This window comes from Rhinoraja longicauda, chromosome 36 (assembly GCF_053455715.1).
Source record: "Rhinoraja longicauda isolate Sanriku21f chromosome 36, sRhiLon1.1, whole genome shotgun sequence".
NCBI classification, from domain to species: domain Eukaryota; kingdom Metazoa; phylum Chordata; class Chondrichthyes; order Rajiformes; family Arhynchobatidae; genus Rhinoraja; species Rhinoraja longicauda.
The window spans coordinates 11865816-11937904 of NC_135988.1; positions in this window are offsets into that span (position 1 = coordinate 11865816).

A 72089-nucleotide genomic window follows, 5' to 3' on the forward strand; every position below is an offset into this window, starting at 1 on the left:
ACTCCGATCTTTCCCTATTCTCTCCTCTCCCATTTGGCAGAAGATATAAACATTTGAGGAATTCTCTGCCACAGAAGGCAGTGGAGGCCAATTCACTGGATGAATTTAAAAGAGAGTTGGATAGAGCTCTTGGGGCTAGCGGAATCAAGGGAAATGGAGAGAAGGCAGGCACAGTTTACTGATTGTGGATGATCACAATGAATGGCGGTGCTAGCTCGAAGGGCCAAATGGCCTCCTCCTGCACTTATTTTCTATGTTTCTATGTTTCTATGAAGAACATTCTTGCTATTGAGGGAGTACTGTGTAGATTCACCAAGTTAATTCCCGGGATGGCGGGACTGACATATGATGAAAGAATGGATCAACTGGGCTTATATTCACTGGAATTTAGAAGGATGAGAGGGGATCCTTAATTCTTAAGGGATTGGACAGGCTAGATGCAGGAAATATGTTCCCGATGTTGGGGGAGTCAGGGATCACAGTTTAAGAATAAGGGGCAGGCCATTTAGGACTGAGATGAGGAAAAACCTTTTCACCCAGAGGGTTGTGTATCTGTGGAATTCTCTGCCATGGAAGGCAGCGGAGGTCAATTCACTGGATGTTTTCAAGAGAGAGTTAGATTTAGTTCTTCAGGCTAAAGGAATCAAGGGATATAGGGAGAAAGCAGGAATGGGGTACTGGTTTTGGATGATCAGCTATGATCATATTGAATGGTTCGAAGGGTCAAACGGGCTACTCCTGCACCTATTTTCTCTATGTTTTTAAAAGGTTGAAAGCATGTAACACTAGATTGAGGAACAACTTCTTCCCCCTTGTAATCAGACCCCTGAACAGTACTCCCATAGTTAAGGGTGTAGACCAGATCTCCCAACCTACCTCGTTGCAGACCTTGCACATTTTAAAAACCTGCATTTTCTCTGTAACTTTGGTGGCACGGAGACCCAGGTTCAGTCCTGGCCATGGGTGCTGTCTATACGGAGTTTGTACGTTCTCCTTGTGACCCCTGTGGGTTTTCTCCGAGATCTTCAGTTTCCTCACACACTCCTAAGACTTACAGGTTTGTAAGTTAATTAGCTTGGTATAAATGTAAAAATTGTCCCTGGTGTGTGTAGGATAGTGTTAGTGAGCAGGGATTGATAGTCAGTTTGGACTCGGTGGGCCGAAGGGCCTGTTTCCATGTTGTATCTCTAAAATACACTATAATGCTTTAACACTGTAACACTATATTTTTTGCACTCTGGTATTTTACTCTACGTTACCTGTTGTCCTAGTGCATGGCTCGATTGTACTAATGTACATTATGTTTTGTAGGGAAAAAAACTGCAGACGCTGGTTAAAATCGAAGGTAGACACACAACGCTGGAGTAACTCAGCGGGTCAGGCAGCATCTCTGGACAATGGACAATAGGTGCAGGAGGAGGCTATTCGACCCTTCGAGCCAGCACCTCCATTCAATGTGATCATGGCTGATCATTCTCAATCAGTACCCCGTTCCTGCCTTCTCCCCATACCCCCCGACTCCGCTATCCTTAAGAGCTCTATCTAGCTCTCTCTTGAATGCACTACTCTCTGCAGGGCCTTCTGTCCTGGGCAGAGCTGTTCCCAAACCAGACTGTAATGTTGCCGGACAGGATGCTCTCTACAGCCCCAGAGTATAAGCAATGAAGGATCCTCAGAGACACTCTGAATTTCCTCAGCTGTCTAAGGTGGTAAAGGCGCTGCTTTGCCTTACCCACCAATGCGACAATATGCGTTGTCCAGCTCTGCTTATTTGCTTTCCATCAGCACCTCGCCACGGTTTGCTCAGCTGCAACATGTAGATGGTGCGATGAGGTAAAAGCGCCGGTGACTCAAATGATTTATAAAGAAGCTCGGAACTGCACGACGCTGAAATCGGGTCAGCTCCAATGGGGCACAAAAGAATCACAAGCTCATTGTCCAAAGAGGATGTATGAGCAGCGATTCTTGACTCAGAATGGGCACCATCAAAATTGGTTTTGTAATGAAGCATGTAGTCTCAAAACTCCAGGCATCATTCACATTACCCACTGATAAATGAAGACAACAGCTTCCCTCAATCTTCCACAACGCTCTCTTGAACACAATCGCAATTCATTTTCACATGTACCTTGCCCAAGAGCCCATTTTGTGTTGTACTTGCACAGATAGCAACTCCCAGACCCATCTTTGACTGGACATGCCCTGCGACTAAGATCCCTCTTCGGCATTTACTGCTGTACTTTAACCGGCAAGTTTTGTGTGAACGTAATTGACGGCAAATTGGCAAAAGTCGAACCGAACGGGCAATGCTTGCAGAGGAAAGGAACGAGAGAACAACTTTCAAGGAAATGTTAGGAAGTTCTTTCAAAGAAAGTCAAGTCAATATTATTTGCATAGCACATTTAAAAACAACCCACGTTGACCAAAGTGCTGTACATCAGTTCAGGTACTGAGAACGAACATACAATGGCACACAAACATAACAGCACATACATAAACAGTTGACAGCGCCCCCTCAGAAGGCCTCAAACGTTAGGGAGTAGAAATAGGTTTTGAGCCTGAACTTAAAGGAGTCGATGGAGGGGGCAGTTCGAATAGCATCCGTTGAAAAGGCAACAGGGTTTAAGTAGTGTAGAAACAAACTAGATGCTGGTTGATATCGAAGATAGACACATAGTGCTGGAGTAACTCAGCAGGTCAGGCTGCAAGAGATGCTCCCACTCAGTTACTCCAGCACGTTGTGTCCATCTAACAGAGTTTACGTTTTAGGTTTCGAGCCATTTTTTAATCAAAACTGGCAAAGAGGGCTCGTCCGCAGTTGCAGAGAAGGTTTGATTGATTGATTGATTGATTGTAAGATACGGCATGGAAACAGGCCCTTCGGCCCATCGGTACCACGCCGACCACCCATTCACACTTGCTCTATGTTATCCCACTTTTGCATTCACAACCTCCACACGAGGGGCAATTTGTAGAGGACAATTGACCTACAAGCCCAGACCTCTTTGGGATGTGGGAAGAAATGCGGTCAGAAGGTGAAGGTGCAGACTCCACACAGACAGCACTTGCAGAAGCATCAAACCTGGGTCTCTGCCACTGTGAGGCAGCAGCTCTACCCGCTGCGCCACTGTACCGCCACTGTACCACCACTGTACCGCCACGGTGGAGAGATGAATTGCCTTACAGCGCCAGAGACCCGGGTTCAATCCCGACTGCGGGCGCCGTCTGTACGGAGTTTGCAAGTTCTCCCCGTGACCTGCGTGGGTTTTCTCCGAGATCTTCGGTTTCCTCCCACACTCCAAAGACGTGCAGGTTTGTAGGTTAATTGGCTTGGTGCAAATGTAAAATTGTCCCCAGTGTGTGTAGGATAGTGTTAATGTGCGTGGATCGAAAGGCCAATCAGTGGGCCGAAGGGCCTTGTTTCTGCACTGTGTCTCTAAACCATCCTAAATAGAACAAGGGAACTATCTCCAATAAATCTTGCAATTTAAGAATAAATTATTTGCAGTCTTATAATTTAAGAATAAGTTATTAAAGGTGGCAATCAGTGGAATGTTATGTGGATAGGGTGAGCAGTTTTAAATACTTGGGAGTCCGCATCACAGAGGATCTGACGTGGGCAACGCACATTGCCGCACTGGTGGGTAAGGCAAAGCAGCGCCTTTACCACCTTAGACAACTGAGGATATTCAGAGTGTCTCTGAGGATCCTTCATTGCTTCTACTCTGGGGCTGTAGAGAGCATCCTGTCCGGCAACATTACAGTCTGGTTTGGGAACAGTTCTGCCCAGGACAGGATGGCCCTGCAGAGAGTAGTGCGTTCAGCAGAACGCACCATGGGAACTACACTCGTCCCCTTGCAGGACCTATACATCAGGAGGTGCAGATCCAGAGCCAGCAACATTATGGGGGACCCCTACCACCCCAGCAACGGACTGTTCATGATGCTACGGTCAGTCAAACGCCTCCGCTGTCACGCTGCGAAAACGGAGAGGATGAGACGGAGTTTCTTCCCACAGGCCATCAGGACTGTCAACTATTATAACTCCAGGGACTAAATTTTTGTCGACACTAATAGTAACTTATTAACTTTATTTATATGCTGTAACTGTAATTCTTTTTTGTGCACAATCCGCAGGCATTGCCACTTTCATTTCACTGCACATCGTGTATGTGTACGTGACAAATAAACTTGACTTGACTTGACTTGACTTATCCTTGTCTTAAATGTTGCGATTACGCCCATAATTAGTACTGAAATTCAACCATAACTCCAAGACCATCAAAGTCCTGGCTAAGCTGGCCATCCGCGAGTCACGGCGCCAGGAGGAAGAGGGCTCTGCCCGAGCCGGCTGCCTGCCCCTTTTCCCGGGGTTACGTCCGTGCCTGGGTGGCGTTAGAGAGGGACCGGGCGTTGTCCACGGGCGCCCTTGGGGGGTTTCCGTGACCGCTGGGCACCGCGGTGGGTGGAATGCATCCTTAACAAGGAGTGTGATATAGTTGTGTGATAGTCTCTTGTGTGTCTTGTATTCTGGTGGTGGGTTCTGTTTTGGTTTCATTGTATTGTATTGTAGATATCATTTTAATATTTGAATAAATATTTTTGATTAATAAAAATAAAGAGCATCAATGTCACATTTCAGCTTTTCCATTGCACATAGAAACATAGAAAATAGGTGCAGGAGTAGGCCATTCGGCCCTTCGAGCCTGCACCGCCATTCAATATGATCACGGCTGATCATCCAACTCAGTATCCTATACCTGCCTTCTCTCCATTACCCCCGGATCCATTTAGCCACAAGGGCCACATCTAACTCCCTCTTAAATATAGCCAATGAACTGGCCTCAACTACCTTCTGTGGCAGAGAATTCCACAGATTCACCACTCGTTGTGTGAAAAAAAACTTTCTCATCTCGGTCCTAAAAGACTTCCCCCTTATCCTTAAACTGTGACCCCTTGTTCTGGACTTCCCCAACATTGGGAACAATCTTCCTGCATCTAGCCTGTCCAACCCCTTAAGAATTTTGTAAGTTTCTATAAGATCCCCCCTCAATCTTCTAAATTCCAGCGAGTACAAGCCGAGTCTATCCAGTCTTTCTTCATATGAAAGTCCTGCCATCCCAGGAATCAATCTGGTGAACCTTCTCGGTACTCCCTCTATGGCAAGAATGTCTTTCCTCAGATTAGGAGACCAAAACTGTACGCTATACTCCAGGTGGGGTCTCACCAATGCCCTGTACAACTGCAGCAGAACCTCCCTGCTCCTATACTCAAATCCCCTCGCTATGAATGCCAACATACCATTCGCTTTCTTCACTGCCTGCTGCACCTGCATGCCTACTTTCAATGTCAGCTGTTTTATGGCCTTGCTATTGCAGTGCATGTTGGGCCCGTCATTGCGTTGGTCCTCACTGGAAACTTGCCAAAGGAGGAAAGCAATCCACCATCATGAAAAACCATGTCCCACTCAATTAAGAAGGTCATGCTGCAAGATACTGGGCTACGCTGGAATCATTGCTCCGAGGATCCAGCAGTGAATTATATCCCCAACGTTTGCTATCAGCGCACTAAGCCAAGCTTAAAGTACATGCGGTGCTTTTCATTCATCATCCCTGTATCCCCTGTCACTATCACCATCGCGCTGAAAAAAAAATCTCACCTCGGCTCTCAAGTGGAAATGGAGGAGATTCAGGATTGGGCATGAAAGTGGACACTTGCCTCCCAATTTCTCTGCATACTTTGGCGTACCAATGTAAGAAGCAAAACATAACATCCTGCAAAACATTCTTATAATAATGAGAAAAAGAAAGAGGACGGAAAGAAAGAGGTGGACAAAGGGGAATTAGGAGCAGGCGTAGGTCAACCTGGCCTTCCAGCTCTCTATCCCCCTCCCCCCCCATCCCGCCAATAACCTTTCACCCACTTTCTTGTCAAGAACCTACCAAGGTGCACCTTAAAATATTCAAAGGCTAATTCCACTGCCTTTCGAGAAAGTTCCAAAACTCTGACAATTAATGTTTGGCCTCGTCTCTGTTTTCAGCAGGTAGTCCCTTACTTTTAAACAATGATCAGATTCTTCCTTAAAGGGAAATATTCTCTCCACATCAAGACCCCCTCCTCTCCACATCAAACGGAATCGAGGGATATGGGGAGAAAGCAGGAACGGAGTGCTGATTTAGGATGATCAGCCATGATCATATTGAATGGCGGTACTGGCTCGAAGGGCCGAATGGCCTACCCCTGCATCTATTTTTTAATGTTTCTATGTTTCTAAGACCCCTCAGGATTTTATATGTTTCAATCAAGTCCCCTTTCACCTTTCCAAACTCAGTGGATACAAGGTTAGGAAGTCTAATCTTACTTCATAAGACAGCTTTGACCATTCCAGGTGTCAAATCAATACACAATTGTTGGAGTAACTCAACAGGTTAAACAGCATCTCGGGAGAACATGGATATGTGACGTTTTGGGTCGGGACACTTCTTCAGTGCTTTCTGGAGAACATGCACCAGGAATAGATCGGGCAGATGCACAGAGTCTCTTGCCCAGAGTACGGGAATCGAGAACCAGAGGGCATAGGTTTAAGGTTAAGGAGGAAAGATTTTATAGGAATCTGATGGGTAACTTTTTCACAGAAAGGGTGATGGGTGTATGGAACGAGCTGCCAGAGGAGGTAGTTGAGGCAGGGACTATCACAACGTTTAAGAAGCAATTAGGCAGGTACATGGATAGGACAGGTTTAGAGGGATATGGACCAAACGCAGGCAGGTGTGACTAGTGCAGATGGGACACGTTGGTAGGCATGGGCAAGTTGGGCCGAAGGGCCTGTTTCCACACAGTATTTGACTCTAAAACAAAAAGCTTTTCACTGCACCTCGGTACACGTGATAATAATAATGAATCCAATCCAAACCGATCCAATCCAAGCCAAACTAAATTAAACTAGGTTAAACTAAACTGCATGAGCGCATACAGCAGAAGGGCTACAATTGTTCTCCATCTCTTCCTCAAGCACCACAAGAGACGGCCTATAAATTCTGGTCTTGCCACTGATGCTCTGCTTCCAAATAATGGAATTAAAAAAACATGCAAATTATAACCTCTTATTCAAGGGACAAGATTTAGTATCGTTAAGAGAGGAGAGGGAGAATTAGAAGTCAAAAGGAAAGTCAAAAGTCATTCGCACACAGTTTTGAATCTCATCTCACCCTCCCTGCCCACGAAGAGCAAATAAAGTGTTGTTTTCATTGGAACGCGTGGACCTGTGGCAAATTACACACGACTCCAGCAAACATCGATGACTCTCGAGAATGGGCAAAATACACAGCTTGAACGACAATCAAGAGGGAAAATAAGCTTGGAATTGCCTGCAGTCTGCCAACATGCTCTGGTACAATTCAATTGTCGAGCTTCAAATAAGGATGAGGAACCCTGGTCAATTTCACCGGGTTGAGCAGGGTAGGTAAACAGACTCAGTTTGATGAATATTTAACGTACGCCTGTCTGCCACTGATTGCAGTCTGGCGCCATGAATAAACTTTGCCTGTGAGGGGCGTTACCAGTCTCCGAGTCACTACATTAGATTTTTAGATTTTTTTAGATTTAGAGATACTGCGCGGAAACAGGCCCTTCGGCCCACCGAGTCCGCGCCGCCTATCGATCCCCGCACATTAACACTATCCTACACTTTTTTTACATTTACCCAGTCAATTAACCTACATACATTAGTGTTTAGTTTTAGTTTAGTTTAGTTTAGTTTAGTTTAGTTTAGCTTAGAGATACAGCAACGGATCGATCTAGCCTACACACTAGGGACAATTTAGACTTTAGAGACGCAGTGTGAAAACAGGCCCTTCGGCCCACCGAGTCCGTGCCGACCAGCAATCCCTGCACATTAACACTATCCTACACTTACAGGTTGCAAAAAGGAAATTTTGCGAGCTGTCTGCTTGCACAGTATACCTGCAAGTCCTGCTCACTCAGAACTGACCCGTGATTCTAAAGGGGAACCAAGAAAGGGTCCAAATTAGACTTTTACTGGTCTATGCCATCCATTTTGAAGGAGTGTAAAAGGCGAATAAAGAATAGGAATCGAATCAAAACCATAGGTGAACCTACAAACAGCCGTTTTGATTTGATTCCTAACACTTATTTATCTTACAGTACCAGAGGGCCGGGTTCGATCCTGACTGCGGGTGCTGTTTGTGCGGAGTTTGTACGTTCTCCCCGTGACCGTGTGGGCTTTCTCCGGGTGCTCCGGTTTCCCCCCCCACACTCCAAAGACGTGCAGGTTTGTCGGTTAATTGGCTTCTGTAAAATTGTCCCTCGTGCGCAGGATAGAACTGGAGTATGGGTCGGTGCGGACTCGGTGGGCTGAAGGGACTGTTTCCGCGTGGTATCCCTAAACTAAAACTGAACCTTTATATTCATTAAATGGATTGCGCAGGGCAGGAGAAAAAACGCAGTCTAATTCCTTGTTTCTACGTCTCATTTGGCAGTGTAGTTTTCCTCCTTCATTCAAAAAAACATGTTGATTTGGAATGTAGGAGGAAACTGGAGCATCGGGTTGAAAGGCATGCAGTCATGGGGAGGACTTGTAAACTCCACACAGACACCACACGTACAAACTCCATACAGACACCAGCAGAGATCAGCATTGAACCTGGTTCACTATCAGCCCCTGCAAGCCAATTTTACTCCCTTAAACTGAGACAGATTTGTGTTGCTACGGTCCCTGTTTACAATCAATTACTTGGAATTGTAGCGAATTGTGTTTTTGCAGGTGAAGGGATCGTTCCGTTTGTACAGCCAGCTTCTGGCGGTGAATGAAGAAAAGGTAGTGTAGGAAAATAACTGCAGATGCTGGTACAAATCGAAGGTATTTATTCACAAAATGCTGGAGTAACTCAGCGGGTCAGGCAGCATCTCAGGAGAGAAGGAATGGGTGACGTTTCGGGTCGAGACCCTTCTTCAGACTGATGTCAGGGGGGTGGGACAAAGGAAGGATATAGGTGGAGACAGGAAGATCGAGAGAGAACTGGGAAGGGGGAGGGGAAGAGAGGGACAGAGGAACTATCTAAAGTTGGAGAAGTCAATGTTCATACCGCTGGGCTGCAAGCTGCCCAAGCGAAATATGAGGTGCTGTTCCTCCAATTTCCGGTGGGCCTCACGATGGCACTGAAGGAGGCCCATAACAGAAAGGTCAGACTGGGAGTGGGAGGGGGAGTTGAAGTGCTCAGCCACCGGGAGATCAGGTTGGTTAAGGTGGACTGAGCGAAGGTGTTGAGTGAAACGATCGGCGAGCCTGCGTTTGGTTTCGCCGATGTAAATAAGTTGACATCTAGAGCAGCGGTTGCAATAGATGAGGTTGGAGGAGGTGCAGGTGAACCTCTGTCTCACCTGGAAAGACTGTTTGGGTCCTTGGATGGAGTTGAGGGGGGAGGTAAAGGGACAGGTGTTGCATCTCCTGCGGTTGCAGGGGAAAGTGCCCGGGGATGGGGTGGTTTGGGTAGGAAGGGACGAGTGGACCAGGGAGTTACGGAGAGAACGGTCTCTGCGGAACTGCAGAAAGAGGAGGGGATGGGAAGATGTGGCCAGTAGTGGGGTCCCGTTGTAGGTAACGGAAATGTTGGAGGATGATTTGTTGGATCCGCTGGCTGGTGGGGTGGAAGGTGAGAAACAGGGGGATTCTGTCCTTGTTACGAGTGGGGGGAGGGGGAGCAAGAGCGGAGCTGCAGGATGTAGAAGAGGCCCTAGTGAGAGCCTCATCTATAATGGAGGAGGGGAAGCCCCGTTTCCTGAAGGTTGTCCAGGGAAATAAGCGATTTGCTTTCTTCAATGCCCAAAGTAACCACAGAACAATGAATGCTTCAGGCAACAGCAAGATCCCTCAGGCATACAAAGCTGCACAATGGTGCCATTGTGAACTACCGACATAGAATACGCACAAACAAGATCGTCAGCACACTCTCACAGCCCACTGCTGCAAGGTCCTTCAACTTGAAAAAACACACAAGAGGAAAATAATCGCTGCTAATGCATTCTCTAAATCCCACTTTGCTGCGGCTCGGCCTCCCCCCGTCTTCACCCGTCAGCGCGTCTCCGGCTCGCACCCGGCGCTCCGAGCGTCCCGACACCTGTCCCCGTCCCCGCGCTCCCCGCACCTCCAGGCTCGGCGCCCCTGCTCCGCGCCTCTCTTCCTGCGGCTCTTCGGCCCCTCGCCGCTCCTGCTGGCCCTCCAGCCCTTCTCCCCGCTCGCCCTCTCCGTCAGCCGGGCTCTGTGTCCACTTGGAAATCAACACCCCGAGGCCTGGTCCTCCGCCTCAGCTCCCAGCGCCCGGCGCCCGGCCCAGCTCTCGCTGCTGCTCGGCCTCCGCTGTCGATCGGCCTCTCCCCGGCTCCTCTTCCTCCTCCTCTTCGGGCTCGACACTCCGCTCCTCCATCTCTTCCACTGCCTCCTCCTCCAAGGCCGTCGAGCACTTCCTCCCTGGGCCCTTCGCCCTCAGGCGGGTTGCTGACTTCCAGCGCTCGCTGATTCTGCCCCTGAAGACCCTCCAGGCCCCTCGGCTCGGGTTGTTCCCACTGCTCCTCTCCCAGCTCGCTCAACCCCGTCCTTCTCTCCTCCTCCTCCTTCTCCTCCCCCCGGTCGGTGGCCATCTGCTTCTCGGCCTTGCTCTCCTGCTCCCTTCCGTGCCACGTTTCCACCTTCTCCCGCCTGCTGGCCAGATGTCTTCCCAGTTGCTGCTTGTGTCCGTGGGCTTGGAGGCCCTTCTCCTGGTTCCTCTTCCTCCGTCAGATCCTCCAGCTTCTTCCCCATTGTTTTTCCAGCACAAAAATGTAACATTTTGGCAGTTTTTTTCGAGGTAAGAACGGATGTGTTGCATGTATTAACATAGAAACATAGGAAATAGGTGCAGGAGTAGGCCATTTGGCCCTTCGAGCCTGCACCGCCATTCAATATGATCATGGCTGATCATCCAACTCAGTATCCCGTACCTGCCTTCTCTCCATACCCCCTGATCCCTTTAGCCACAAGGGCCACATCTAACTCCCTCTTAAATATAGCCAATGAACTGGCCTCAACTACCTTCTGTGGCAGAGAATTCCACAGATTCACCACTCTCTGTGTGAAGAAAAACTTTCTCATCTCGGTCCTAAAAGACTTCCCCCTTATCCTTAAACTGTGACCCCTGGTTCTGGATTTCCCCAACATTGGGAACAATCTTCCTGCATCTAGCCTGTCCAACCCCTTAAGAATTTTGTAAGTTTCTATAAGATCCCCCCTCAATCTTCTAAATTCCAGCGAGTACAAGCCGATCCAGCGAGTACAAGCCGCTGTAGTGTACACTACGTGGCTAGTGTATGCCAGAAGCTGCCATGTCCTCCAGACTCTTGAGCGACTCTGAACGTCTCGACCTTACGGGCAATCCCCCTATAGGCCAACAGAATCTGATGTGTGATTAGTTTGAAATTAATCATTCGCCTTTAGCAGACCGAGAAAAACCATCTGAAAGTACAATCTTTTAATTTTATCATTTTCTTCCACTCTTGAATTATTAACAAACAATATATGAATCTCACCCTATGCTTGAACACGCTCAGGATGCAGGATTGATCTCAGGCTAAATTATTATTAAATTCATGATGCTTTCAATGCATGAATATTTTATCGGGAAATTCAAAAACTCGAAAAAATTTGTCTTGGGGAAGGTGGTAAGCAAACCTCATAATCTATGGCCACGGGGTTATTAATATTTCATGGTGATCTGTGTGTGACTGCAGCCAGGCAGTACAGTTAACGTATAATTCACAGGCAGCCGCATTCAAAGCAAATTTGGCTTCAAACAATCTGAATCAATAGAATTGACTTAATAAAAGCAATCACGCCAGCCCACGTTCACAATTAACAGGGCAGCCCGCAGGCACTGCAAATACTTTACTGTGTGACGTCAGTGGTGAATGCATGTGAAATTTGGACCGCTCTCCCCAGTCGACACAAGAACCTGGAGTAATAAGGGCCTGTCCCACACAGGCGACTTTAAGGCGACTGCCGGCGACTAGGCTGTCACCGACAGTTCTCCGGGGTGTCGCGGGCGTGATCGTGAGGAGTCTTCCAAAGATCGTAGTGGATCTCGGCGCGTCGCTGAGAAATCAAACGGTTTGAAATCTCTCGGCGACAGCTGGCTTATCGCCAGGTATCGTTGCTTATTGCGGGCGCTGTCACATGCTGTCCCCAGGTTTGCTAAGTTCTCTTAAGATGCATTTAGAAGCACGTAATATTAAAATAAGTAAAGGCATTTCAAAATACCATAAAATGCTTGTGTTTAACCAATGTATTTACCGTCACGTCAGGACATTTGACAGGTAGATTGGAGGCCACAGTTTGACGGTCAGGTAAGCGTGGGAATTTTCGCGATGTTTTTGGGCCTCAGCCATTACATTTAAAGTGGGCTCCCAACCCAGATATGCAACCCAGAAACCAGATATGCATCTCCCGTACATTTTCAAAGAATGCCCACACACCTTTGACAAAAATCCACTGAACCACTTTTTAAATTATTTTTTTTATACAGCTATTAGTAAACTGTAAGTCAATCCGGTTTATGCCTTGTTACAGTGAAGCTTAGTTTTTAAGTAACCCATACAAGGTGTTATAGTTCAAAACTCTCAAGTACTTACCGACTTGTCAGTGATTTCAGCGAAAACCAGGACGCCGGAGAAGCATTGACAGCGAGGGAATTTCACGATGTTTCAGAAGACGGCGTAATCTCGACCTGACTTGCCATTGTCGTGGTCATTGTCATCAGGTAAAATAAAAGTTCGGCGACCTGCCACGACTTTGACAGTCGCCGGCAGTCGCCAAAAAGATCGCCTAAGTGGGACAGGCCCTTAACTCAGCGGGTCAGGCAGCATCTCGGGAGAGAAGGAATGGGTGACGTTTCGGGTCGAGACCCTTCTTCAGACCCTGCGCCGTGGCTGGGTAATCACCTTCATCGCCTGGTCCAGAGCATTTTTAGTACCCCCTCCCCCCCAATCTTTGCGCATCCCCCAAACCTTGCCACTCGTCACTTTAATTTCATGTTTCATGCATTTTGTGTTTTTAAGACTGTTGGCGGATCAATTTCCCTCCTGGGATAAATAAACTTTGATCGTATCGTATCGTAGTTTAGTTTAGAGATACAGCGCGGAAACACGCCCGTCCGCACCGACCAGCGCTCCCCGCATTACAACACCACCCTACACACACATTTTATGCCAAGCCACTGTATTACACACTGTCGTACACACACTCGGGACAATTTACACTTACACCAAGCCAACTAACCTACAAACCTGCACATCTTTGGAGTGTGGGAGGAAACTGAAGATCTTGGCGAAATCTGGGCGGCACGGTTTCACAGCGGTGGAGATGCTGCCTTACAGCACTTGCAGCGCCGGAGACCCGGGTTCGATCCCGACTACGGGTGCTGTCTGTACGGAGTTTGTATGTGACCGCGTGGGTTTTCTCCGAGATCTTCGATTTCCTCTCGCACTCCAAAGACGTACAGATATGTTGGTTAATTGGCTTGGTGTATGTGTGAATTGTCCCTAGTGTGTGTGTAAGACAATGTTAATGTGTGGGGATCGCTGGTCGGTGCGGACTTGGTGGGCCGAAGGACCCGTTTCGACGCTGTATCTCTAAACTAAAACCCACGGTGTTCAGGGGGAGAGCGTACAAACTCCGTTAAGCACCCTGGGCCTCTGACACTGTAAGGCAGTAACTCTACCGCTGCACCGCCGTACCACCCTGCACTCAGTGCAGGCGGTGAGAGAGAGGAGGTTGATGGTAAAGCTAACATCGCTGCTAGACAATGACTCCCATCCCATGCAGGACACTGTCACTGCACTGCGTAGCTCCTTCAGTGACAGACTCCTTCACCACCAAGTGCGTGAAGGAGAGATATAGGAGGTCCTTCCTTCCCGCTGCTGTGAGACTGCACAACCAGCACTGCTCCCAGCAGACGAGTCAACAATAACAGTTAAGAACACACGGAAAACTGATGACAATTTATGTATCTTTTATTTATTTATAATGAATGATCTCGTGCTCTCTTGCTATCCACTTTGCTGCAGTAACACTGTAAATTTCCCCGGTGTGGGACGAATAAAGGAATATGTTATTATTATCGGGATGCATCACAGCAGGGTTTGGGAACAGCTGCACCCACGACCGCAAGAAATTGCAGAGAATTGTGTATGCACCCCAGACCATTACATAATCCAACCTCCCTTCCATCAACTCCATCTACACTTCACGCTGCCTCGGCAAGGCCGGCCGCACGATCAAGGATCAGACTCACCCCGGTCACTCCCTCTTCACCCCTCTCCCATCGGGCAAGAGGTACAGAAGTGTGAAAACGCACACCTCCAGATTCAGGCATAGTTTCTTCCCTGCTGTTATCACCAACCAGAGAGTGGTCCTGAGCTACCATCTACCCCATTGGAGACCCTCGGACTATCTTTAATTGGGCTTTACTGGGTTTTATCTTGCACTAAACATTATGCCCTTTATCATGTATCTGTACACTGTGGGCGGCTCGATTGCAATCATGTATTGTCTTTCCGCTGATTGGTTAGCTTGCAACAAAATCCTCTTCACTGTACCTTGGCAGACGTGACAATAAATCAAATTAGAATCTTCAACCTCACCTCATACTAACTCAGTTTCTCCGATCTTGCAGATAGTGTATCATCTGACCCGCTGGACATGTACCACATCCCTACCATTAGCAAAACCTTGCACAAAGAAGCCCTGGGTCCTTCCTTCGGTCTACCTCGTGAGGTAGAGCCGATGCCTCGCAGTTCCGGAACCCTGGGTGTGATCCTGACATTGGGTGCTGTCTGTGTGGAGTTTTCGTGTTTGCCCTTCGACCGTCTGGGTTTCCGCTGGGTTTCCCTCCCCACATCGACCGTTTACTACCGTTGTGAGAAGACCGTGAATCTGGCCATTTGCCAAAACCTCACTCGGATGACTTGACTTGTGCATTCGGGTTGCCGTACCACGCCAAGGATCTGTCCTTTTCCTTTGTTTCAGCCACTATATTCCGCATAAGCTTTGCAGCATTGTGTGCTAGGCACATGCTTGAGGCTCTCTCACTTTCTTTCCCACACCTGCTTGAGGCTACGTAATCACAAAAATGCTGAGCTTGCTAAAGCTAGTAGTAATCAGTAGCCCTAGACCGCAGAATGTTCCAGCTCGTCTTCAGGAGCCAAAAACACAAATGTATAAAGAACATAAACAATAAACAGACACCGACTAAAAACCTTGAACAATAGCATGTTAGGACCTTATATGGGAAAATTGACCTTGTTCCAACTCTCGGCCGTATAAGGGAAAACTGACTTAATTCCAATATTGATTGGTTGTGCTAATTGTAAATAACTGTGAATTCTGCGGTTTGGGGGATAAAAGGGGCTTCATTCTTGGGGCTGGTGTGACATGTTTCCACTGGCCCCGGAGTCCGCAACTCTGTGTGTGCTGTTAGAAACTTGTCCGAGATATCTCTAATAAAGTCTGTGCAGTTTCTGATTATTGTCATCCAACTGACCGCGGACGCGAAGTCGAACTCGACAGGGTAAAAGTCAACGTACAACTATTTTTGAAATCCGTTAATGCAGAGCGGAAAAAAATCCAAATGGTTCCCCCAACCAGACGTTTTAATCAGAATGGAAGCATTTAGCAGTTTACAGTGGGTGGCTGGAGACTGTAAACTCCTTCAACTCCGTCCATTTAACATTCCCTCTCAAGGGAAGGAAAGCGTGGGTTAACAAAGCAATGGTAGCACAGTGGCGTAGCAGTAGAGTTGCTGCCTTACAGCGCCACAGACCTGGGTTCGATCCTGACTACGGGTGCTGTCTGTATGGAGTTTGTACGTTCTCCCCGTGACCTGCGTGGGCTTTCTCCGGGTGCTCCGGTTTCCTCCCACGCTCCAAAGACGTACAGGTTTGTAGGTTGATTGGCTTGGTACAAATGTAAATTGTCCCGAGTGTGTGTAGGATAGTGTTAGTGTGCGGGGATCGCTGGTCGGTGCGGACTTGATGGGCCAATGGGCCTGTTTCCGCACTGTATCTCTAAACTAAACTAAGATCTGAAGTAAAGGTCCCTCTGCGCTGTCTCATCAAGCACTCCCAAGCTGAGAACAGCACTGGTCGAGATACAAAGTAAAGTTTCATTTACACAGTCCCAGCAAACCCTTCTCGGATCTCTGTAGGAAGGAACTGCAGGCGATGGTTTACACTGAAAATAGACACAAACTGCTGGAGTAACTCAGCGGGACAGGCAGCATCTCCGGAGAGAAGGAATGGGTGACGTTTCGGTCGAGACCCTTCTTCAGAATGATGTCAGGGGAGGGGGGCGAGACAAAGATAGGATGTGTTAGGAGGCAGGAAGATGAGTGGGGGAACTGGGAAAGTTCCAGTTCTCCATGACAAACTCCATTTCTGAAGAAGGGTCTCGACCCGAAACGTCACCCATTCCTTCTCTCCCGAGATGCTGCCTGACCTGCTGAGTTACTCCAGCATTTTGTGAATAAATCGATTTGTACCAGCATCTGCAGTTATTTTCTTATACTTCCATTACAGTCTGGTTTGGGAACAGCTCTGCCCAGGGCAGGATGGCCCTGCGGAGCGTAGTGCGTTCGGCAGAACACACCATGGGAACTACACTCGTCCCCCTGCAGGACCTATACATCAGGAGGTGCAGATCCAGAGCAAGCAAGATCATGAGGGACCCCTGCCACCCCAGTAACGGACTGTTCCAGATGCTACGGTCAGGCAAACGCCTCCGCTGTCACGCTGTGAAAACGGAGAGGATGAGACGGAGTTTCTTCCCACAGGCCATCAGGACTGTCAACTTTTATAACCCCAGAGACTAAATTTTTGTCTACACTATAGTAACTTATTAGCTTTATTTATATGCTGTAACTGTAATTCTTTTTTGTGCACAATCCGCAGGCATTGCCACTTTCATTTCACTGCACATTGTGTATGTGAATGTGACAAATAAACTTGACTTGACTTGACTTGAAAGGGGAGAGGAAAGAGATGGACTGAGGATCTATCTGAAGTTAGAGAAGTCAATGTTCATACCGCTGGGGTGTAAGCTGCCCAAGTGAGACAAGAGTCAGGGGAGAGGGAGACATGGAAGGGTAAGGTGTGAAAACGAGACATCAAAGGGGACACCGCTGGTTAGATGTAGAAAGACATCTATATTATCCCATCAAACACTTTAAGGGCAGGAACAGTATGGGTGACATGCAGAGTGAAGCTCCTTTCTAAACCATCTCCAAAACATATTTAATCTTCATTTCTGCAAAGCAACTTCGGTCAGTGACATTTCATTTTCCGCAGCTGTTTAGTGACGCCAATTTTTATCCGACTCGATGATTAATCATAAAATACATCAAGAGCCTTGGAGGCTCAGTTATAATGAGATCAATTATTGGAAGCTGAGAATATTAAAACATATTGATTCATCATTCCTCGATTTCAGAAGAGCCTGATCCAAGTCTGTTATCTTTTCAGGGCAGCTTGTAATACCAGACAATCATCTTTCTCGTATCTAAGCCGTATATAAATAATACATTTAAAATCAAAAAAATTAATTAAGAGGAAGTCCACAAGTCAGACATTTCATTAAGCCATGTTCTCACATGCTGTTCTACTACGATGTTATCAAGGAAAACACAGCTGGGTTCACACAATAGGTACAAACATTCTGCGTGCTTTTAACAAGCCATGTTTAGCATCAGCAAATCACTGCGCCCTCATTTATCTCTCTCGGCTTAGTTGCATCATTGAATCTTAGTGGTGCTCTACCCTAATACTAATGCTGGCTCTAGCATTAATATTAGGGTATAGCACCACCAAGCCAGCATTAGTATTAGGGTAGTGCACCACTAAGATTCAATGATTAGTATTGGGGTAGTGCACCACTAAGATTCAATGATTAGTATTGGGGTAGTGCACCACTAAGATTCAATTGCCAGCCATATTCTGCCAGTTTTCCCTGGCCACATACGTCCATGGGGACGTTTAGCCTTGGGGCTAATGGAATCAAGGGATATGGGGGAAAAAGCAGGAACGGGGTACTGATTCTGGATGTGGACACAAAATGCTGGAGTAACTCGAAACGTCACCCATTCGACCCGAAACGTCACCCGTTCCTTCTCTCCAGAGATGCTGCCTGGCCCGTTGAGTTACTCCAGCATTTTGTGTCTACCTTCGATTTAAACCAGCATCTGCAATTTTTTTTCTACTGATTTTGGATGACCAGCCATGGTCATGTTAAATGGCGGTGCTGGCTCGAAGGGCCGAATGGCCAACTCCTGCACTTACTATCTATGTTTCTATGATTGTACGTTGTGCTAAAGAGGAAAGCTAAGGAATTACTTACTTATGAATCACTGATGATGTCTATGATTTCAGATATCTCTTCCTTTGTTACCACTCACTTTTTACAATTTGAGGTGGGTACATGTGTTCTGGCGTTCCATGCCCAGTAGGGTTGCCAACTATCTCACTCCCAAATACGGGACAAGGTGACGTCACCGCTCCGCGCCCCACGTGACCTCACCCAGCCAGCGGCCACGTGCTCCCGCTCCCCCAAAGGTGGCCGCCCGTGCCGGAAGGCGGTTGCTACGCATCCTCCATTAGGCGAACATACTCGGCCCTGCTCCCTGAACACACTCCGTTAGCCTACACTGTCCGGGCCCACGGCGGGCCTGATACGGGACAAGGGCGGTCCCGTACGGGACAAACCAATTTAGCCCAAAATACGGGATGTCCAGGCTAATACGGGATAGTTGGCAACCCTAGCTCCCAGCCACTGATGATAATGGTGTTCATCCATTCTCATGTTGCTGCCATTCAGACTGGAGGTGCTGGTTTGGACATAAAAGGATATCTTTTGTTTAAATATATTAAACGGTAAAACATGAAGGAAGCCTGGTGCTGGTAATCAGGCTACATTCTGGCAAGGCAGAGTCCTTGTCAATGACCAGGACTAATTAATTCCACCTCTGCTTATAAAGGGTGAATGGATGACAATAGACAATAGACAATAGGTGCAGGAGGAGGCCATTCGGCCCTTCGAGCCAGCACCGCCATTCAATGTGATCATGGCTGATCATTCTCAATCAGTATCCCGTTCCTGCCTTCTCCCCATACCCCCTGACTCCGCTATCCTTAAGAGCTCTATCTAGCTCTCTCTTGAATGCATTCAGAGAATTGGCCTCCACTGCCTTCTGAGGCAGAGAATTCCACAGATTCACAACTCTCTGACAGAATTTTTTTTTCCTCATCTCAGTTCTAAATGGCCTACCCCTTATTCTTAAACTGTGACCCCTGGTTCTGGACTCCCCCAACATTGGGAACATGTTTCCTGCCTCTAACGTGTCCAACCCCTTAATAATCTTATACGTTTCGATAAGATCTCCTCTCATCCTTCTAAATTCCAGTGTATACAAGCCTAGTCGCTCCAGTCTTTGTGGGTGATACACTTTGAACAAGTGAAATTTGCATTTACTTGCAGCAAAAAAAAGTTTGAAACAAGTGCTGTTTGTGGTCATGAATTAAATTCAATGCAAAGCAAGTCTTCTTGGAAGCGATCAAAATATTCATCACATTGCCTGACTGCATCTATGTAAATAATAGCAAAGTGAAGCATTGTGAAATTAATAAGGAGATCTGCGTTTTTTCCTGAAGTAATTAGGAAATTGCACATTGTGTGTGTGTGTGTAACAGATGGAAGCTGAAGACTTCACCACCTGGTGGATTAATCCTTCGCACAAGAGATATTAGTGGTTAAAATGAAAGGAAACGTTAAGATTCAAACAAAAATAAAATGCTGCATAGGATGCAGAAAGTTAGAGGATTAGAAGTTTTTCTTCAGAAAGTGTCATCCTTTGAGGAACCCATTGCACTAATCTTTCCCTCATTTTACCCAGTTCAGTTTCAGTTTCGGTTTAGTCTATCGTCATGTGTACTGAGGTACGATGAAAAGCTTTTGTTACGTGCTAACCAGTCAGCGGAAAGACAATGACATGATTACAATCGAGCCACTCGCAGTGCACATGGACATGATAAGGGAACAACCCATGTTATTATCCCACATTCACATAGAGTCATAGAGTGATGCAGTGTGGAAACAGGCCCTTCGGCCCAACTCGCCCACACCGGCCAACAATGTCCCAGCTACCCTAGTCCCACTTGCCTGCACTTGGTCCATAACCCTCCAAACCTGTCCTATCCGTGTACCTGTTCAACTGTTTCATCATATATATATACAGCCGGAAACAGGCCTTTTCGGCCCTCCAAGTCCGTGCCGCCCAGTGATCCCCGCACATTAACACTATCCTACACCCACTAGGGACAATTTTTACATTTACCCAGCCAATTAACCTACATACCTGTACGTCTTTGGAGTGTGGGAGGAAACCGAAGATCTCAGAGAAAACCCACGCAGGTCACGGGGAGAACGTACAAACTCCTTACAGTGCAGCACCCGTAGTCAGGATCGAACCTGAGTCTCCGGCGCTGCATTCACTGTAAAGCAGCAACTCTACCGCTGCGCTACCGTGCCGCCCACGGTTTCTTAAACGATGGGATAGTCCCAGCCTCAACTATCTCATCTGGCAGCTTGTTCCAAACACCCACCACCCTCTGTGTGAAAACGTTACCCCTCGGATTCCTATTATACCTTTTCCCTTTCATGTTGAACCTATGTCCTCTGTTCTTCGATTCCCCTACTCTGGGAGAAAGACCATGCATCTACCCGATCTATTCCTCTCATGATTTTGTATCTCTTCCTCTCCTCTCATCATAAGATCATAGGACATCGGAGCAGAAATAGGCCATTCAGCCCATAGCTGATCTATATTTCCCTCTCAACTCCATCCTCCCACCTTCTCCCCATATTCATTTCATATTCCACCTGGATAGCTTACATCATATCATATCATCATATCATATACATACAGCCGGAAACAGGCCTTTTCGGCCCTCCAAGTCCGTGCCGCCCAGTGATCCCCGTACATTAACACTATCCTACACCCACTAGGGACAATTTTTACATTTACCCAGCCAATTAACCTACATACCTGTACGTCTTTGGAGTGTGGGAGGAAACCGAAGATCTCGGAGTAAACCCACGCAGGTCACGGGGAGAACGTACAAACTCCTTACAGTGCAGCACCCGTAGTCAGGATTGAACCTGAGTCTCCGGCGCTGCATTCGCTGTAAAGCAGCAACTCTACCGCTGCGCCACCGTGCCGCCCAGTTTATACATCTTAGTGGTATAAACATTGATTTCCCCAATTTTAGCTAACAAATCTACAAATAGCCTGCTCCCCCTCTTCCCCCTTCCTCCCCCTCTCTTCCCCAAGCCTTCCCTGGATTCTCACCCATTTCTCCCCTTTCCCCCTCTCCCCGTCTCCTTCCACCGATATCCTTTCCTCTGGCTTCACAATTCGCACCGCTTTTATCCTTCTCTCTCAGTCTTGTCCTTTCATCTTTAGCCTTCGTCCAACCCGTACACCTGTCATATTGCTCTCATCTGTATCCACCTATCACTCCAGGCTTACCCTGGACCCCACCTTTCTCTCCCTCACTCCCACCCCCACCACAATCAGCCTGAAGGGTCCCAACCCGCAAATATGTCACCTGTCCATGTTCTCCAGAGATGCTGCCAGACCTGCTGAGTTACTCCAGCATTTTGTGTCTACCTTCGGTATAAACCGCGGCATCTGCAGTTCCTTCCTACATGCATAACCTCTCCATGTTCTCCAGAGATGCTGCCTGAGCCGCTGAGTTACTCCAGCACTTTGGTTGTTTTTTTTTGTTGTTGTGTAAAATTACGAGATTGATCCTTGGGATGGCGGGACTGTCATATGAGGAAAGATTGAAAAGACTAGGCTTGTATTCACTGGAGTTTAGAATGGATGAGAGGGGATCTTATAGAAACATATAAAATTATAAAAGGACTGGACAAGCTAGATGCAGGTTAAATGTTCCCAATGTTGGGCGAGTCCAGAACCAGGGGCCACAGTCTTAGAATAAATTTAAAACTGAGGTGAGAAAAAAACGTTTTCACCCAGAGAGTTGTGAATTTGTGGAATTCTCTGGCACAGAGGGCAGTGGAAGCCAAATCACTGGATGGATTGAAGAGAGAGTTAGATAGAGCTCTAGGGGCTAGTGGAATCAAGGGATATGAGGAGAAGCCAGGCACGGGTTATTGACTGGGGACGATCAGCCATGATCACAATGAATGGCGGTGCTGGCTCGAAGGGCCGAATGGCCTCCTCCTGCACCTATTTTCTATGTTTCTATGTTTCTAAGTGGCATCTGCAGTTCCTTGTGCCTTAATTGGAAAAGAGGGAGTGTAAGTATCTCCCAGCATCAGTCAAAATTCAAGACAGGGATCGATTCAGATTTGTAATAGACTTTGCAGAGATGAGATAACAACCAACCACGGGAGAATTATGTGAGAGATTAAATGAGTTCCCCTGAGCTGGTTCTGCATCACGAATGTAAGATATTTTTTCTGGAGGAAGACGCACCTGGCAAATTTAGTCTGGCACTTTCAGCGCACGAACTGACTGGCTTCAGCAGTGCTGCTATTTATTCACAAAATGCTGGAGTAACTCAGCAGGTCAGGCAGCATCTCGGGAGAGAAGGAATGGGTGACGTCACCCATTCCTTCTCTCCCGAGATGCTGCCTGACCTGCTGAGTTACTCCAGCATTTTGTGAATAAATCAATCTGTACCAGCATCTACAGTTATTTTCTTATACCACTCAGCAGTGCTGCTGTGACTCCGATTCCCCTGAAGACGTTCCCCGAAGGACTTTCGTGCCTTCCCACGCTTACCACAGTTGTCACGGCACTGAATGCCCTGATTATTAGATGGAGGATTACACCATATTCCATCGGGATGCATGAGATTTGTGTGAAGAGCACTGCTTAGCTAGAAAGCCGAACATTAAGAAACGCTTCCCACTTCTAGTATCCCAAGTTCGGTTTCTCTCTCTCTCTCTCTCCCTCTGCCTCTCCCCTTCACTCTCTCTCTTTCTTTCTCTCTCCCTCTCCTCACGCTCTCTCTCTCTCTCTGTCACTATCTCTCTCCCCTGCTTTTCTCTCTCTCCTCTCTCTGTCTCTACCCCTCTCTCTCTCTCTCTCTCTCCCTCTCCTCGCGCGCTCTCTCTCTCTCTCTCTGTCGCCATTTCTCTCCCCTGCTTCTCTCTCTCTCTCTCCTCTCCCTGTCTCTACCCCTCTCTCCCCTCTCTCTCTCTCTCTCTCTCGCTATCTCTCTCCCCTCCTCTCCATCTCCTCTCCTTGTTTCTCTCTCTCAACCCTCTCCCCTCTTTCCCCTCCTCCTCTCTCTCTCTTTCACTTACTCCCCCTCTCTCTCTCTGTTGCTATCTCTCTCCTTCCTCTCTCTCCATCTCCTCTCCTTGTCTCTCTCTCAACCCTCTCTCCCCATCTCTCCCCCCTCTCCCTATCTCTCTCTCTCTTTTACTTACTCTCTCTTCATTCTCTCTCTATTGCTATCTCTCCTCTCCCTCTCTCTCCCTCTTCTCCCTGTCTCAATCTCTCTCTATCTCTCCCCCTCACCTCCTCTCTCTCTCTCTCTCTCTCTCTCTCTCTCTCTCTCTCTCTCTCTCTCTCTCTCTCTCTCTCTCTCTCTCTCTCTCTCTCTCTCTCTCTCTCTCTCTCTCTCTCTCTCTCTCTCTCTCTCTCTCTCTCTCTCTCTCCCCCTCTCTCTTTCTCTCTGACTGTCTCTCTCTCTCCACCATTATATTACTGAATGGTAGAACTTCTCAAGAGTGAACTTTATCTAGCACTAAACATTATACCCATTGTTCTGTACCTGTACACTGTGGACGATTCGATTGTAATCACGTATGATCTTGTCTCTGACTGGATTGCACGCAATGAGAAAGCTTTTCTCCATACCTCGGTACAGGTGACAATAATAAACTGAATTAGAAATGGCTTCCTTCTCTCCGTCTACGTCTCTCTTCATTTTATTTAGAGCTTGGGACATGGGTGAAGAATTCACCTGGAAACATGAACCTGTTGGAACTTCTCCTGGAGCTTGGTGCATTGTTCGGCTTGTCCTCCATCCTAGAAGTGGTACATGGGATGAATCTGGTCAATGTTCATCATGCCCAGACCCACCCATCACAGAGGGACACGATGGTGATGGCGGCTTTTGCTAATGTTGGCATGTACATGAAAATTGGAATATTGGTGGGAGCAAGGATGGCTGGTTAGTTTAGTGGGATGGAATGATACCAAAACGATGGGGTTAAAATAGGGCCAAAGAGGTATCATGTGGCCAGGTGGGACTAGTGTAGATGGGGCACCTTGGCCCGCTGAGTTACTCCAGCGTATTGGGTCTACCTTCGAACAGAACCACAGTTGCCCTGGCAACCGTTCCACCTGTTGTACTGGACTTCATCGATGCAACCCTCCTGTCCATGTGCACAGAAAAAGAAGCACATCACATTATAAATCTTTAAGGCAAAGCGGGACATTGTTTATTAAGAGTCTGAGGCCGGCCCTCAAAATATAACAGCTAATGGGCGTGTCCAGGACCAGAGGCCACTCTTTCAGAATAAAAGGATGCACCTTTAGAAAGGAGACCAGGAGGAATTTCTTTAGTCAGAGGATACAATACAATACAATACAATACAATATATCTTTATTGTCATTGTACCCAGGGGTACAACGAGATTGGGAATGCGCCTCCCATACGATGCAATAATTTAAGTAATTTAGACAACAGCAACCCAACAAAACAATTGTAACAGTTTTAGACAGGGTAAAGTGCAAGTTGATCTATGCGTTGTGACCATCCGGCTCAGCAGGACCGGTTCATAGCAGCTATGGCCCGGGGGATGAAGCTGTTCCTGAGTCTGGAGGTGCGGGCGTAGAAGGCCTTGTATCGTCTGCCCGATGGAAGGAGTTCGAACAGACTGTTGCAGGGGTGTGAAGAGTCTTTGTGGATGCTGGTGGCTTTTCTGAGGCATCGTGTGTTGTAGATGCCCTCCAAGTCTGGTAGCTGTGTTCCGATGGCCCTCTGAGCTCTATGGACTATCCGCTGTAGAGCTTTCCTTTCTGCCTCCGTGCAGCTGAGGTACCACACAGGGATTCCATGCGTTAGGATGCTCTCTATGGTGCAGCGGTAGAAGGTCGTCAGCAGCTGTTGGGGTAGACCAGACTTTTTCAGTGTTCTCAGGTAGAACAGTCTTTGCTGTGCCTTCTTGGCCAGCGCAGCAGTGTTAGTGGAGCATGTTAGGTTCCTCTGAAATGTGAGTGCCCAGAAACTTGAAGCTGGACACTCTCTCCACACTGTCCCCGTTGATAGAGATTGGGGCATATTCCCCGTTGTGTGACCTACGGAAGTTGATGATCAGCTCCTTGGTCTTGGTGGTATTTAGGGACAGGTTGTTATCCGAGCACCAGTCCACCAGGTTCTGCACCTCCGCTCTATAGTTTGTTTCATCCCCGTTGGTGATAAGCCCGATCACCGTTGTGTCATCTGCAAACTTGACAATGGTGTTGGTGTCGAATGCAGGAACACAGTCGTGTGTGAAGAGGGAGTAGAGCATGGGGCTCAGAACACAGCCCTGTGGTGTGCCGGTACTCAGGGTGATAGTGGAGGACAGGTGCAGGCCCATTCTCACTGTCTGCAGGAAGTCCAGGATCCAGTCACATAATGACGAGCTGAGGCCTAGCTGGTGGAGTTTGGTGATGAGCTTGGTGGGGATGACCGTGTTGAAGGCGGAGCTATAGTCTATGAATAGCATCCTCACGTACGTGCCCTGTCTCTCTAGGTGAGTCAGGACAGTGTGAAGAGCCAGAGAGATGGCGTCCTCTGTGGATCTATTTGCCCTGTATGCAAATTGATGTGGGTCCAGTGAGTCAGGGATGCTGGATTTGATGTGTGAGAGGACCAGCCTCTCAAAGCACTTCATGACTATCGGCGTTAGGGCAACCGGGCGGTAGTCGTTCAGGTTGGAGATCTTTGCTTTTTTCGGCACCGGAACTATGATAGCCGACTTCAGGCACTTGGGGACCGTAGCTAGAGATAATGACAGGTTAAAGATCCTGGTGAATACCTCAGCCAGCTGTTCAGCACAGTCCTTCAGTACCCTTCCTTGAACTCCATCCGGTCCTGCAGCCTTGCGTGGGTTGACCCTTTGCAGAGCGCGTTGTACCTCCTGTGTGCTCAGTTGCAAGACCTGTCCCACCGCCTCGGCTGGGGTTCTTCCACTCAAGGTGGTTTTGCCAGTTTCAAAGCGGGCAAAGAAGGTGTTAAGCTCGTTGGTCAGTGCCATATCGCTGTGGGGGCAGGCAGGGCTGCTCTTGTAGCCAGTGATGTCCCTGACACCCTGCCACATGCTTCTGGTGTCCGTGGTGTTGAAGTGGTCTTCCACCCGTTGCCTATGGGTGTCTTTGGCCCTTTTAATACCTTTGCTCAGGTGTGATCTGGCAACACTGTATGCTGAAGTGTCACCAGATTTAAAGGCATTGTTGCGTGCCCTCAGCAGGTTCTGTACCTCCTTGTTCATCCAGGGTTTCCGGTTTGGGAACATCCTTATCTCCTTGTCCTCCGTGACATTCTCCACACAGCAGTTGATGTAGGAGAGCACAGTGGATGCGTATTCCTCCAAGTCTACCTCTGAACCGTAGGTGGCCTGTTGTGCAAACAGGTCCCAGTCGGTGCGATCAAAGCAGTCCTGGAGTTGTAGGCTGACATCCTCCGGCCATATTTTGACCATCTTTATTGTGGGTTTGGTCTTGCGGATGAGGGGTTTGTATGCGGGCAGTAGAAGCAGTGAGAGGTGATCGGATTGTCCCAGGGGTGGGCAGGGGAGAGCTCTGTAGGCGTCCTTTACATTGGTGTACACCTTATCCAGTGTGTTTGAGCCCCTAGTAGGGCACTGCACATGCTGATGGAATTTGTGGAGCGAGGCTCGTAGGTCGACCTGATTGAAGTCCCCTGCAACAATGAAGGCACCGTTGGGGTGGGCATCCTGCTGCTTGCTGATGGCCGAGTGTAGCTGTGCTAGTGCTAGGTTAGCATTAGCCTGTGGGGGAATGTATACGGCCATGATGATGACCACCGTAAACTCCCGCGGCAGATAGAATAGAAACATAGAAACATAGAAAATAGGTGCAGGAGTAGGCCATTCGGCCCTTCGAGCCTGCACCGCCATTCAATATGATCATGGCTGATCATTCAGCTCAGTAGCCTGTACCTGCCTTCTCTCCATACCCCCTGATCCCTTTAGCAAAAAGGGCCACATCTAACTCCCTCTTAAATATAGCCAATGAACTGGCCTCAACTACCTTCTGTGGCAGAGAATTCCACAGACTCACCACTCTCTGTGTGAAGAAATGTTTTCTCATCTCGGTCCTAAAAGACTTCCCCCTTATCCTTAAGCTGTGACCCCTGGTTCTGGACTCCCCCAACATCGGGAACAATCTTCCCGCATCTAGCCTCTCCAACCCCTTAAGAATTTTATATGTTTCTATAAGATCCCCCCTCAGTCTTCTAAATTCCAGCGAGTATAAGCCCAGTCTATCTAGTCTTTCCTCATATGTAAGTCCCGTCATCCCAGGGATCAATCTGGTGAACCTTCTCTGTACTCCCTCTAAGTACAGAATGGCCTACATTTGAGCAGTAGGTAGTCCAGGTCTGGGGAACAGTAGCTCTCTATTGCGGAGTGGTTGGTGCACCAGTCATTGTTGATGTAGATACAGAGCCCACTGCCCTTGCTCTTACCGGAGTCCTTTGTTCTATCAGCACGATATAGTGACCGGTTCGTTAGCTGGTGAATCTGTGGAATTCATTGCTACAGGCAGCTGTGGTGGCTAAGTCAATGGATATTTTTAAGATGGAGATCAACATATTCTTGATTAGTGCGGGTGTCAAGGGTTATGGGGAGAAGGCAGGAGAATGGGGTTGAGAGGGAAAGATAGATCAGCCATGATTGAATGGCAGAGTAGACTTGATGGGCCGAATGGCCTAATTCTGCTCCTACCACTTATGAACATCACCTGGCTGAGAATCATCGAAACATAGAAAATAGGTGCAGGAGTAGGCCATTCGGCCCTTTGAGCCAGCACCGCCATTCAATATGATCATGGCTGATCATCCAAAATCTGTGCCCCGTTCCTGCTTTCTCCCCATATCCCTTGATTCCATTAGCCCTAAGAGCTATCTATAACTCTCTCTTGAAAACATCCAGTGAATTGGCCTCCACTGCCTTCTGTGGCAGAGAATTCCACAGATTCACAACTCTCCAGGTGCAAAGGTTTTTCCTCATCTCAGTCCTAAATGGCCGACCCCTTATTCTTAAGCTGTGACCCCTGGTTCTGGACTTCCCCCAACATCGGGAACATTTTTCCTGTCCAATCCCTTAAGAATTGTATATGTTTCAAAAAGATTCCCTCTCATCCTTCTAAATTCCAGTAAATATAAGCCCGGTCGATCCATTCTTTCATCATATGTCAGTCTCGCCAGCCCGGGAGTTAACCTGGTGAACCTGTCTTATGTATGGTGAACATATCCTTATGTGTTGTACTTGCATGACTGTATGATCTCACCTTACAGTTCATGCCAGTGAATCGAGCTAAATTATTAATGAACGACGAATCCAGAAAATAATTCAATTTGTTCATTTTGTCTGGCGTGTTTGAGACTTCACTGTATCATATTTCAACGTGACCTCTTTTAACCAACAAAATAGACACCGCGCTTGAAAGGTTCAATCTTTCATTCATTGCGGGCATCCGGGATTCCTTTGAACTACCAAATCAATATATCTTTGGTTTATTCGGTTCCTGGCTTCCGCACAAAATGACTTTTGTGTTGGTTCGTTGATTCAACGGCTTCTCTTGATGCGAGCATTTCAGGCAAGATAATCCCATGACCAGTCGCCCTGAGTCTGTTGTGCTGGGCCATCTTCCGCTTGATGCAATGGGACAAATTTGTTGCCGGCAACATGTTTTGGTGTTCTGTTGCTAACCCAGATAATGAGGGTTATTTTTTTTAGAGATATAACGCGGAAACAAGCCTTCCGGGTGCCGACCATCGATCCCTGCACATTAACACTATCCTACACGCACTAGGGACCATTTACATTTACACCAAGCCAATTAACCTACAAGCCTGTACGTCTTTGGAGTGTGGAAGGAAACCAAAGATCCCGGAGAAAACCCACGGGGGTCACGTAAAACTCCGTACAGACAGCAACCGTGGTCGGGATCGAACCCGAATATCTGGCGCTAGTGAGGCAGCAATTCTACCGCTGCTACCGTGCGTGTAGTAGAATCAGAGAACCATAGCACCATCCTTCACAGAAAGGGGCCCTTTCATCTATGCAGACTCCATTCCAGAAAGGAATTCAATTTGTACTTTTTTCTTGCTTGTTTGAGACTTCACGGCATTATATTTCAACATGACCTCTTTTAACCAATAAAGTAGACAGTGGATGCCGCGCTTGACAGCTTTGGATGGCGATGCCTGTTCATGCTAATCCTCTTGCTCTCATTAGCCCCATCTCCCTCTTAATATTGTCACCTGTACCGAGGTAAAGTGAAGGATAATGTCCAGTAAAGCACGATCAAAGGCAGTGTGAGCTGTGAGGAAGATGCTATGAGGTTGCAGGGTGACTTGGACAGGTTGTGTGAGTGGGCGGATGCATGGCAGATGCAGTTTAATGTGGATAAGTGTGAGGTTATCCACTTTGGTGGTAAGAATAGGAAGGCAGATTATTATCTGAATGGTGTCAAGTTAGGAAAAGGGGATGTACAACGAGATCTGGGTGTCCTAGTGCATCAGTCACTGAAAGGAAGCATGCAGGTACAGCAGGCAGTGAAGAAAGTCAATGGAATGTTGGCCTTCATAACAAGAGGAGTTGAGTATAGGAGCAAAGAGGTCCTTCTGCAGTTGTACAGGGCCCTAGCGAGACCACACCTGAAGTACTATGTGCAGTTTTGGTCTCCAAATTTGAGGAAGGATATTCTTGCTATTGAGGGCGTGCAGCGTAGGTTTACTAGGTTAATTCCTGGAATGGCGGGACTGTCGTATGTTGAAAGACTGGAGCGACTAGGCTTGTATACACTGGAATTTAGAAGGATGAGAGGGGATCTTATCAAAACATATAAGATTATTAAGGGGTTGGACACGTTAGAGGCAGGAAACATGTTCCCAATGTTGGGGGAGTCCAGAACAAGGGGCCACAGTTTAAGAATAAGGGGTAGGCCATTTAAAACAGAGATGTGGAAAAACATTTTCACTCAGAGAGTTGTAAATCTGTGGAATTCTCCGCCTCAGACGGCAGTGGAGGCCAATTCTCTGAATGCATTCAAGAGAGAGCTAGATAGAGCTCTTAAGGATAGCGGAGTCAGGGGGTATGGGGAGAAGGCAGGAACGGGGTACTAATTGAGAATGATCAGCCATGATTACATTGAATGGCGGTGCTGGCTCGAAGGGCCGAATGGCCTACTCCTGCACCTATTGTCTATTGTCTATTGTAAAGATAGTTTGCGGGTCTCCAGTGAGCCAGATGGGAAGTCAGGGCCGCTCTCTAGTAGGTGAGAGGATGGTTCATTTGCCTGATAGCAGCCGGGAAGAAACTGTCCCTGAATTGGAAGGTGTGCATTTTCACACTTCTGTGCCTTTCGCCTGATGGGAGAGGGGAGAAAAGCAAGTGAGACTGGTCCTTGAGTATGCTGGTGGCCTTGCTGAGGCAGCGTGAAGTGTAGAAGGAGTCAGTGGGAGGGAGGATGGTTTGTGTGATGGTCTGGGCTACTTGCGCAACTCTGCAATTTCCTATGTAAGTACATGTCCAAATGCTTTTCAAACGTTGCAATTGTGTTAGCCCCCACCACCTCCTCTGGCAGTTCATCCCAGATATTCACCACCCACTTGTGTAAAAAAACCTGCCCCTCAGATCCACTTCAAATTTCCCCTCTCTCACTTTAATCTGTACCCTCAAGTTCTAGATAGCCTGGGTAAAAAGATTCTGACTGTCAACCTAACTATGCCTCTCATTGAACTTAGGACATAGAACTAAAATAGGACCTTCGCCCACAATGTATGTGCCAACCATGATAGCAGTTAAAACTGCACATCTGCTTACATGTGGTCTACATGGAAGAGTTTAGGACCGGAGGTCATAGCCAAAGGATAAAAGGATGTACCTATATAAGGGACATGAGGAGGAATTTAGAGGCAGGAAACATGTTCCCAATGTTGGGGGAGTCCAGAACCAGGGGCTACAGTTTAAGAATAAGGGGTAGGTCATTTAGAACGGAGATGAGGAAAAACTTTTTCAGTCAGAGGGTTGTAAATCTGTGAAACTCTCTGCCTCAGAAGGCAGTGGAGGCCAATTCTCTGAATGCATTCAAGAGAGAGCTAGATAGAGCTCTTAAGGATAGCGGAGTCAGGGGGTATGGGGAGAAGGCAGGAACGGGGTACTGATTGAGAATGATCAGCCATGATCACTTTGAATGGCGATGCTGGCTCGATGGGCCGAATGGCCTACTCCTGCACCTATTGTCTATTGTCTATATTGTCTATTGAATTTCCGTAGTCGTAGGGTGTTGAATCTGTGGAGGGCAAACCATTGGATATTTTAACGCCGGAGACAGATGGATTCTTGATTAGTACAGGTGTCAGGGGTTTTGGGGAGAAGGCAGGCAGGAGAATGGGATTGAGAGGGGAAGATAGATCGGCCATGGTTAAATGGCAGAGTAGACTCAATGGTTGAATGGCCTAATTCTGCTCTTATAACAAGAATTTATGAAGTTATATCTGTTAATTCCCTATTTGACTATGTGTCTGTCCAATTGTCTCTTAAACATTGTTGTTGTGCCATTTATTACCACTTTCCTTGCAGCATGTTTTAGGCACATGTTCTAGGCACATACTACTCCCTGTGTAAAAACTTTGCCAGGTAAATCAGCTTTTTCACTCACAGTGAAGCTGTGGAATTCTCTGCCGCAGAAGGCAGTGGAGGCCAATTCCCTGGATGCTTTCAAGAGAGAGTTAGATAGAGCTCTTAATGATAGCGGAGTCAGGGGGTACGGGGAGAAGGCAGGAACGGGGTACTGATTGTGGATGATCAGCCATGATCACGGTGAATGGCGGTGCTGGCTCGAAGGGCCGAATGGCCTCCTCCTGCACCTATTGTCTATTGTCTATTGAACGTTGCCCCTCTCAACATAATGCCATAAACCTTTCTGAGAGCACCCCTCAGCCTCCGAGGTTCCACTGTGAATATCCGCAGCGTATCAAATCTCTCCTTTTAGCTACCACTTTCAATTCCAGGCATCATATCATATCATATCATATATATACAGTGCGGAAACAGGCCTTTTCGGCCCACCAAGTCCGCGCCGCCCAGCAATCCCCGCACATCACCACTATCCTACACACACTAGGGACAATTTTTTACATTTACCCAGTCAAATTAACCTACATACCTGTACGTCTTTGGAGTGTGGGAGGAAACCGAAGATCTCGGAGAAAACCCACGCAGGTCACGGGGAGAACGTACAAACTCCTTACAGTACAGCACCCGTAGTCAGGATCAAACCTGAGTCTCCGGCGCTGCATTCGCTGTAAAGCAGCAACTCTACCGCTGCGCTACCGTGCCGCCCATGTTCAAGTTCAGCCCAAAGATAAACACAAGGTGCTGGAGTAACTCAGCGGGTCAGGGAGCATCTCTGGAGAAAAAGGATAGGTGAAGTTTTGGGTCGGGTGGGCCGAAGGGCCTGTTTCTCTCAACTAAAACTAAACAAAACTAGACAAGGCAGTTGTTGTGAGTGGGCACATAGACATCATGCCCTTTGGGTGACTTGCAGTGGCTGCATTTGAAGTCACAGTGGGTGGGCGAGGAAGTAATTAAAAATCTGACTTGTTCGCAGCTGTGTTGTCCTCTTGCCTCCAACACCACGAATGCTAATTAAAGGCGATGAAGCTTTCGACGAAAGTGCTGTTACTCTGTAATGTCAGACTCGGAGAACTCAAAGAGTTTTGTCAAGGAGAATGTCTTCCTCCCTCTGTCAGGCCCCCAACGGTGTGCCTTGGAATAGTAACGTCGTGTGGCACACACACAAGCTGTTTAAAGAGCAAAGGATAGACACTGAATGCAGGAGTAGCTCAGCGGGACAGGCAGCATCTCTGGATAGAAGGGATGGGTGACTGTCCCGACTACATTTTATCTCCGTTTGCTTCGTTGTTAACTTCTCCCAGCTGACAATGATCTATTCTACATTTGACTTGATCTGCATCCCCTTTGTCCCATTTTCACACCCTACACTTCCTTATCTATGTATCTCCCTCTCCCCAGACTTCAGTCTGAAGAAGGGTCTCAGCCTGAAACGTCACCCATTCCTTCTCTCCAGAGATGCTGCCTGACCCGCTGAGTTACCCCAGCATTTTGTGTCTTTCTTTGGTGTAAACCAGTATCCTACACAAAGTTTAAAAGGAGATGTGCATTTACACAGTGAATGGTGGGTGTCCGGAAGGTGCTGCTTGGGGTGGTGGTAGGGGCATAATGATAATGGGATATAAGGGGCTTTAAGATAGACACAAAGAGCTGGAGTAACTCAGCGGGTCAGACAGCATCTCTGGAGATAAGGGTCTCAACCCAAATCGTCACCAATTCCTTTTCTCCAGAGATGCTGTCTGACACGCTGAGTTACTCCAGCTTTTTGTGTCTTTCTTCGGTTTAAACCTGCATCTGCAGTTCCTTCCTACGTGCGGCACGGTGGCGCAGCGGTAGAGTTGCTGCCTTACAGCGAATGCAGCGCCTGAGACTCGGGTTCGATCCTGACTACGGGCGCCGCCTATACGGAGTTTGTACGTTCTCCCCGTGACCTGCGTGGGTTTTCTCCGAGATCTTCGGTTTCCTCCCACACTCCAAAGACATACAGGTTTGTAGGTTAATTGACTCAGTCTGAAGAAGGGTCTCGACCCGAAACGTCACCCATTCCTTCTCTCCCGAGATGCTGCCTGACCTGCTGAGTTACTCCAGCATTTTGTGAATAAAAACCTTCGATTTGTACCAGCATCTGCAGTTATCTTCTTATACTTCTTCAGACATGGATAGGGCAGGTTTAGAGGGATAAGGGCCAAATGCTGGCTGGTGGGACTAGTGCAGATGGGACATGTTGGTAGGTGTGGGCAAGTTGAGCCTGTTTCCACGCTGTATGACTATGATATTATGACTAAAAGAAAGTGTAAATGGAAATTTACTTTGGTTGAAATGACTGAGCGGAATGACAGGTCCACAGTGCATTTGTGAAGCTGTAATGAGCTCTGTATATATATATATATATATATAACCCCTCTGAAACTCTCATTTGTATTCCAGCTTGTAATTCACACCCAGGCCTCACCAATGTCACAGCAAAATGTTGGAAGTGTGATATTAAAGCAGAGAATGCTGTATATACTAGCCAGCAGCCGAGAGTAAAGGCAACCTTTATTGTGGACCCTACCTCACTTAGCCACCGAGTCTCGGGGTAAAACACTGTGCATTTACCCAATCTATTCCTCTCATGATTTTGTACACCTCTATGAGATCACCCCTCATCCTCCTGTGTGCCAAGGAATAGAGTCCCAGCCCGCTCAACCTCACCTTCCATCTCAGGCCTTAGAGATACACCATTGGAACAGGCCCTTTGGCCCACAGAGTCCACGCCGACCATTGATGATATGTTCACACCGGTGAAGGTATCACAAAATGCTTGAGTAACTCAGCGGGTCAGGCAGCATCTCTGGAGAGAAGGAATGGGTCGAGACCCTTCTTCAGCCTGAGGGTCTCGACCCGAAACGTCACCCATTCCTTCTCTCCAGAGATGGTTCCTGACCCGCTGAGTTACTCCGGCATTTTGTGACACCTTCGATTCGTACCAGCTATTTTCCTACACATATGTTCGCACCAACTCACTAACTAATGTTAACCCGCTTTCTCATCCACTCCCTGTAGGGACACTTCACAGGGGGGCAATTAACCTACAAACAAACCCGCATGTCTGTGAGATGTGGGGGGAAACCTGAGCACCCAAAGGAAACCCACATGGTCACAGGGAGATGGTACAAACTCCACGCAGAAAGCAGCCGAGGTTGGGATTGAACCTGGATCTCTGGCGCTGCGAGGCAGCAGCACTACCAGCTGCACCACTGCGCCGCCCGAACGTAGATCATGAAGTGGTGAAAGATGCTTTGTATATGTGGACCGTTTGTCTCTTTTTCCGACACAATGAGCTGCAGAAATACATACTGCATGATAGCTGACATATGTTTGCACTTTTGCTGTGAAGCTTATTCTCTGGAAGTTATGACAGTAATCTTTTTAAAGGGGAAAAAAAAAAAGATATTTATTGCCTGCCTGGATGTTGAGTTTGAGCTATGGGTGTCCTTTCCTGGAAGTGAAAGTGCCATAACTCAGCCACAATGACTTATGACAGCCTCTGGACTTAATGCAGGGAGTCTAGTAACTCACTTTCACAGGCAAGGCGGCCGAGTCTGTTCATTCTATGGTTGTTCCTTGGAATTTCAACTCGGCATTCCAATAAATCCCAGAGAGTCCAGGAATGACAATGCTTTGTGAATACAATCCTTAATCAGACTCAGCCACAAATTGACAGAGTAACTCAGCGGGACAGGCAGCATCTCTGGAGAGAAGGAATGGGTGACGTTTCGGGTCGAGACCCTCCTTCAGAAGGAGGGCCAAAACGTTACCAATTCCTTCTATCCAGAGATGCTGCCTGTCCTGCTGAGTTACTCCAGCTTTTTGTGTCTATTTTCAATGTAAACCAGCATCTGCAGTTCCTTCCTACACACTTGATCCGACCTTGCGCTAAACGTTATTCCCTTATCATGTATCTGCACACTGTAAATGGCTCGATTGTAATCTTGTGTTGCCTTTCTGCTGACTGGGTGGCACGCAATAAAAACTTTTCACAGTACCTCAGTACACATGTTCCTCTTTGGAGGAACAGCACCTCGTATTTCGCTTGGGCAGCTTACAGCCCAGCGGTATGAACATTGGCTTCTCTAACTTTAGACAGTTCCTCTGTCCCTCTCTTCCCCTCCCCCTTCCCAGTTCTCCCACTGTCTTCCTTTCTCCACCTATATCCTTTCTTTGTCCCGCCCCCTCTGACATCAGTCTCGACCCGAAACGTCACCCATTCCTTCTCTCCGGAGATGCTGCCTGACCCGCTGAGTTACTCTGTCAATTTGTGGCTGAGTCTGATCAAGGATTGTATTCACAAAGCATTGTCATTCCTGGACTCTCTGGGATTTATTGTGATACCTTCGATTTGTACCAGCATCTGCAGTTATTTTCCTACATAGATTAACCTATGATGAGCGTTTCGTCAGCACTGGGCCTGTACTCGCTGGAGTTTAGAAGAATGAGAGGTGACCTCATTGGAACATACAGAATAGTGAAAGACCTGGATAGAGTGGATGTGGAGAGGATGTTTCCACTAGTGGGAGAGTCTAGGACTAGAGGTCAAAGCCTCAGAATTAAAGGACGTTCTTTGAGGAAGGAGAACTGAGGAGACATTTCTTTAGTCAGAGAGTGGTGAATCATTAGAATTTGTTGCCACAGAAGGCTGAGAAGGCTGTCAGTGGATATTTTTAATGCAGAGATAGATAGATTCTTAATTAGTACAGGTGTTAGAGGTTATGGGGAGAAGGCAGGAGAATGGGGTTAGGAGGGAGAGATAGATCAGCCATGATTGAACGGCAGAGTAGGCTCGATGGGCCGATTTACCTAATTCTACTATCACTTATGATCTTTTGATCAATTACCCCTTGATTTAGCCCCTGATCTACGCACCAGAGGCAGTTTATTAACCTACCGACCCACCAGGTTTTGAGAAGTGGGAAAGAGTGGTAAAGGATATGTGTGCGTGTGTGAGCTTGTACGTGTGTTTGTGTGTGTTTGTGTGGGTATAAGTGAAATGAAGAGTGGGAAGAGTGCATGTGTGTGTGTGTGTATTGCGTGTGTGTGTGTGTCTGTGTGTGTTTGTCTGTGTTTGTGCGTGCATTATCTCTGTGTGTTTGTGCGCATACTAGTTTTTTTGTGTCACATCAGTGTCTGTCTGTTTGTGTGTGTGTGTGTGTGTGTGCCTGTTTTTGTGTTTTTAGTGTGTAGGGTGCAATGAAGACCGACAAGAAGTGTGTGAGTGAGAGTATATATGTTCTCTTTTAACCTTTTATCTATAATCACATAGAGACTGGGAGGTCTATACCCTATATGTATTTTGAAACTGGATTTATATTAAGGCTACATTTGTTGTTAATGTAATCCTGATCCCTATGTATCAATATCACTGTTATGCTTATCATTTTTTGAAATTTAATAAAAAAGATTTGAAAAGAGAGTATGTTTGTGCTTTTGCGTTTTGTGTGTGTGTGCGCGTGCATGTGTGCATGTGTGTGTGTGTGTGTATATATGTGTGTGTGTGTGTGTGTGTGTGTGTGTGTGTGTGTGTGTGTGCTTTGCTTGTGTGTGTGCCGTGCGCGTGTGCGTGTTGTGTATGTAGGTGCCGTGCATGTGTGTTTACATGTGTGTGTGTGTGTGTGCGTGTGCGTGTGTTGGAGAGGTTGCGCTCCTTGTCCCTGGACCTAGTCCTCACTATCTAGTCCATGTGGTAATCGGTATGCAAGTCATTCCGCTTAAACAGAATTAATGCACCAACATCTTCCACTCTTCACTTTAATGGAAATAGATCACCCTCAGACCAGAGGGACTGTCTAAGAGGAAGAAATTTATGTGGCCTTTAGGCTAGATAGCTGCTTAACTTTGGATCATTCTTCCTTCAAAAGTAAAGGCAAGGCAAATCCAAAGCTTTGTAAATAGCATTGATAGATCTTCCTGGCGATCACAGTGAAGTAAAGCAATGCTGTGCCACTGGAGGCAGCCTCCCTGGGAATAGGGAGCACCAGGCAACGATGAGGAGCCAGAGTGAAAGGTTAAGGATCACCTGGAAGAACAGGTCCACCATCGCGAGCAGCGGAGAAAGAGGACAACATCTGGATGTTGCTGATGTCTAGTCAATAACATCTGCACCACCAAAATGCCAAACAATGGGCATTTGACTGAAGAAGGGTCTCGACCCGAAACGTCACCCATTCCTTCTCTCCTCAGATGCTGCCTGACCCGCTGAGTTACTCCAGCATTTTATGTCTACCTGCACACAAACAGACATACACAACACAAACACACACACACATGCACACGCACACACACACACACACACACACACACGCACGCACGCACGCACGCACGCACGCATGCACACACACACACACACACACACACACACACACACACACACACACACACACACACACACACACACACACACACACACACAAGGCACAAAGATACAAACATACACTCGGACTTTGTCTTGCACTAAAAACTCTTCCCTTCATCCTGTTATCTGTAAGCTGTGGACGGCTTGATTGTAATCATGTCGTTCTATGTCCCTACCCATTAGGAGCTTTTTTCAGAAGCCAATTAACCTACAAACCTTCGTGTCTTTGGAATGCGAGAGGAAACTGGAGCACCCGGAGAAAACCCACACGGTCACAGGAGAAAGTGCAAACTCCACACAGTCAGCACCCACAGTCAGGATCGAACCCGGGTCTCTGGTGCTGTGAGGAAGCAACTCTCCCGCTTCGCCTTTATCATCAACTTGTCTGGCTGAATTCTTCATGGAGACACACAGCTTGAAAATATACCCTTCGGCCCACCGAATTTGCGCTATCAAACACCCCCACTTTAAATGATTCCCATTTGATTGTTCCCACATTCCTATCAGCTCATCCCAAATTCCACTACTTGCCTAGACACTCAGGACAATTTACAGTAACCAATGAACCCACCAACCTGCCAGTATTTGGATCACGGGGGGAAACCGCAGCACACGGATGAAGCCTACGGGGTGGCAAGCAGAACGCGCAAAGCTCCACGCAGATCAGGATCGAACCGCACTAATCCCGTGTTGTAGAGAGAGCGAGGATGTATCTTGACCAAACTCATGGCCAGATTCTGTCTTGTAATTGCCCTGTGCTATGCTGCTGTGCTGGGCAATTATGTGCTGTTCACTGCTCCATTATTTATTAATGTGAATTATTACTTTGCATTATTAATGCTAATTATTTTGACTTGTTAAACATCGCTGCAAGGAACTGAGAACATGTGTATGTGTGGCATCCTATCAGGCTGGTTGATGCCTTATCATCCACCTCCCCGCATTACATTTTCTTTGGTAACTTATGGCAGGCATGACGTGAAGAACAGTGCACCTCCAGACCCTGTGGCTGATCCCTAAAGTTCCAGCGTTGAGTTGTTCCCATCTCCTGCAGCCTCCTAGATATCTGTGATACACACAAAGTGCTGGAGTAACTCAACAGGTCAGGCAGCATCTCTGGAGAAAAAGGAGGGGTCTTCTTCTTTCGAGTCCATCTTCCATGTATCAAATGTTACATCGCTGTCATCGTCCGTCCTGAAAATGGTGCAAGCTTCCGGCGACAATCAGTGGGAGCCATCACTTGTACAGTAGACGATGGTGGTAGCAGAATTAGCTCAGGACACTTCCAGTTTCCAGCCCCGCGATGTGGACGCTTCTGCGATGGGGCCAAAGGATGGGGGGTTGGAACCCTACTTAGTTTCGTTTAGTTTAGTTTAGAGATACAGCATGGAAACAGGCCCTTCGGCCCACCGGGTCCTCACCGACCAGCGATCCCCGCACATTAACACCATCCTACACCCACTAGAAACAATTTTTACATTTAAACGAAGCCAATTAACCGACAAACCTGTATGTCTTTGGAGTGTGGGAGGAAACCGAAGATCTCGGAGAAAACCCACGCAGGTCACGGGGAAAATGTACAAACTCCATACAGACAGTGCCTGTGGTCAGGATCGAACCCAGTTCTCCGGCGCTGCATTCGCTGTAAGGCAGCAACTCTACCGCTGCGCCACCGTGCCGCCAGTTTAGAGATACAGCGCGTAATCAGGCCCTTCGGCCCACCGAGTCCGCACCGACCAGCGATCCCCGTGCATTAACACCATCCTACACACACCACGGAAGTGGTAGTGTTGAAATGAAGCAAGACTTTCACCCACTTGGCAGAGGAAACGGGACGATCTCAGGGTTTGTATTTTCCCCTCAACGAGGTCGATATTTGCTCAATCAACAGGCAGAGAAACTAAAATACCTCCAAGTCGTCAATAAAACATCTTGTAACCAACAGCAAGATGGCACAGTTGAGTAGATTTGTAGATAATCTCCTGCATCGCTGATGAGTTATCAATACGTTATTGCAGTGCACATGCTAGGCAGCCGGAGGTTAAACTGGAAGAGAGTCGGGCACTCACTGGACACTTAGCTTCATCTGCAAACTTTATTTAGTTTAGCTTAGTTGCAGCTCAGAAACAGGCCCTTCGGCCCACCGAGTCCGCAGTGACCAGTGATCCCCACACATTAGCACAACCCTACACATACTAAGGACAAGTTTTACATTGATACCAAGCCAATTAACCGACAAACCTATATGTCTTTGGAGTGTGGGAGGAAACCGAAGATCTCGGGGAAAATCCATGCAGGCCAAGGGGAGAACGTACAAGCTCGGCACAGACAGCGCCCGTAGTCGGGATCGAACACTGGTCTCTGGCGCTGTGAGGCAGCAACTCTACCGCTGCGCCACCGTGCCACATTTAAAGGCAGGTGCACTGAACTTGAGCGTTATGGTTGCACTCAGTCCAGACTTGACAGTCATAAGGGGATGAGTCAGACAGGAGACATGAGGATGGACTGCAAGCCAACAAGTGTACACAGGCAGCTTCTCACCTGCCCCAGTTTCTCTTATAGCCAAAAGCCTGGTTGCTTTGGCAAGGTGGAAATGTCCAGGACCAGAGAGTGGAGCTTTAAAGTGAGAGAGACAAAATTTAATAGAGACTAGAGCAAGTTGGGCCCAAACCTCTCCTGCATTGGTGCAGCATCCTCTCCTCCCCCGCTCCCCCTCCATCTCCCCCCCACTCCCCCTCTCCTCCCCCGCTCCCCCTCCATCTCCCCCCCACTCCCCCTCCCCTCTCCCCTACCCTCTCCTCTCCACTCCCTCCCTCGCTCCCCCCTCCCTCCCTAGGAGATAGATTTAAACTTTAAAATGTGAATAACTTAAAAAATATAACACCGATTTCAATGAAACTTCTTCCATTGGCACCAAAGGGACGGCGGTGAGTAAGGTGGGCCTAAAATCGTCGCGTTATCGTGTACCGTTTTGGCTGTAGTTCAGGAACAAACAAACAAACAAACGAGTTTTGTATATAGATATAGCTGGGACATGCTGGCTGTTGTGGGCAAGTTCGGCCGAAGGGTCTGTTTCCACACCATATCACTCTATGACTCTATATGCAGGGCACGTTTTTGTACACAGAACACGATCAGTGGCTGGAAGAGGGAGGGAGGTGGTGGAGGGGGATATGATAGTGGCGTTTAAGAAGCTTTTAAATAGGCACATGGATAGTTGAGGCGGGCACTATAACAACATTTAGAAGACATTTGGTCAGGTACATGGACAGGAAGAGTTTAGAGGGATATGGGTCAAATGTGGGCAGGTGGGATTAGCATTGATAGGGCATGTTGGTCGGCATGGGCAAGTTGGGCCGAAGGGCCTGTTTCCACGTTGTACGACTCTGTGCCTATCACATGGCGAACGTGCAAACTCCACACTGACAACATCTGAAGTCAGGATTGAACCTGCGTCTCTGGCGCTGTGAGATATCAGCACTACCAGCTGCACCATTGTGCTGGCCTGGATGAGGGTGGAGAAGGGAGGGATATGGATCACGTGCAGTCAGAGGATATTAGTCTAACTTGGCAACATGTTTGGTTCTTGGTTCTTGGTTCTTGGTCCTCCAAAATATTCCAAATGGAATTTAAATTGGAGGTGGCGGAGTATGGACTTGAGCAAGAAGGGCTTCTTGGAGAAGAGCTGCCTTCAATTTAGTTGCGTCTGGTTGAATAACTATAGTAGGATGAAGACTATTCCATGCTTTAATTGTGCGAGGGAAGAATGAATTGCTATACCCATCTGTCTTGATAGCCGGTATCTCAAATTGAATCGAACGCCTTGGTCTGTTCCTGACAGGTTTGGGTTTGGTGTAGATGTGGTCATCTATGTCGAGCTGACCATTTAACATTTTGTAAAAACAGGTCAAACGCTGGGCTTTACGTCTGTCTTGGAGAGTGTTCCACCCCAATGAATTTAGAAGTTCGGTAACACTCGCTTCTCTCTCATAGGTATTTGTAACAAAACCAGCTGCCTGTCTTTGGACACGTTCGATGGAAGAAATGTTTTTAATTGTGTATGTTTGGCTTGGTCACGCTGGGCTGAAGGGCTTGTTCCTACGCTGTGCAGTTACATGTTCTATGTTTGCTAGGCTCCATGTGCATGGGCGGGCAGGCCCGTTCTATGACATAGAAACATAGAAACATAGAAAATAGGTGCAGGAGTAGGCCATTCGGCCCTCCGAGCCTGCACCGCCATTCAATATGATCATGGCTGATCATCCAGCTCAGTAACCTGTACCTGCCTTCTCTCCATACCCCCTGATCCCTTTAGCCACAAGGGCCACATTTAACTCCCTCTTAAATATAGCCAATGAACTGGCCTCAACTACCTTCTGTGGCAGAGAATTCCACAGACTCACCACTCTCTGTGTGAAGAAATGTTTTCTCATCTCGGTCCTAAAAGACTTCCCCCTTATCCTTAAGCTGTGACCCCTGGTTCTGGACTTCCCCAACATCGGGAACAATCTTCCCGCATCTAGCCTCTCCAACCCCTTAAGAATTTTATATGTTTCTATAAGATCCCCCCTCAGTCTTCTAAATTCCAGCGAGTATAAGCCTAGTCTATCCAGTCTTTCTGCATATGAAAGTCCTGCCATCCCAGGGATGGGCAATCTACGGGAGATCTGGTTGTGAATAGACATGTTCCTCCTTATCTGCTGCAGAGGACTCATTACTGATCTTCTATAGCACTCTGAGGAATGAACGGCACAGTGGCTGCCTCACGGCTCCAGCGACCCAGGTTAAATCCTGTACCCGGTGCTGTCGGTGTGGAGTTTGCAAGTTCTCCCAATGACTCCATGGGTTTCCTCCGGGTGCTCCAGATTCCTCCCACTTTGCAAACGTCAAGAGAGTCAAGCATGTGTTATTGTCCAATGTCCCAGATAGAAGAATGGAATTCTCAGCACAACACAATATGTGAATAGGGGATGGTAGACTAATTGGCTGCTGGAAAATGATTTTAGTTTAGTTTAGTTTAGTTTAGAGATACATTGCGGAAACAAGTGTTTCGGCCCACCGAGTCCGTACCGACCGGCGATCCCCGCACATGGACACAATCTCACACCCACTAGGGTACAATTTTTTTACATTCACACCAAGCCAATTAACCTACAAACCCGTGCGTCTTTGGAGTGTGGGAAGAAACCGTAGCACCCGTGGTGAGGATCGAACCTGGGTCTCTGGCGCTGTAAGGCTTTAGCTCTACGGCTTCACCATCTGGTGTGTCGATCCTGGTGTGTGAGTGAGTGGTTGAAGCGGGAAGATGTGGGGAATGAGGGAGCATAAAATGGACTTCGTGTAGGATTCGTGTAAATGGGTGGTTGATGATTGACACCGTTTGATGGGACAAAGGGCCTGTTTCTATGCAGAATTTCTCCACAGATGCTGCCTGAACTGCTGTGTTGTTCCAACCTTTACTGTTTTAATTGCATAATCTGTGATACGCATTGGGCGGGAGGGGGAGGGAATAAACGTATAAGATTATTAAGGGGTTGGACACGCTAGAGGCAGGAAACATGTTCCCAATGTTGGGGGAGTCCAGAACCAGGGGCCACAGTTTAAGAATAAGGGGTAGGCCATTTAGAACGGAGATGAGGAAAAACTTTTTCACTCAGGGCGGCACGGTAGCGCAGCGGTAGAGTTGCTGCTTACAGCGAATGCAGCGCCGGAGACTCAGGTTCGATCCTGACTACGGGTGCTGCACTGTAAGGAGTTTGTTCGTTCTCCCCGTGACCTGCGTGGGTTTTCTCCGAGATCTTCGGTTTCCTCCCACACTCCAAAGACGTACAGGTATGTAGGTTAATTGGCTGGGTAAAATGTAAAAATTGTCCCTAGTGGGTGTAGGATAGTGTTAATGTACGGGGATCGCTGGGCGGCACGGACTTGGTGGGCCGAAAAGGCCTGTTTCCGGCTGTATATATATGATATGATATGAATGCTTACGCTGAGCTCTGAGCAATAGTGTACATCATTCCATTAAACATGATGTGGACTGTGAGCATCTCATCACGATGCAGAAAAGATTATTCAATGTTATAATACTATCGGAGATAGACACATCGCTGGCATGCATGTGCAAGCAATTAATCTTTCCATCTACAATCACCGCTATCTTTGGCTGTTTAAATGAAAAGGGAATTAGGAATGTGGTGAACTCTGATGGTGAAGCTGCAAACAATCTGATGATTATTTCTAGCATTATCAAAATTGCTCACTTACTGGGCAATTCTTTTCCCTTTCAGGAGTTTTGACTCTTTACCCTATTTTTGGTTGAAAGGTGAATAGGATTTTTTTTTGGTTCGACTGTCTGTCTGAAGAAGGGTCTCGACCCGGAACGCCACCCATTCCGTCTCTCCAGAGATGCTGCCTGTCCCGCTGAGACACTCCAGCATTTTGTGTCTACCTTCGGTTTAAGCCAGCATCTGTCGTTCCTTCCTACACAGGATTTTTTGGTTAACAGTGTACTTGTAACAGCGATACCCGTACATTAGCACTATGAACCAGCGATACCCGTACATTAGCTATTGAGGGCGTGCAGCGTAGGTTCACTAGGTTGATTCCCGAAATGGCGGGACTGTCGTATGTTGAAAGGCTGGAGCAATTAGGCTTGTATACACTGGAATTTAGAAGGATGAGGGGGGATCTTATTGAAACATATAAGATAATTAGGGGATTGGACACATTTGAGGCAGGAAACATGTTCCCAATGTTGGGGGAGTCCAGAACAAGGGGCCACAGTTTAAGAATAAGGGGTAGGCCATTTAGAACGGAGATGAGGAAGAACTTTTTCAGTCAGAGAGTGGTGAAGGTGTGGAATTCTCTGCCTCAGAAGGCAGTGGAGGCCAGTTCGTTGGATGCTTTCAAGAGAGAGCTGGATAGAGCTCTTAAGGATAGCGGAGTCAGGGGGTATGGGGAGAAGGCAGGAACGGGGTACTGATTGAGAGTGATCAGCCATGATCGCATTGAATGGCGGTGCTGGCTCGAAGGGCTGAATGGCCTACTCCTGCACCTATTGTCTATTGTCTATTAGCACTATGAACCATTGATACCCGTACATTAACACGATCCTACACACACTAGGGACAATTTACATTTATACCAAGCCAATTACCCTACAGGTTGAGACGGAGTTTCTTCCCACAGGCCATCAGGACTGTCAACTTTTATAACTCCAGAGACTAAATTTTGTCTACACTATAGTAACTTTATTAACTTTATTTATATGTAACTGTAATTCTTTTTTCTGCACAATCCGCAGGCATTGCCACTTTCATTTCACTGCACATCGTGTATGTGTATGTGACAAATAAACTTGACTTGACTTGACTTGAAATCTGTACATCTTTGGAGTGCGAGGGGAACACCCGGAGAAAACCCACGCAGGTCACGGGGAGAACGTACAAACTGCATTAACTTTTAGGAGTCGACCCACTTTGTCTCACACACTCCCTGCAAAAGGCAAACTGCTGGAAGAACCCAGCAGGTCAGGCGGCATCTGTGGAGGCAGAGAGACGGTCGGTGCTTTGGATCGAGACCCTGCACCAGGATTAGTAGTGTGGTGGGGTAGAAGAATGGAGGATAGCCAATATAAAGAGCTGATGAGAAGGGGTGGGGCAGAAGATGGCAGGTTTGGTTTAGTTTAGTTTAGTTTAGTTTGGAGATACAATGAGGAAACAGGCCCTTAGGCCCACCGAGTCTGCAGTCTATTCAGTCCAGACTTTATTCAGTGTAAAGTGGATTTTATACAATAAAATATCTGTTATTCTAAGTAAACCAGATCCTGGTCATGCAAAAATCAAGATACATCGTGCCAATCAGCGATTACCCGTACATTAGCACCATCCTACACACACTAGGGGCAATTGACATTTGTACCAAGCCAATTACCCAACAAACCTGTACATCTTTGGAGTGTGAGGGGAAACTGGAGCATCCGGAGAAAGCCCATGCAGGTCACGGGGAGAACGTACAAACTCCGTACAGACAGCACCCGTAGTCAGGATCGAACCCGGGTCTCTGGCGCTGTGAGGCAGCAACTCTACCGCTGCGCCACCGTGCCGCGGTGATAGGTGGCTCTCGGTGAGGAGAAGCTGATGGGAACAATTGGGGGAGAGGTGTGTTTAGTTTCGTTTCGTTTATTGCCCTGTGTACCGACGTACAGTGAGAAGCTTGACCGGGTGGGGGAGGGGGATGGAATTGGATAACAGCAGCTGGAGAACCAATTTAACCCAATATACGAGATGTCCTGGCTAATATGGGACAGTTGGCAACCCTAGATACAGCACAGAAACAGGCCCTTTGGCCCACCTTGCTCATGCCGACCAAGATGCCTCAACCACATTAGTCCTACCTGTTCGCATTTGACCCATATCTCTCTAAACCTTTCCTCTCCGTGTACCTGTCCAAATTAATTTTACATATTGTTATAGTACCTGAATCAACTACATCCTTGTGTAGGAAGGAACTGCAGATGCTGGTTTAAACTGAAGATAGACACAAAATGCTGGAGTAACTCAGCGGGACAGGCAGCATCTCTGGAGAGAAGGAATGGGTGACGTTTCGGGTCGAGACCCTTCTTCATACACTCGACCCGAAACGTCACCCATTCCTTCTATCCAGAGGTGCTGCCTGTCCCGTTGAGTTACTCCAGCATTTTGTGTCTATCTTCAACTACATCGTTGTTCCATGTACCCACCACCCTCTGTGTAATTGAGCTGAACAACATGGAAACAGACCATTCGGCCCACCTTGTGCATGCTGGCCAAGTTGCATGCTGGGCATTGCCCCTTGCAATAGAAGGCCCCTTGTCCTTCTAAATGTTTCTAATTTGCTTTGAGCCTTTGTTCTGGATTCCAGCAATCTCTTGAGACTCACACACTCTCCCTTTTGCCTTATCATATCATATCATATCATATATATACAGCCGGAAACAGGCCTTTTCGGCCCTCCAAGTCCGTGCCGCCCAGTGATCCCCGCACATTAACACTATCCTACACCCACTAGGGACAATTTTTACATTTACCCAGCCAATTAACCTACATACCTGTACGTCTTTGGAGTGTGGGAGGAAACCGAAGATCTCGGAGAAAACCCACGCGGGTCACGGGGAGAACGTACAAACTCCTTACAGTGCAGCACCCGTAGTCAGGATCGAACCTGAGTCTCCGGCGCTGCATTCGCTGTAAAGCAGCAGCTCTACCGCTCCGCTACCGTGCCGCCTTGATGTGCTTACACATGCTCGGCTTTTTCAATGCTGCTTTGAAAAATTTGGATTGTAAAGTAGGGCGTTAGGAAGAAAAGGCAAGGTGAAACATGAATGTAAATGACATTTAATGGAGACTGACACAAAATGCTGGAGTAATTCAGTGAATTTATGAGCCAAGTGTACCTGGCAGCATCGGTGCAGAAAGAAATGGGTCCATGACCCACTCTATCCAATGTATCCATTGAAAATGTGAGATCTTTTCATTTCCCTGCACATGCTGGCTGACCTATTGAGTATTACCCGCATTTTACCCAGGGGGCGTGGCTGTGTTCTGCAGCTGCGGCTCACCGGCAGTCTCTCTGTCTTTTTTTTGTTTTTTCTCTATTGTCATCGTTTAATGTACGTTATGTTTTATTTTTAACTCTGTGTATGTGGGGGGGGGGGTGGTGGGGGGGGGTGGGGGGAAACCTTTTTTCAAATCTCCTCCTCAACGGAGATGCGACCTTTACCGTGTCGTATCTCCGTTCGCGCTACGGCCTAACATCGTGGAGTCGGCGGCCTCCAGCTGGGATCGACCTTGAAGACTCCGGTCGCAGGGCCTGGACTTACCATCTCGGAGGCTTCGGCCGTGGGCCCTGCAGACCGTAACATCGGGAGTTCGGAGGTCCCTGGCTGGCGACCGGTTTTTGGGAGCTCCAGCCGTAGCAGCTTCGACCGCCCCGAAGTGCGAGGTTTGATCGACCCGCTCGCAGGCCCCTCATTGCCCTGCGTGGCCTGGCCGCTACACTTTCCATCGCCCGGTGGGGGCTCAGGACTTTCATCGGCCTGCTCGGCTCGGCTCGGCCCTGGGACTTTCCATCGCCCGGTGGGGGCTCAGGACTTTCATCGGCCTGCTCGGCTCGGTTCGGCCCTGGGACTTTCCATCGCCCGGTGGGGGCTTCAAAAAGTTGGGAGCCTCGATCACCTCGTGGCACCACGGGAGAAGAATGAGGAGGAGATAAGACTTTGCCTTCCATCACAGTGAGGGTGTGCCTGGAGCAATCACTGTGATGGCTGTTTGTGTAAAAATTGTGTAAAAATTGTATCTGTGTCCTGCGCTTTTTGTTGTCTACTGCCGGACCCTGACGTGAGAGGACGCTGGCGTTGTTTATTCGCCACTTCTCCGTTAGGATAGTTTGTCTGTTTGTTTTTATGTTTGATTGTTTATGTAAGTGCTTTGAGCTTCTGGAAAGGCGCTATATAAAATAAATGCTTATTATTATTATTATTATTATTTTCTGATTTTACTTCGATTTCCAGCTGTTTTATTTTTGGTTTCCAACTACTTTTAGATTTTATGTTCATAAGTTCGAGGATCGGAATGAGGCCATTCGGCCCACCAGGTCTACCCCGCCATTCGATCACGGCTAATCTATCTTTCCCTCTCAACCCCATTCTGCTTCCTTCGCCCCATAACTTATGACACGCTCACTAATCAAAATTCTGTCAATATCTGCCTTAAAAATATCCATTGACTTGGCCTCCACTGCCCAGATTAGTTGTGAGATACAGCGTGGAAACAGGCCCTTCAGCCCACTGAGTCCTCACCAACCAGCGATCCCTGTGCACTAACGGTATCGACAAACACTGGGGACGATTTACAATTATACCAAACCGATTAACCTACAAACCTGTACGCCTTTGGAGTGTGGGAGGAAACCGGAGCTCCCGGAGAAAACCCACGCAGGTCACGGGGAGAACGTACAAACTCCGTACGGAGAAGCACCGTGGGCGACACGGTGGCACAGCGGTAGAGTTGCTACCTTACAGAGAATGCAGCGCCGAAGACTCAGGTTTGATCCTGACTACGGGCGCCGTCTGTACGGAGTTTGTACGTTCTCCCCGTGACCTGCGTGGGTTTTCTCCGAGATCTTCGGTTTCCTCCCACACTCCAAAGACGTGCAGGTTTGTAGGTTAATTGACTGGGTAAATGTAAAAATTGTGCCTAGTGTGTGTAGGATAGTGTTAATGTGCGGGGATCGCTGGGCGGCGCGGACTCGGTGGGTCGAAGGGCCTGTTTCCGCGCTGTATCTCAAAATCAAAAAATCACCCATAGTCAGGACCGAACCCGGGTCTCTGGCGCTGCAAGGCAGCAACGCCACCGCTACGCCACAGCGTGGCCCATTCTGTTGGGCTCAAGGTGCGGCGGCCCTTTGGAGGGGCAAGTGTCAGGAACCACCACAGCCACAAGTCTTCACAGGCAGCTAATTACAACGGTGTGAAACGAGACTTGAAAATGGATGGGATTGCTTGGCACAACATCGCAGGTCTATAACCGGAGAAATGTGCAATTTAACTCATCACATGAGACATCTTACTGATTTACACCCAGTTAAATTGCAAAACAGGGTCTCTGCTTTATTCTCTCTCCATGCTTGGTTCTTGGAGTAATTTAATCTGGGATGTGTTTCTGCAGTCACAGACAGCCCTTCAGACAGCCAGAGAGGATGCAGCTGAGCTTTGGCTGAGCGTGCGGGCAGATGAGACCACTCCACATGTTCTCAGCCGTAGTCCAGCATGTTTAGTTTAGTTTAGAGATACAGCGCAGAAACAGGCCCTTTGGTCCGCACCGACCAGCGATCCCCGCACACTAACACTATCCTACACACACTAGGGCCAATTTGCAGTGTCACAAAATGCTGGAGTAACTCAGAGGGTCAGGCAGCATCTCAGGAGAGAAGGAATGGGTGACGTTGCGAGTCGAGACCCTTCTTCAAGAAGGGTCCCGACCTGAAATGTCACCCATTCCTTCTCTCCTGAGATGCTGCCTGACCCGCTGAGTTACTCCAGCATTTTGTGTCTACCTTCAATTTGAACCAGCACCTGCAGTTATTTTCCTACGCACAGATAGCTGAGACAGGCAGATCCTTTTTCTCAGGGTGGAATCACTGAATACCAGTCGGTATAATCTTTAGGTCAGAGGGGGAAGGCTTAAAGTAAATGTGTGGGGCATGTTCATGTTCATAAATGATTGGAGCAGAATCAGGCCATTCGGCCCATCAAGTCTACTCTGCCATTCAATCATGGCTGATGTACCTCTCCCTCTCAATCCCATTCTCCTGCCTTCTCCCCATAGCCCCTGACACCCGCGCTAATCAAGACGTTTTTTTTTCACAGGGAGACCTGGTAGAAGTACATAAAATTATGAGAGGCCTAGATAGGATAGACAGTCAGAATCCTCTCCCCAGTATGGAAAAATCAAATACCACAAATCTTAAACTTAAGGTGAGAGGGGCAAAGTTTGAAGGAGAATTGCAGGGCAAGTTTTTTTACACAGAGGATGGTAAGTGTCAGGAATGCCCTGCCAGGTGTTGTATAGACAGATATCTGAGAGGTTTTTACATTGGCTCATGAGTCTTCAGGGAGTGGAGGGATATGATCATGTGCACACCAAAGTGATTAATCTAATTTGGCATCGTTCTCGACAAAGATATGTGGAGCCGAAGACCCTTTTGCTCTGCTGCATTGTTCTACGTTCGACAATCTGACCTCAAAAGGCACGCTGTTTGCTAGGTTAATTGGTTAATATAAATTACCCCCAGTCTTCTTCTTGCGTTTGAGCCAGCAGAAGTTAGGAAGCTATTTGTTGTGGTTCGACTGACTGAGGTCAGTTGACAGGGCTCACCACAGGGAGGTTGACAAAGTGTGGGTGGGGTTCAGGAGAACCAGGGTGGAACTGAAGCACAAGTGGGAAACAATGGTTTGCAGGGAAATAAGTGAACAGGTTCTTCCCTACTGAAGGTAGTTGAGAAGAAGTTATAGTATGCTTGAACTTGGTGGCCATGGCTTTCACGCTCCTATGTCTTCTTCCTGATGGTAGGAGTGGGAAATGAATGACACAGTCAAACTTTTGCCAATACTTCCCAGACAGGGCGGCACAGTGGCGCAGCGGCAGATTTGCTGCCTCACAGCGCCAGAGACCCAGGTTCGATCCTGACCACGGGTGCTGTCTGTACGTTCTCCCTGTGACCTGGGTGGGTCCAGTTTCTTCGCACATTCCAAAGACCTACAGGTTTGTGGGTTAATTGGCTTATGGAAAGAAAAAAGTAAATTGTCCCTAATGTGTGTAGGACAGTGTTAGCGCGCAGGAATCACCGGTCGGTGTAGACTTGGTGGGCCTGTTTACGCGTTGTATTTCTAAACTAAACATTGAAAATGGATAGGGAGGAACTACAGGTGCTGGTTTAAACCGAAGACAGACACAAAAAGCTGGAGTAACTCAGCGGGTCAGGCAGCATCTCTGGAGGACATGGATAGGTGATGTTTTGGGTCGAGACCCTTCTTCGGACTTGAAAATGGATCCCTTAAGTTTTGGCACAAATTTCACTTTGAACCTCCTTTTAATCAGCCTAGCGATTCGAACCATGAGGCACTGTCTTCGGAATCCGTGCGGGTTTCTTTGACTTCTTACCAGTTCGCCCTGTAGCGTTGCTGAAAGCGTTTGCCATCTTCGTGCCAAAGGGCGACTTGTTGTGGCACTCAGAGGCTGCTCGAAGGGGAATTTCATCCATCCGTTCTATGCTCAACCTCAGCTCCCCGAGGTTGGTTAATGATCTTTACAGAATATCATAGGTCTAAGCTCAATTATTTTGAACTTGATGATAGCAATCTCTTTTTTTTTCCGAGCATATGCAATTAGAATTGAAAGGATGAAAAAAATTGAAGAACCAGCCTCTCAAACATTAATAGAGCAAATTCGCTCTGCTTTTATTAGAGAATTGCTTAAGTACTCTGACAATCATTTCCTTGGACACACAAAGGGCAATCAGATTCTAATTATAATGGAAATCCTTCCATTTTATAACAATGGCATTCGGTGATTAATTTGCAAGCATCTACCCTTTGGAATGCCTGCCTTTGTGTTGAGAACACATGGAATTGACACGATTTTATAGGGATGGATCACAGCTTGGTTTGGGAACAGCTCCATCCAAGAACAGAAGAAATTGCAGAGAGCCACAGGCATATCCCAGACCATCGCGCAAACCATCCTCCCTTCCATTGACTCCATCTGCACTTCACGCTGCCTCGGCAAGGCCACCAGCATAATCAGGGACCAGTCTCACCCCGGTCACTCCCTCTTCTCCCCTCTCCCATCAGGCAAGTGGTGCAGAAGTGTGAAAGCGCACACCTCCAGTATCAGGGACATGGGCGGCACGGTGGCGCAGCGGTAGAGTTGCTGCCTTACAGCGAATGCAGCGCCGGAGACTCAGGTTTGATCCTGACTACGGGCGCCGTCTGTACGGAGTTTGTACGTGACCAGCGTGGGTTTTCTCCGAGATCTTCGGTTTCCTCCCACACTCCAAAGACGTACAGGTATGTAGGTTAATTGGCTGGGTAAATGTAAAAATTGTCCTTAGTGGGTGTAGGATAGTGTTAATGTGCGGGGATCGCTGGGCGGCGCGGACCCGGTGGGCCGAAGGGTCTGTTTCTGCGCTGTATCTCTAAATCTAAAAAATAATAATCTATCGGGTAACTTAACCATCCTATCACCAACTAGAGAGCGGTCCTGACCTACCATCAACCTCATTGGAGACCCTTGGACTATCTTTAATTGAACTTTGCTGGACTTTATCTTGCACTAAATGTTATTCCCTTTATCCCGAAATTGTAAACTGTGGACGGTTTGATTAAAACCATGAATAGTTTAGTTTAATTCAGTTTAGTTTAGTTTACTTTACTTTATTTTAGTTTAGAGTTTAGTTTAGTGTCGACCAGCAATCCCTGTACACTAACACTATCCTACACACTAGGGACAGGGGGAGGGGAGGGGGTGGGGGTGGAGGGAGGGGTGGGAGGGGGAGGGGAGAGGGGGAGGGGAGAGAGAGGCAGAGGGGAGGGGGAGGGGGAGAGGAGAGGGTGCTGCACCAATGCAGGAGATATTTGGGCCCAACGGGTCCACTTGATCTAGTTGTTTTATAAGAAACATGTTGGCAAGCTCGAAAGGGTGCAGAGAAACTTTAATAGGAACCCGAGGGGCAGCTTTTTTTACACATAGGGTGGTGGATGTATGGAACGAGCTGCCGGAGGAGGTATTTGAAGCAGATACTATTGCAACGTTTAAAACATATTTGGGCAGGTGCTCGGATAGGAAATGACTAGATGGAACATGGGTCAAAAGGGGGCAGGTTGGACTAGCGTTGATGGGCACTTTGGTCGGAATGGGCAAGATGGGTCGAAGGGCCTGTTTCCACGCTGTACGACTCAATGACTCGATGACTCTAAGTGGGTGCATTTCCGATGTTTACAATGGCACTCGGATTGATACATTTTGTATTGAGTAAAGATTTAGAGGGACATGGGCTAAGCTCAGACAAGTGTGACTAGCTCAGCTAAGCAACTTGGTCAGTGTGGACGCATTGGGCCAAGGGACTTCTCTGCCTCAGAGGGCAGTGGAGGCCAATTCTCTGAATACATTCAAGAGAGAGCCTGATAGAGCTCTTAAGGATAGCGGAGTCAGGGGGTATGGGGAGAAAGCAGGAACGGGGTACTGATTGAGAAAGATCAGCCATGATCACATTGAATGGCGGTGCTGGCTCGAAGGGCCGAATGGCCTCCTCCTGCACCTATTGTCTATTGTCTATTGTCTATTGACCTGTTTCCCAGCTGTGGCTCGACCAGAAAGGAGCACAATTCCCACATGTAAGCAGAACAATCTGGCACAATAGCTGCTAATGGGCACCTACTCAAGGCATATTATTTGGTAAATCACACTACCTGAAGCTTGCTGGGGTAGAAATTACTGCCAAAGAGACATGAAAATGGATTGTAACTGCTTGCTAAATGAATAAGAGTGAACACAAAGGTAAAAAAAAAAGATAACAATCACTCTTTCATCACTCCTGCTGGCACAGTGTCTTACAACGAAAAGGACATGTCTTTACAAAGCATCTTCTTATATTTCTCAACACATTCTGAAATAATTAACCCTAAAGAGCAGTCACTGTTTGTAAGTGAATTAAAAAAACCCTTCAGGTGCTGGAAATTGTAAGGTAAAGCCAGCAAGGTCCAGTCGAGGATAGGCCGGGGGTCATCACAGGCATAGATCACAGTAGATAATTTGGCTTAAAAGCAGAGAATGCTGGAGAAACTCAGCAGATCAGGCAGCGTGTGTGGAGAGAGAAATGGTTAACGTTTCAGATTGTTGACCTTCAGAACTGTCCAACGCACACTGGACAATGTGCATTTATATCAAGCCAATTAACCTACAAACCTGTACGTCTTTGGAGTGTGGGAGGAAAACAAAACCCACGCAGGTCATGTGGAGAACGTACAAACTCTGTCTAGACAGCACCCGTAGTCAGGATCAAACCCAGGTCTCTGGCGCTGTAAGGCAGAAACTCTAGCACTGTGTTGCCCTATCGCTACTCTGCTGAAATTGCGCCACCATGCCGCACTTATTTGTAACTCTTTATTCCTTTTCATTTCCTTCCAAATGCTGTTTTACTAGCTCAGAGTTTATCGTACTTATAACAGCTTAGAAGGAGGCTATTCAGCCAGTCTAATCCATGCCAGCTCCCAGCAGAGCAATTCCAACAGTCCCATTCCCTCTCTCCATCTTCTCCTGTTCCCCTGCAACTTATTTTCTCTCAAACATGCCCACCAACTCCCTCTCTGATTTTTTTTAACTGTTAAATCATACCGAGGAATAACTTGTAGAAGTCAGGTCACTTACCAGCACATCTTTGAGATGCTGGGGGGTATTGGAGCACTCGGTAGGAACCCCCCACTGTCACAGGGAGAACGTGCAAACTCCACGCAGGCAGCACCTGGGGGCAGGATAGAACCTAGGACTCAGGCAGAACCTCTAACGCCTGCTTTACTGCACGATCCCTTATTTGTGCATGTGCCTTTAAATAATTTTAGCATGGCTATCAAAATGATGTACGACAATCATTGACAATGTTCAAACCGATGATAAATATTATGCAAAATGTTAGTCAAGATTCTACGAGTTATGACATTTAAATTACATACATTTGACAATCTTTTAGTCACAAGTGTGCATCAGTTAAAGAATAATACTGTGAAGTAATATCGTGTTATTATTAAATGTGTTCAGGAATAATACTGTGAAGTAATATTTTGTTATTATTAATTGTGTTCAGGAATAATTCTGTGCAGTAATATTGTGTTATTACTAAATGTGTTCACAAATGATACTGTGAAGTAATATTGTGTTATTATTAAATGTGTTCACGAATAATACTGTGAAGTAATATTGTGTTATTATTAAATGTGTTCACAAATGATACTGTGAAGTAATATTGTGTTATTATTAAATGTGTTCACGAATAATACTGTGAAGTAATATTGTGTTATTATTAAATGTGTTCAAGAATAATACTGTGAAGTAATATTGTGTTATTAATAAATGTGTTCAAGAATAATACTGTGAAGTAATATTGTGTTATTATTAAATGTATTCAAGAATAATTCTGTGAAGTAATATTGTGTTATTATTAAATGTGTTCAAGAATAATACTGTGGTAATATTGTGTTATTATTAAATGTGTTCAATAATACTGTGAATTAATATTGAGTTTTTATTAAATGTGTTCAAGAATAATACTGTGAAGTAATATTGTGTTATTATTAAATGTGTTCAAGAATAATACTGTGAAGTAATATTGTATTATTATTAAATGTATTCAAGAATAATTCTGTGAAGTAATATTGTGTTATTATTAAATGTGTTCAAGAATAATACTGTGAAGTAATATTGTGTTATTATTAAATGTGTTCAATAATACTGTGAATTAATATTGAATTTTTATTAAATGTGTTCAAGAATAATACTGTGAAGTAATATTGTGTTATTATTAAATGTGTTCAAGAATAATACTGTGAAGTAATATTGTGGTGTTATTATTAAATGTGTTCACGAATTATACTGTAAAGTAATATTGTGTTATTATTAAATGTGTTCAAGAATAATACTGTGAAGTAATATTGAGAACTTACATTCAACATTTCATCTTGAATGGTTATGCGATGAAGAAACTTCAAAGCATAATTATTTTTCTTTAACTCGACTGAGTCGGTACTTTCTGCCATTCCTTGCATTAACCATGAGGACATTTCTGCCTTTTATTTACGACCAGAAGAGGAGAAATTATTCTGAAGGAATTAAGAACGATAACGTGTGTTAACATTCCTGTGGCAGATTAGGTAGAGGGTGATTTTTACTTGGGTACATTCTCAGGGCATGGGCATTCTGCATACAGAATAAAGCATTTCAGTTCAGGCATCATTAAAACGCAGAATTCTCTGCATGCGGTCCGATCACATTTTCAGTCATTCCATGAACCAAAAAGATAAGAAATTCTTCTATAAATGGAACCTCCTTCTCTTTGGTCACATCTCATTCCGTGCTCAGACGAAGACTGCACCTATCTCCTGAAATACTGCTATAACACGCAAAGCACGAGGGAACAAAGTTTTTGAACTATCATGTGCTGGAAGGAACTGCAGATGCTGGTTTACACCGAAGATAGAGACAAAATGCTGGAGTAACTCAGTGGGTCAGGCAGCATCTCTGGAGAAAAGGAATAGGGTCGAGTCCCTACATTGTATTGTCCGATGAAAGGTCTCGACCCGAAACATCACTTGTTCTTTTTCTGCAGAGATGCTGCCTGACGCACTGAGTTTCTCCAGCATTTTGTGTCTATCTTTGAAACAATCACCCTTGTTTTCAAAATTTTCACATGCACATACCCTCGTGTGACTACAATTTCATCCATTTCCTTACCTCCCTGAGGTATCTGCTCTCTTCAGACTTGAAACCCATATACATTCCTGAATTTAATCGTTCCTTCATTGGAGGTCATTTCTTAAACATCAGTCTGAAGAAGGGTCTCGACCCGAAACGTCACCCATTCCTTCTCTACTGAGATGCTGCCTGACCCGCTGAGTTACTCCAGCATTTTGCACCCTGGTGACTGCGCCCTCAACGCCAGCATAGTGCAGAAGATGCAGCATGAAATGGACTGCTTCTCACAGGCCTGTGACAACTTTGGTCTCTCCATTAGCACCAACTTTGGTCTCTCCATTAGCACCAAAAAGTCTGAAGTTATGTACCAGCCCGCGCTGGCTCCACACATCATGGTGAAGGGGCAGATTCTCCAGGCAGCCGACTGCTTTACCTATCTGGGTAGTACACTCTCGTGAGTGGTGAACATTGACGCTGAGGTCAACAACAGGATTGCCAAGGTCAGCGCTGCCTTTGGGCGACTCCGTGGGAATGTTTGGGAGCGGAGAGGACTCAACCTTACCACCAAGCTGAAGGTCTACCATGCAGTGGTACTCACCACTCTTCTCTATGCCAGTGAGACTTGGACTGTCTACAGCAGACATGCCAAACAGCGCAACCACTTTCACTTGAGCTGCCTACGCAGACTCCTTCACATCAGGTGGCAGGACAAAATTCCCGACACAGAGGTCTTGGAACGGGCCGGAATCCCCAGCGTCCACACCCTCCTACGGAAAGCCCAAGCCAGATGGGCAGGCCATGTCGTCAGAATGCCCGAGAGTCGACTGCCAAAACAGCTTCTGTATGGAGAACTGTGTCAGGGCAAGCGCTCAGTAGGAGGACAGAAGAAACGGTTTAAGGACTGCCTCAAAGTGTCCCTCAAAGACTTGGACACCAACCTCAGCACTTGGGAGTCTCTTGCTCTGGACCGTCCAACCTGGCGCAGCAAGCTCACCACAGGAGCCCGTGCAGCAGAGAACAGACGCACTGCAGAGGCCCAGAGGAAACGCACCGCACGCAAGGCCCGGGCTACCTCCACTTCCACTGCAGCACCCATCCACTTGTGTCCTACGTGTGGGCGTGCCTTCCGGGCCCGGATTGGCCTCACCAGTCACTTCCGGACCCACAGTCACCAATCCTCCAACTGAAAGTGAAGTCATGGTCATCTTCGAAACCGAAGGACGAACAACAACAACAACTGAGATGCCACCTGACCCGCTGAGTTACTCCAGCATTTTGTGTCGACCTTCGATTTGAACCAGCATCTGCAGTTATTTTCCAACACACAGTTCAGAATGTTTTTTCTCTAGCTCTCCAGTCCTCTCTCTTCACTAATGATATTCCCTAAAGGTTTTCACTTCAACAAAGCTTTTGATCATGTGCTGCAATATGTGGATCAACAAAATGTAAATTAATTTAGTTTGGTTTAGTTTATTGTCACGTGTACCAAGGTACAGTGAAAAGCTATATTTGCAGTCAGCGGAAAGACAATACATGATTACAGTCGAGCCATCCACAGTGTACCAGTTACATGATAAGGGAATAATGTTTAGTACAAGGTAAAGTGTGTAGAAGGTTACTGTTGGCATTTAAGAATCATTTTCCATCTACAAGGATGAAGTGGACCCAACATACTGAAGATGAGATATATTGCAAGAGGTCGAAAGTTCAAAGTAAATAGAATCAATGAACTTGGAATAGATTAGAAACCTCTTTTAGTTTCTCCTTTTAAAACACTTTTCCTGTATATAACCATTCATACAGGGGGCAGCAGAGATCAGCTCATGAAGCTGTGCATGAGATATTTCCCTTGCTGCAAAATATTTAAAGAAATAAAAGAAACCCATTTTGACGCCAGGCATGTCACGATCTATCAAAGGTCAGATTCATCTTCAGATACTGAACGCAAGATTCCATTCTTCAAGTGGAACAAATTCCACCTCGTTGTCCTCACTGCAATCTAATATCTGGTCAGTATAATCTCGGAGGAACTGAGTTGAAATGGTCAGAACCTGTATTGAGGGAAATTACCCAACTTCAAAGAGAAAGGCGAGCAAGTTGAAGTAGGTCAGGAAGCAGGGTCTTCTGTGCAGATAACTGGGAGCAAAGATTCAACACGAGTGGGATAACACACCTGCGAATATTCCTGTCATCTACTTCTCTCGGCATCTACCTCCCTCCCACCAACTCCCCTGCCCCACCCACCTCTGTTAGAACATATGTTTTCCTCAGAGGAATTCAGACAATGCACTTGTCCATAATCCGCAAGGTGCAAAAGTCAAACAAGGGCTGTCGTGTGGTCAACACCATGGAACGTACATTATAGGCATGGACGTGATGGGCCGAAGGGCTTGTTCCTGTGCAGTGCTGTTCTATAACATGCTCAGGAAACATGTTCCCGATAGTATAAGAAAATAACTGCAGATGCTGGTACATATCGATTTATTCACAAAATGCTGGAGTAACTCAGCAGGTCAGGCAGCATCTTGGGAGAGAAGGAATGGGTGACGTTTCGGGTCGAGACCCTTCTTCAGTCTGAAGAAGGGTCTCGACCCGAAACGTCACCCATTCCTTCTCTCCCGAGATGCTGCCTGACCTGCTGAGTTACTCCAGCATTTTGTGAATAAATCAACATGTTCCCGATGTTGGGGGAGTCCCGAACCAGGGGCCACAGTTTAAGAATAAGGGGTAGTGCAGTGGTAGAGTTGCTGCCTTACAGCGGCAGGGACCTGGGTTCGATCCTGACCAAAGATACTAGAGGAGCAAGATGAACCACTCCGTCGAAATCGCCTATACTGAGGTGTAGTAGCAAAGGAGCGTAACGTCCGCCATTTTAGTAAGCAAAACCCGCCGTTCGCTATGCCTCTCGCAGTGTAATCAGTGTATGTGTGACGAGACCATTAAAATGCAGAATATATCTCATCTATCAATTCACAGATTTTTGGTATTTTTCTTTTAAAATGTTTCTGCAAGTTTCTGCCTATTAAAATGGCGCCGTGACGTACTACGGTTTTTAGGGTCGAGTGGTCTATCTTGCTCCTCAAGTATCTTTGATCCTGACCACGGGTGCTGTCTATATGGAGCTTGTACATTCTCCCCATAGCCTGTGTGGCTTATTCTCCGGGATCTCCGGTTTCCTCCCACGCTCCAAAGACGTACAGTAAAGGTTTGCAGATTAATTGGCATTGGAAACAATGTTAATTGTCCCTAGTGTGTGTGTGTGTAGAATAGCGTTAGTGTACGGGGATCGCTGGTCGGCGTGGATTCGGTGGGCCGAAGGGCCTGTATCTCTGAACGAAAAAAACTAAACTTCACAAATAACAGTCAAATAGGTTTAGATGCGGTGATCCAGCTAAGGCTCTGAGCTGTTGACTCAAGTGGCGCCAATTGGTTAACGATGTCTGGTGAACTGTGAACATTGTGTAAGAAAATAACTGCAGATGCTGGTACAAATCGAAGGTATTTATTCACAAAATGCTGGAGTAACTCAGCAGGTCAGGCAGCACCTCAGGAGAGAAGGAATGGGTGACGTTTTGGGTCGAGACCCTTCTTCAGACTGATGTCGGGGGGGGGCGGGACAAAGGAAGGATATAGGTGGAGACAGAAAGATAGAGGGAGAACTGGGAAGGGGGAGGGGAAAGAGAGGGACAGAGGAACTATCTAAAGTTGGAGAAGTCGATGTTCATACCGCTGGGCTGCAAGCTGCCCCAGGCGAAATATGAGGTGCTGTTCCTCCAATTTGCGTTGGGCCTCACTATGTCACTGGAGGGGGCCCTCCAATGTTCCAATGTTCACTGGAACATTGTAGTCAACAGCAACTCCCACAGCACTCCAATATGTAATGGGGACCAGAGCAGGTAATTATTTTTCCAACTTTCTTCCTGCATCTCCAGAAAGGGCTAACTAATGTGCAGCTGTGGTTTACAGAGCAGTGGATGCCCGCTTGGCAATTCCTGAAGAGTCAAAGTGGGAAGCGGTTACTGGCTTGGAGTTCGACACTGATCCCGCCTCCAGCTCGTTCCCAACCCTCCCTGGGTTTTCCAGCACAGTTAAGAGTAAGCACCAGGAGTCCTCACCCTTGAAGAAGGGTCTCGACCCGAAACATTACCCATTCCTTCTCTCCTGAGATGCTGCCTGACCTGCTGAGTTACTCCAGCAGTTTGTGAATAATTACCTTCGATTTGTACCAGCATCTGCAGTTATTTTCTTATATCACCCTTGATGAAGCCTCCTTCCTTGATCCACAGGTAGAAAAGACATCCGCAAGCATCCTATGTGTAGGAAGGAACTGGAGACGCTGGTTCAAACTGAAGGTAAACACAAAAAGCTGGTGTAAATCAGCAGGTCAGGCAGCATCTCTGGAGAAAAGTCAAGGGAATACGAATACCCTGCTAGAAAGTACAAGTTCCATCACTCTGCTTATCACCTGCTGATTGTAATTCAGGAGCAGACTGTAGGCATGTTGTAATATAGTCAAGTTCACACACTGGTCCATGCACAGAATTTTCATGCATCAAATCACCACCCTTTCAATCGCATTACACTGAATTACCGATCCAGACACATCACTTCACTCTATAATCTAAGCATGAAATTGTCTTGAATGGCTAATGCTTACAGCGTGCAACATATTGAATCCTGTCGGGCCCAAGGATCGTGATGGCTAATTTCAATTAGAGACCCTGGCAAGGGTCATACTCTTCATATTTCAACAATTCCTGGCGTAGATGAGATAGGTTTTTTTTTAAACAAAGACTACTTTCCATTATTTTCGTGCGGGTGTTTTCTTTGTTAAGTTGGTCATTTTGCCGGATGATTGCCAATGAAAATCCTGTCTCTGGTCTGAAGAAGGGTCACGACCTGAAACGTCACCCATTCCTTCTCTCCTGAGATGCTGCCTGACCTACTGAGTTACTCCAGCATTTTGTGTTCACTTTCGATTTAAACCAGCGCCTGCAGTTATTTATCCTGAACAACTTTTACATGCCATCTGCCCACCACCCTTCTACCGCCTACTTTTGTTTACATTTTTAAAGATTTTTTTAGATTTAGAGATACAGCGCGGAAACAGGCCCTTCGGCCCACCGAGTCCGCGCCGCCCAGTGATCCCCGCACATTAACACTATCCTACACACACTAGGGACAATTTTTTAAAACATTTTACCCAGTCAATTAACCTACAAACCTGCACGTCTTTGGAGTGTAGGAGGAAACCGAAGATCTCGGAGAAAACCCACGCAGGTCACGGGGAGAACGTACAAACTCCGTACAGACGGCGCCCGTAGTCAGGATCGAACCTGAGTCTCAGGCGCTGCATTTGCTGTGAGGCAGCAACTCTACCGCTGCGCCACCGTGCCGTACTTTAACGAGAGTTCGAAGACAGACACAAAATGCTGGAGTAACTCAGCGGGTCAGGCAGCATCTCTGGGGAAAAGGAATGGGTGACATTTTGGGTTTCGAACTTTCTTATTAATAGTGACCAGTTAACCTGCCCTGAATTTGGGGGGGGGGGGGGGGGGGGGGTAGGGGAAAACCAGTGCACCTGGTGGAAATGCAGAGAAAGAACAGATTAGCTTTGAATATGAGTTATTGGATCTCTCTCTCTCTCTCCTCCCTGCCACAACACTGTCTGTGCTAACACTAGCAATCTAAGAGAGAGGTCGAAAATGGAATGGAACAGTGGAAAGGAATTGGGAAAAGATTCCCTATCAGGCAGCAAGTTTGCCTTTGTAAAGTAGTAGGATGCAAAGCTCTTTAGCCCGTTCGCTCACAGCAAGACTGAACCATTTCTGTTTAGTTACATGTTTAATGAGGCATTTGTCAAAAATAAAATGTGTATGGGCAAACCAGTGTGAAGCATCAGAGAAAGGAAAATAGCTTCACTACTTCACACAATGGTGGAAGCCTGCAAAAGCCAGCAATGATTTTTAATTAGATCTGCAGAATGGTTTTGCATAGCCATTATGGAACTAATTACATATACAAAGAAAACTTGTGCAGGCCAACAAAGAGCCAAGAATTTAGGCGATTTAAGCAATCATTCTGTTTTCATAAGCACACACTTATTTATTTTCTATGCTGCAGAAAAGTGAAGAATGCAGTTGTTGGTCAGGCAGTACATTACCTTGAAAATAACCTAGTGTTGGAATATCGTAGATAGACACAAAAAAGCTGGGGTAACTCAGCGGGACAGGCGGCATCCCTGGAGAGAAGGAATGGGTGACATTTCGGGTCGAGACCTTTCTTCAGACTGGTTAGGGATAAGGGAAACGAGAGATAGAGGCGATGAAGTAGAGAGATAAAGAACAGCGAATGAAAGATATGTCAAAATGTAACGATGATAAAAGAAACAGGCCATTGTTAGCTCGACCCGAAATGTCACCCATTCCTTCTCTCCAGAGATGCTGCCTGTCCCGCTGAATTACTCCAGCATTATGTGTCTATCTTCAGTTTAAACCGGCATCTGCCGTTCCTTCCCACATGTTAGAATATTGCAGGTTTGTTGCAGGATAAGGTTCTTTATAATATACAGAATGAATTCTATGCAGACGGCAGGGCCGTCTTAATGCATGGGCCTGATGGGCACTTGCCAGGGGGCCCACGAGCATAGGGGCCCCATGCTGATCTGTGTATGTTAAGTGACTTGCAATAAATAAATACTACTTTAAAAATGTAGGTTCAATAAGTGCTATTTTTGCAACATTTTCGGTCCCTAAGTGTTTCTCACAGCGATCTGTAAGTGCTTTTCGCAACAATGTAGTACCCTAAGTCCATCGCTAAGTGCGTTTCGGTAAGTGCTTTTCGCCGGCACGACAGGGGGGGGGCTGGTAGGGAAAGGGGGGTGGGGGAGAGTAACGGTAGGGGCCCCAGTACACTGCTTTGCCCGGGGGGCCATAATGCTGTAAAAACGGCCCTGGCAGACGGTGTTCCCTCTACACTGCGTAGGAAGATCTGCAGATGCGTCTGAAGAAGGGCCACCCATTCCTTCTCTCCAGAGATGCTGCCTGTCCCGCTGAGTTACTCCAGCATTTTGTGGCTATCTTCCCTCTACATTGGCCTACCAGCATTGAGATGTTAGGTATACCTGAGGTTAAAGACAGAGCACAGAGCATAGAGCACAGAGGGCGGCACGGTGGCACAGCGGTAGAGCTGCTGCCTTACAGCGCCAGAGACCCGAGTTCCATCCTGACTGCGGGTGCCACAAAATGCTTGAGTAACTCAGCAGGTCAGGCAGCATCTAGGAGAGAGGGAATGGGTGACGTTTCGGGTCGGGACCCTTCTTCAGTCTGAAGAAGGGTCTCGACCCGAAACGTCACCCATTCCCTCTCTCCCAGATGCTGCCTGACCCGCTGAGTTATTCCAGCATTTTGTGATACCTTCGATTTGTACCAGCATCTGCAGTTATTTTCCTACACTGACTGCGGGCGCTGTCTGTACGGAGTTTGTACATTCTCGTGACCTGCGTGGGTTTTCTTCCGGGAGCTCAGGTTTCCTCCCACACTCCAGACGTACAGGTTTGCAGCTTACTTGGCTTCGATAACATTGTAAATTGTCCCTTATTCACAAAAATGCTGGAGTAACTCAGCAGGTCAGGCAGCATCTCAGGAGGGAAGGAATGGCTTCTCTCCTGAGATGCTGCCCGACCTGCTGAGTTACTCCAGCATTTTGTGAATAAATACCTTCATTTTCTACCAGCATCTGCAGTTATTTTCTTATACTATTGTAAATTGTCCCTCGTGTGCGTGCGGGGATCGCTGGATCGGCACAGACTCGGTGGGCTGAAGGGCCTGTTTCCCGCGCTGTATCTCAAAGCAAATCTAAACTAAACTAATCTCAAGCGTGGTTTCTGCTGCGCAGTTCCCTCAACAATTGCCAAGGTAGGCAGAGCAGATGTTACAGAAATAAAGTCTCCTTGACACGGTCCATCAAACCGGAGAAGGCAAAACCCCTTCTGTACCGCCCCATCATTGTGGCCCTGTCTTCGACTCTTCAAAATGATGTACAGTGTTTTCCGCTTCATATCCTCGTCCTTGCTGAGTGATTTTGGTAACTTGATGCTGAGTTGAGACAATTTTAAGCTGAACATGTACAACCATGCTATTGGCCAGCCGAGCGGACAAATTTCTTCCACCTTGGAATGTTAATTTAGTTCAGTTGAGTTTAGTTTATTGTCACGAGTACCGAGGTACAGTGAAAAGCTTTTGTTGCGTGCTAACCAGTCAGCAGAAAGACTATACATGATTACGACTCCACGACTGTCAAAGCAGCCACAGCCAGACATAAAAACAGTTTTTTTTTCCCCATGAGTAGTAGTTCTACTCAATAATCAAAGTCTGTAGTCTCTTTTGCTCTGGTTTATTTTCACCCACATGTTTAGACCGTAATGTTGTATCCCTTATTGTTTTGATGTGTTTACGCTTTATTCTTAATTGTTAACTGTATGTTTGTGTTGTCATTTGTGAGCGGAGCACCAAGGCACATTCCTTGTATGTGCACATACTTGGCCAATAAACTTATTCATTCATTCATTCATTCAATCGAGCCGTCCACAGTGTACAGGTAGATGATGAAGGGAATAACATTTAGTGCAAGATAAAGTCCAGAATAGGACCGATTAGAGATAGTCCAAGGGTCACCAATGAGGTAGATTGTAGTTGAGCACTACTCTCTGGTTGTGGTAGCATGATTCATGTGCCTGGGAAGAAACTGTCCTGAATCTGGAGGTGTGCGTTTTCACACTACTATACGATGGGAGAGTGGAGAAGAGGGAGTGACCGGGGCGTGACTTGTCCTTGATTATGCTGCTGGCCTTGCCACTGCAGGGTGAGGTATAAATGGAGTCAGTGGGAGGGAGGTTGGTTTGTGCGATGGTCTGGGCTGGGTCCACAATCGTCAACCAAACCCAAGTTGCAGAAGGACTAACGTGGGCCAGGCGAGGGGAGGGACGGGCAGTTCGTGGAACGACCGGAATGAAGGCGAGGGCCACAACGGGACTTTGTGGACAGCTGTAGCCGGGACTGTACAATGGCACCTCTTGTATATTGACTCGGTGGGCTGTTCTGTACATTCTGTACTAACCAGGGGATTGTGTTTATCTACGAGGATACTTGTGCTGAGCTGTGTGCCTAAAAAAAAATGTATTTCACTGAGGCTGGTGCACGTGACAATAAGGAAACTATTGAGCCGTTGAACCATTGATAGAACGATGTTTAACCTGTTGAAACCACAGGTGAGCAACTGGTCATGGATTTGGACAATATTTTAGAGATACAGCGCGGAAACAGGCCCTTCGGCCCACTGAGTCCGCACCGACCAGCAATCCCCGCACACTTACACTACCCGACACACACGAGGGACAATTTGACACTTACACCAAGGCAATTAACCCACAAACCTGCACGTCTTTGGAGTGTGGGAGGAAACCGAAGATCTCGGAGGAAAGCCCACGCGGGTCACGGGGAGAACGTACAAACTCCGTACAGACGGCGCCCGCAGTCGGGATCGAACCCGGGTCTCTGGCGCTGCAAGCTCTGCAAGGCAGCAACTCTACCGCTGCTCCACCATGCCGCGTCACACTTTTCTCTGACACTTTGTCGAGCTGAGGGAGTTTTAATTTCTAAGATGACTTGGGGGAAAAAATTGAATTTAACAGGTTACCAGGGTAAATAATAGAATGACTTTGATTGAAAAATAGTCACATCATATAAAATATCACAATCCTTTCGGTTTTGGTTTATTAACGGTCATGTGCACTGAGGTACAGTGAAAAGCTTTGTTTTATATACTAACCAATCAACAGATAATACTATATACAAATACAATCAAAACAATTCAAGAATAACAGGTAAAGCATTAGGAAGAGTGCAGATTGTAGTTCTCAGCATTTTCGCGCAACAGTTCCCGCAAGAATATTAAAGAGAAGATTATTAAAACAACGAGAAGTGGTGCTAGATTTATAGGTGAAAGTGATTGCAAAGAGTAGAGCTATTGTATTTGATGATAGTAGATCCTCCTCTGGGATCAGCACACAAAGAGATGCCACACTCCAGACCCATTGTCAGTATCTCGACAATATTGGTCACACTATTTAAACTTCACCTCTTTCTCTCTCTGTCTCTATCTCTCTCACCTCCTCTCAACCTCTCTCCCTCTCTCCTCTTTCAGTATCTATCTCTCTTCCCCCTTCCCCTTCTCTCTCTCTCTCTCTCTCCTCTCTCTCTCTCTCTCTCTCTCTCTCTCTCTCTCTCTCTCTCTCTCTCTCTCCTCTCTCTCTCCTCTCTCTCTCTCTCTCTCTCTCTCTCTCTCTCTCTTTTTTTTTCTTCTTTTTTCCCTTTTCAATGACTTTATTCAGCACAAACACATGATACATCACATCAAAACACAATCAGAGGTTACAAAACATCAAGTAATCATTATAATACAATGTTGCCTTCATTATTTACAATGCTCTCAACCCCCCGCGGTGACCAGCGTTCACGGAAGGCCTCCAGAGTCCCCGTGGTCACCGCGTGTTCTCTCTCTAGGGTCACACGCGCGCACGGACGTAGGCCCGGAAGAGGGGAAGGCAGCCGACTCTGGCAAGACCATCGACCGAGCCGCTGCCTGGACCCACGAATGGCCATCTTGCCAGGCCCAGGAGCAAACCGACAGGGAAATCCCCACCCTCCTGACCGGCCCTCCCCACTCCCAGCACCCCGAGCCCAAACACCAGGATCGTAGGACTGAAATACAGCCAAAACTTGAGGAGCAACCCCTTCAGATACTCATACAGGGGCAGCAACCTCACACACTCCATGTACATGTGGAACACGGACTCTTCCTCGCCGCAGAAAATACAGGCGGCCGGCGAGTCCGTGAACCGGCTCAAAAAATTTGTTACACACAACGGCTCTGTGCAACACTCTCCACCCCAGGTCCCCGAGTGTAAAGGGGGAGGACTCCCTTGTAGAGAGACCTCCACTGGGGACCACCCCCGCCTTCAGGTGGCAACACGGATCGCCAAGGCGTATCCGACGGAACTCTCTCTCTCTCTCTCTTCTCTCTCTCTCTCTCCTCTCTCTCTCTCTCTCTCTCTCTCTCTCTCTCTCTCTCTCTCTCTCTCTCTCTCTCCTCTCTCTCTCTCTCTTCTCTCTCTCTCTCTCTCTCTCTCTCTCTCTCTCTCTCTCTCTCTCTCTCTCTCTCTCTCTCTCTCTCTCTCTCTCTCTCTCTCTCTCTCCTCTCTCTCTCTCTCTCTCTCTCTCTCTCTCTCTCTCTCTCTCCCCCCTCTCCCCCTCTCCCCCTCTCCCCCTCTCCCTCTCTCTCTCTCTCCTCCCCCCCCCTCCCCCCTTCTCTTTTTCTCTCTCTCTCACTGCCTCTGTCAGCTTGTCTCCAACGAATATTCTTATTGTGTAGTTCTCTCTGTCTCTGAAAGAAAGAAGACTCCATTCTGATAGCATGGTCTCAGGACACCTCAAAGCACTTCACGGGCAATGAACTACTCTTGACATATAGTCACTGGTGTGGTGATATGGGGAGAAATCTGGGAACCATCAGAACACATTGGACAGGAATATGAAACATTTTATGGCATCGCATCACATCTTCAACATTTCTCAGAACACTTCACTAAGTTAATGTATTTTGAACTACCACGACTATTAGGCAAGGAAGCTTAATGGACATTCTGTGCCCATGGACAGCAATGAGGTGCAGGGGAAAGGCTATCATATCATATCATATATATACAGCCGGAAACAGGCCTTTTCGGCCCTCCAAGTCCGTGCCGCCCAGTGATCCCCGTACATTAACACTATCCTACACCCACTAGGGACAATTTTTTACATTTACCCAGCCAATTAACCTACATACCTGTACGTCTTTGGAGTGTGGGAGGAAACCGAAGATCTCGGAGAAAACCCACGCAGGTCACGGGGAGAACGTACAAACTCCTTACAGTGCAGCACCCGTAGTCAGGATCGAACCTGAGTCTCCGGCGCTGCATTCGCTGTAAAGCGGCAACTCTACCGCTGCGCTACCGTGAGGATATCGCTGAGAGAGAACCTTGTAATATATTTATGCAGGCATATTAACAAAAGTGCACTTTCACTCTTCGAACGTTTCTGTAACTCAATTAAAAAAAACACTGAAACGCGGAGGTAGGAATATTTGCCTGGCAGTCAAGAATCTTTCAATTAGTTAATTATGAGGCTAACAACTTTCCACTTGGTGTAAGAAGTTGGGCAGAGTGAGAGGGGGATGTCAGTGAGGTATGGAGGGGTTGAGTGAGCAACCGGAGAGCAGTGCTGAACTACGATCTGCCTCTTGGGTGACCCTTGGACTATCCTTGATCGGACTCAGCTGGCTTTACCTTGCACGAAACGTTATTCCCTTATCATGTCTTTGATGTCGCTGATTTCTTGATTAGTACAGGTATCAGAAGGATATGAAGGCGGGAGAATGCGATTCATCTGCTCTTCGTATACAAAATTTTTCTTTGTGTTGTTTACTGTGAATTTCCTTCTTCCGCATGGTCTTATCTCTACAATAAAACTCTCGTTTTTGTTTGTTTGTTTGTTACTAAGCTACAGCCAAAACGTCACACGATAGCGCGACAATTTTAGGCCCACCTTACTCACCGTCGTCCCTTTGGTGCTAATGGAAGAAGTTTAATTGAAATTGGTGTTATATTTTTAAAGCTATTCACATTTTAAAGTTTAAATCTATCTCCTAGGGAGGGAGGGAGGGGGGGTGGAGGGAGGGGGGGGAGGGTGGAGGGAGTGGGGGAGGAGGTAGTGGGGGAGGAGAGGGTGCTGCACCAATGCAGGAGAGGATTGGGCCCAACGGGTCGACTTGGTCTAGTAACAATTATAAATCGTGCACCTCCAAAAGACACAGATCAACAAACGCATCTCAATCCCATCCGATGGTAGAAAAACAGATATCCTGTTACCCCTTTCAACCTCATTTGATTGCTTTACAATTCCATTTGTCTTTCACAATTGCTAAGTCCAATTATGAGTTCTGTATTTGCTTCAATCATCCTGATAAGACCCACATTCACAAAACATTTCCAGAGGACCTCTAGGACTAGAATTAAAAGCCTCAGAATTAAAGGATGTTCTTTTAGGAAGGAGACATGGAGACATTTCTTCAGTCAGAGGGCGGTGAATCTGTGGAATTCTTTGCCACAGAAGGCTGTGGAAGCCAAGTCAGTGGAGATTTGTAAGGCAGAGATAGATAGAGGTGTCAGCAGGGCCGTCTTTACAGCATTATGGGCCCCGGGCAAAGCAGTGTACTGGGGCCCCTACGACAATTTCCCCCACTCTCTCTTTCCCCCACCACCAACCCCCACCCTTGCTGTCCCCCTCCCCAGTCCCACTCTGCCTCCTCCCACCCCCACTCTCTCCTCCTCCCACCCTCCCCGTCGCCCCCAACATTACTCTCCCCCACCCCCCTTTCCCTACCAGCCCCCCCCCCCCCTGTCGTACCGGCGAAAAGCACTTACCGAAAAGCACTTAGCGATGGACTTAGGGTGCTACATTGTTGCGAAAAGCACTTACAGATCGCTGTGAGAAGCATTTAGGGATGGAAAAGCAAAGCATTTAGGGAGCTAATTGTTGCGAAACAGATCGCTGTGAGAAGCACCTAGGGATGGAAAATGTTGCGAAAAAACACTTAGGGACTGAAAATGTTGCGAAAAAAGCACTTATTGAACCTACATTTTTAAAGTAGTATTTATTTATTGCAAGTCACTTAACATACACAGATCAGCATGGGGCCCCGGGCAAGTGCCCATCAGGCCCATGCGTTAAGACGGCCCTGGGTGTCAGAGGTTATGGGGAGAAGGCAGGAGAATGGGGTTAGGGAGGAGAGATAGATCAGCCATGATTGAATGGCGGAGTAGACTTGATGGGCCGAATGGCCAAATTCTGCTGCTATCACTTATGACCTTATGTATCTATGCACTGTAAATGGATCAATAGTAATCATGTATTGTCTTTCTGCTGACTGGTTAGCGCACAGCAAAAGTTTTTCACTTTATCTCGGTACACGGGACAATAAACTAAACTGAACGGAATTGAACTGAGTATGAAGGCAGTGGTTGGGGACCTCCAGGGACGTATCCCAAGGGACATGTAACAATTATACATGAGTTTTTATAAACATTTGGGTTGGTGGGTTAATAAGTGCAGTAAATCGCACCTAATATGTAGATCAGCGATAGAGTCAGGAGGAGACTGAAAAGAATGCTGTGCAAATGAAAACATTGGACTGGTGCAAAAAGGTTCTTTACAGTCAGTGTAGATCTAGTAGGTGAGCCACCTTTCAAACTATATCACAATGACAGACACAAAAAGCTGGTGTAACTCAGCGGGCCAGGCAGCATCTCTGGAGAAAAGTAATAGGTGACGTTTTAGAAACATAGAAACATAGAAAATAGGTGCAGGAGTAGGCCATTCGGCCCTTCGAGCCTGCACCGCCATTGAATATGATCATGGCTGATCATCCAGCTCAGTAACCTGTACCTGCCTTCTCTCCATACCCCCTGATCCCTTTAGCCACAAGGGCCACATCTAACTCCCTCTTAAATATAGCCAATGAACTGGCCTCAACTACCTTCTGTGGCAGAGAATTCCACAGACTCACCACTCTCTGTGTGAAGAAATGTTTTCTC